The following is a 64,503-nucleotide window of genomic DNA, read 5'->3' as shown; positions in this document are numbered from 1 at the left end:
AGTTTTAGATTTGAAAGTTCTTTAGAACTACAAAGTTATTAATGTGCTAATACAAAATTTCACAGTTTTTTAGATTTGAAAGTCTTTTAGAACTACAAAGTTATTAATGTGCTAGTGCAAAGTCATGTAGAAATATTCTCACCCTGAAAGTTTTGGATATAAAATATTTCAAATACAATTAAAAAATTTCAATATAACAGTAGTAATAAGGTTTTGACCTACAACCCAAAGTTTTCCGTGTATATATGAGAAGTTTCCATATTCATAATGCAAATTTTCGAATTATGTTGTTTGCAAATTAAGAGTAAAATATTTAAAATATGCATGTAGTAAGTTCCAAATTTGTAGTGCCAAATTTGAAATATGCTAGCAAAAAGATTATGAATATGTGATCATAAAGTTTTTGAATTCTAGCTACAAAGGTTTTAGATTTGTGGTTCAAAGTTTGAGAACAGTTAAAAGTGGGGATATGCAAAGTTAATTATATTTTATTTTTTTATGCCTGGTGAGAAGTTGCATGTATAAAGTTCTATATATTTTAACAGAAAAGTTTTTAACATAGTGGTATAAATTTTGAAAACATTCAGTTGAAAATACGATGCACAAAGTATTTCATATATGAATTTGCTGTTTTCAAATTGTGGCGTATAAAATTTTGACTATGTTATTTAAAGGTTAGTGACATAGAGGTATAGACTTACATGTGGATGCTTTTAATTTTTTGTATCTATTTGCAATTAGATTGCAATGTTTTATTTTCTGTGATCTTTTTTATATAAAGTTTTGACTATATTATTTAAAGGCTAGTTGATCGATAGGCTCTTGGAGATGCTCTCACATCTCCGACTTCTCCTGCTTTTGTTGAACCTTTTTTCTTCTTTTTTATATTACTAGACAATTATGTTCGTGCGTTGCTACGGACAAATTTGGTATACGTACTGGATAAGTATTGGTACCCATGTATTAATTTATAGAGATCTACGTGATCGTAAACAGAGAGGGTTGGTACGACTCGCATAGGGACAGACTAAGACCCACCTGTCAATAATACAGGCGGACCAAACCAACGTACCAAACCAAAAATTTGGTTGAAAACCTTACTCGCTTTAGTAATAGGTATAGATTGCACCATTATATACCATTTTCTGGAGATTTTTTCACGTGATGCAGTAAAAAAATAACACATGTTTTTCCAGCATGCTTGATGTTTTTATTCGTCGAAATCCTAAACTTCATACCATGCACGTCTTTTTTTTCTTGTATTTTTGCTTTATTTCGATATTTTTTTCAACATATAAACTTTTGGTAGGATAAAACAACGTTCATCTTCTGCTTCCATATGTATGTGAAAGCAACAGTCCCGCCCGTATATGTGGCAGTATCGCCCGAATTAATCCGGCTCAAGTGCGCTAACCATCACCATAAAAGTAATCCCGGCTAACACACACTTCAAACGGAGTAATCCGACAGTCCAGTCGGGTAAAGTCCCGATAAAACCACCTGAGCTGCATTCGAAACCCAAAGCTTACATGCAACTCACACGAAGGTGAGTCCAGAGAGTACAACATTTCACAAATACATTACATTACAGAGTCTTAACTATTACAAACTGAGTTTGAAATCTTAAAAAGGTACTTGAAATTCAAAATGAAAGTAGTTCAGAGTTCAACTGCAGCGAAAATAAAGCGAATTCTAAACGACGATACAAGATGTCATGATGAAGCCCATACATGACATCACTCGGCATTGTCATCGTCGGCCGGAGTCGAATCCCATTCCATCGACCAACCAGGGGGTACAGTACACGACCAAGTCAAGCTAGATATCTGATCTTCAAACATATCACCTGAAATCAAAGTTGAGCCACAAGCAAGGCTGAGTATACTAATACTCAGCAAGGCTTACCCGACTAAGGGTATACTTAGCCCACTACCTAGACATGCAAGGATTTTGGCTGGAGGGATTTGTTTTGCCGAAAGCAACTAAGAGTAAATCCTTAGTTTCAAATTTTAGCTTAAAAAATTCTAGTTCCATTGACCATTCTAAGTGAGCATCTATCCAATAGCATACATGGTGGGAAGTAATTATCTTTCATCATCCAAACAACCATATTCATCATCAACATCTTTCACTTCTTACTCTATGTGGCAAAAGGGTTAAGCAGTCCCAAACCGTGAGAAGCGGACGATTCAAATCGAATTTGTTAACCTGACCAGGCAGACCTAAACACACGCATGGGAACAGAGTCACCCACGCAACAGTTCCCTTCAATTCCCGATTCACGGAACAGGCCCACCGCCCTCAAGTACAGCAGTACGACGACTCCGTACTCGCCATTAGCTAGATGTGAACGAGTTCAAGACGGTGGGGAGTATGTTCCGGCCTCGGTTCAATCCAGTACTTAAGCTTACCGATTACTATATTCTCGGCATGTGGTTAGTACGTTCAAAAGCTTAACCACCACTACCACACACTGCGGCCTTATCCATTTTTACTAAACAGACGGGGTATCACAAGTACCACAACCCCGCCCGTGAACCTTATAGTTGCAATTTGTAGTGGACATTCAATTCCCATAATTCTCGCGAGTGACAGGAAATCACTCGACTTCTACCGAACCATTAGCCTAGCCAACTAGCGACCTAAACCCACTAGTGTTCAAGCATAGGTACCTAGGATCATGCAACTAAGGTTTCAATCAACTCCTGTAAACGTAAATGCACAAGTATATAGAAATATAAGCAGTTGCATAAATCTACAATAGATGGGACATGCTCCGGGGCTTGCCTTGCTAAGCAAAGTTAGCCTTGGGCTCTTCCGAACTTTGGTTCGGGTCTTCGGCGGCTTCAGTTAGATTAGCTTGGGCTTCACGCTGCTCACTCTCGGACTCCGGCACCAGCTCGTACGTACCGTTGGCGAGAGTAGGCGTATCTATATGAAATGCACATGCATGAGTTGTGCGACCGTAACAATTTATTAATTACTTCACTATAAAGCTATAAAATATTTCACTTACACTTACTTGGGCAATCGTTTATAGAGCAGTAATTAACTTGGCTTAAACTTATAGAGCAAGTTGGATTTCTTATTTTTGTCTTTTTGTCATTTTTCACATAGAAACTTAGTTTATTTACTATCATTACTAGGAAGAGTTTATAGTGTTGAAATTTTTATGCAGAGAACAAAACTAAATAAAAAGCTTACTATAAAAGTTTCAGACATTTTCATTAATCATATTTAACATGAAAATTAAAATACACAGGTTCTTCTATAAACAAGATTCATTTCTACAAGACAGAATATGACAGTAATGGTGCTCATGATTTTACAGAGTATTCCAGATATGCTAAGAATCCTACTGTAAAAGTTTCAACAAATTTTAGTTAGCAAATTAATCGTGAAAAACAAAACAAATAGACACTACTAGAAACAAAACCTATTTATACATAACAAGATATACAAGTTCTGGTGTTAAAACTTTTTCTGAATATTTCTAATATGGTGTAAAGTATGCTGTGAATTTTTCCTATTTTTCTAGTTACCATAACTATTTATCATGAAATAGCACAATTAAACATGGATTAAATCACACATATAGCTAGACCGATCAAAAATTAACCAAACTTGGACATGGGTGTTTAACTAGCATTACGAAAACATGGAAAAAGTTTCATGCACATATATGTAGTATAATATCCAGAAATAAATAGCAAGTTGTTAAGCTAGATCTAGCAAAGACTAGGATTTCATCTAGTTAGGGGTGTCAATTGGTACTCAGATTTTTACACAGGTCTACACATCTAACATGTAACCCACTGACCAAAAATGGCTAACAGATCATGCTTATAACTTGAGATCTAATAAAACCTACACTTTCTTTGTATTTTAAATATATCAAAAACTATTGAGCAAAAGAAAAAGTGAACGTAACAAAAGTCATAGATCTAGTCACAAGGAACTCAGAACAATTGAGTTTGTATTTTTTCGATTTTTCTACGAATTTACATCAATTTTACAAGTTCACTGGAAAAACTAGAAAACATAAACACAGATTTGCAAAGGGGCCCCTGGAACTTTCACAAAACCCCCTGGAAATCTAAAACTAATTACGCAGGGGTCCCTAGCCGGAGTTGGGGACAGAGGAGGCGGCGGCGGACCGGTTCCCGGCGAGTCCGGCGGCCGGCGGCGAGGGAGGAGAGGGGAACAGCACGAGGCCACACTCTACCTCTAGGTGGGCTCCATTGGGGCTGGGGACGGCCGGAAGGGGCTCGCCGGCTTGGAGCAGGACCGGCGGACGGCGGCGGCGCCGCTCCGGCGGTCCGGGGCGGAGGTGAGCTGGTCTGGAAGCTCCGGGGCGGCGAGAGGAAGCTCGTGGGCGGGTCTATTGGGGCGAGGATGGGTGGATGATGGCGTTCACCGGGGAGGCATGGGGCGGCGACGGGGCGGGCTTGCTCCGGCGAGCTTCGGTGGCCGGAGCGGACAGGGGAGGGGGCCGGTGAGCACCAATGGGAGGTGGGGATCCCGTTCCCGGGCTCCGTTGGGGCGGAGGGAGGCCGGAGATGGGGGCTCCCCTGCGAGGTCGGGCACGGCGGCGACAATGGCGTGAGCGGCGGCGTTCCAGGGCACGGGGAGCGGAGTGGGGGCTTGGTTTGGGGTGGAACGGAGAGGGAAGGAGCGGGAACACGGGGTGGCGAAGCAAAATGGGGAGGAGAGGGCTGCAGAGGGGAGCTCGGCGGTGGAGCTCAGGCGGCGGCCATGGCGGGCGGCTGTGGCGAGCTCTGGCGCGCGAGAGTGGAGAGGGGGCGGGGCGAGGTGCTGGTCCGCGATGCAAATGAGAGAGGGCAGAGCTTCGCAGCGCGGCCAGGCGAAGTAAAGGACGCGGCGCTGGGATCGGCATTGATGGCCAGCGGCGTCGCCACGGTGTTGTCGCCGAGCTCTCGTCGCTTGGTGGCGTGCTCGACGGAGTAGAGGGTCAGTAGCAGGGCAGGCTCGACGGGACGGGAAGGAAGGTCAGCGGGATTGCACTCATGGCCGGGCAGCAAGCGCGGCATGCAGCGGCGCTGTGAGCTCGCGCTCGAGTGTCCTGCCGCGAGCACAGAGAGGAGGAAAGGGGAGAGAGAAAGAGAGAAGAGAGAGAGAGAAAAGAAAGGTCAACGATTTGACTCGTTTCAAACTCAAAAATTTCAATGGAAACTCGAAAAAATTTGAACACGAAAGTTGTTCAAAATTCAAATTCCTACAACTTTCCTTTCAGGCAAAACTTCATTTGAGCAACGATTTGAAAGTTTAAAATTTGAATGCAAGTTTAATGAACCCACTGTTTTTCGGGGTTATCTCCAAATTTCATGTTATAACTTGAAAAACTTTGAATACGAAAGTTGTTTATCTTGTCAAACTCTACAACTTTCGTTTTGTGCAAAAGTTTAGTTGAGCTATGGTTTGAAAATTATTTTTAAAGCATGTTGGTAAATATTTGAATTATTTCATCATTTCATGTGACCACTTTAAAATTTGAATTTGATTATTCTTGCGAAAATTTTAAACATCACCTAGGGTGTATATCATTGCATTTGTAAACATACAAGAAATGTATTATTTAATTTAATCTTGATGATTATGCATGATGCTATGTTTAATATTTTATGTTTAGTGTTTTAAACACCCGGGGTGTTACAGTATACTTCCCTCAGCCCGAAAGAAAAGTATGAAAAAATTTAATGCTAGAGCCAGAGCAGGATAGTACTAGCTGATTTCGTGTCCGCTAGGAACGCTCGCGCGCCGCTAGCGTCAGTACCGATTGCGCGCCGTTTGCATGTAGCAGCGAACGCTCGTCTAATATGAGCCCCCCAGAGCTTCACCTAGATTCATGAAACACGCATACTTCTATCTCTCGGAACCCTAGGTCCCACTGAAGTCTGCCAGAGGTAAGACCATCTTCAGCAAATTCCCTAATAAACATCTTCCAACAACTTATTATTAGAATATTCCAATCACTACTAGAAAACACATGTTCCCCTACGGTTCTAAACCCTAGGGAAAGGAGGAATAACCATAGGGAAATATTTTTCCCTAGTAGTTTTGGTAGGGAAAGCTTCCCAGGGACTATTTCGACGGGGAAGACAATGTGCCCTACAGTTTTGTGATGAAACCGTAGGGAAAAGAAGATTTCCCTAGAACTTTTGAGTTGTAGGGAACATGTTCACGTGACAAGACTTGTCTTACGTGGAAAGTTTATTTCCCTACAAAACTGTAAGCCTAGGGAACACTTTGTCATAATCCTTTTCTTATTATTTCTTGAATTGAGATTTATTGTTTTATATATGTTTATTTTATACATTTTGTCGCCATTGCAGTTTATATGAAAGAAACTAACAAGTAACAATGAAAAAAATGATTTTATTCAACTGAAATTATACATCAAGAATTCAAGATCCATTTGTTACATGTGCTAGCTTCTTCCATGTCGCCACCTAGAAAACACACACAACTCTATACAATGCATCATCGACTAAGACCACGACAAAAGCAAATTATCGCCATGGTTGTTTGCAAGCTTCCATCAGTATAGGAGTCACCGGTGCACCTTTACGCAATAGAAGTGGCAAAACTATCCTGCAGCCAGATTAACAAATGAAGTTAAATTAGATTAGTGCGGGCCAAAAGGTACATGTCAAGAAAATTCAACAAGCACAGGAAAAATATAACCAACAAATTAAATCTGTTTGTCATCTCACAGTCATCTGAGTGCTAGTTCCTGTCAGCAGGGGAAATCAAATAAGGGCACACCACAAAAATGAAAGATAAGCACCAATAATTTTTGCAATCAGTAACTAATTTGACGAGAGCCTGGGGTTCTGGAGGGGGACGGATGGAAGCGAACGTATTTGGGGGAAGTCATCACGGGAAAAGTACCTGTCGCATGAGAATCAGCCTGGACCTCGATCTCGGGAGTTCCTGTCCTTGTTGCCGCCGCTGATGAAGCAGAGGGCGTGTGTCGTGGACTTTTGGGGTACCCACAGTCGGGTGGCGGAACACACCCGTCTAATTCCCGAGGGGAAGTACACGGGGAAGTGCAAAGCGATCAGGACGATCTAGCTTGGAGGCATGAACGCAAGAACACACGGATTTAGAGTGGTTCGGGCCGCCGGAGCGTAATACCCTACATCCACTGTGTGATGTATTGCTCTTAGTATAAATGAGTCTATCCTCTGCCCAGCCGGGCTCTCCTATGGTCCTGACCCTTCTCTAACGGGCGTCTCCCTTTTATAGAGCAAGGAGGACGCGTACACAGGCGTCGGACCCCGACAGACAGTAGTGGTGCTACAGTGATGGAGAACCTCTTGCCGGAAACACTTCATCGTCCTGTAGACTCTCTGACCGAGGGGGGTCTTCTCCCGTCTCATCGGCGAGGCGCCCGTTGAGGCAGTGTAGGTTGCGGCGTAGACTGTTGGGTCTACCGTGTAGGCGTTATGATACTCCGCCGCCGAGTTGTCGTGTCTAACTGGTGTAGCAGACTGACGTGCGTGGCGTGAATGGTGCCAGCGGCTGTACAGTGTACCTTGGTAACGCGCGGTCAACAGTACAGCCTGGCGAAAATCTCCTCGGGCTCTGCTGTGGCAGAGCGCACTTAACGCCACCCGCATTGAATGCGGTAGTTGGTCAAGTCTTCCTGAGGAAGCTTGGCAGTCGCGCGTGTATCTGGGTCTGCGGACACGCGGCGGCTCCGGACCCCCCAGCGGCTCCGGACCCCCTAGTCGGGGTGTCTGTTCCCTCCCTGCCGAGGGGTCCGGATAGTATATGGGGGTCCGGGACCCTGTGGGAGGTCCGGGGCCCCCGGCTGTTTTGTCTGAGTGCTCCCTTCTCCGGGACACGTGGTGACACCGGACCCGACCCCGAGCGGAATGCGGGTCCGAGACCGTTGGTCCGGTGAGATGGAGTCTGACCCCAGGGGTCCGGTTGCTCAGCTCCTTTGGGCGTAATTACGGATAACTACGAGTCTTGACACAGCAAGAGGGAGTACCCTAGTCCAGAGGTACCGACACCGTGGATCTTGTGCACCCCGGTAGACTTGGTGAAGTTGTGCGCTCGAGGGTGGCGTCGATGCGGACGAGCGCGACGGTGGGTGTGTCTCCTTGACGAGATTCATGCCGGCGACCGTGACCACGATGTCGCCGCCGAGAACGCCGGGGATGACTCTGGTGGCGCCGCCGCCGACTCGCCCAACCCTGCGAGTGGCTCCGTGTGACCTTGACCAGCTCCTTCCCGTCGAAGCAGCAATTTTTTGGGAAGATTGATTTGGAGGAGGCGAGGGAGACGCGGATTTGGGAAAAGGAAGGAGGCACCGCTCTTTTACAGGCACGCGCGCGTGAGATCCAAAATTTGGTGTAGCGAAATTTTTGCGTTAACCTGTTTCCCTACGGTTCGGTATAAATTCGTAGGGATACCTGCCATCACGGTGCCAACATGGCAGACTTTTTCCTCGTTTTCCCTAGAAATGCATCAGATTCCTAGGGATTGGGTAGATTCCCTACGGTTCTAAAATTTCATTGTAGGGAAATAAACGTTCCCTAGGACACACTACAATTTTATAGGGAAAGATAAAAGCTCTAGGGAAACTTTTATGAGTTATTGGAGAAGATATTTTTTACAATTCCACAATAATCTTATCCCAATCGACTGACATATTCAGAAAGCCAAAATTCTCTCTTTATTTGAGGGGAATTAGAATGAAATATTGGGATAACCTGTAATTATTGAGAAAGAAAGGGATATCAGAAACTGCTAGAACATATCTTTATCTAATATTGATAGATGAGAGATAGCTAAAGATACTCAAGTGGGAGATATAGGAAGTAAAAAAAAGGTCAGATGTGAGGAAGATGTAAAATATCTAAACATGGTATAAGATTTTTCTACTAAAAGTATGCTGCATGTTACTATGTTATCCTTCTCAAGTCAATTCATCTTCACGGTAATATGCGTGCGTTGTTACAGATAATATAATAGATCTACATAGAGCCCGTTTAGTTAAAAAAAATTTCACCCAAATTTTTTTGCCTCCCCATTTGGATACATGCATGGAGCACTAAATATAGTTAAATACAAAACTAATTGCACAGTTTAGATATACATAACGAGACGAATCTTTTGAGCCTAATAAGTGCATGATTAGCCATAAGTGCTGCGGTAACTCACATGTGCTATAATGATGCGGTCAAAAGCCTCAAAAGGTTCGTCTCGCGGTTTCCAGATGAGTTCTGAAATTTGTTTTTTAATTAGTGTCTGAAAATCTCCCCGATATCTGGTCAAACATTCGATGTGACACCCAAATTTTTTTATTTCACCAATAAAACATACCCATAATAGTAACAACACTTTATGTTCATTCCCTCCATGTACACATCGTGTCGTGATCATGATTGTCCGGGATCCGATTTGGATTTCGATTGATTTTTCCAGCTTCCAATTATGATTTCCGGGTTTCAATTAGGATTTCGATTGACGAAAAACTAGTCAGACTCGTATACGGGGTGAACCAAGGTCCACCTGTTAATGATACAAGACGGACCAAACCAAAATTTGAGACGAAAACCTTACTCGCTTTAGAAATAGATACAAATAGATATAAATGTAGATAGATATAGATATATAGATATGTCGGGTTGAGGTCCTACCGATCATTTAAAAACACAAAACATTACAACAGAAAACCAATTACGAAAATTACAACAGAAAACCAATTACGAAAATGTAATGGAGTATCCAAACATAGATTTATTTATTATTAGTACACTGCAGTGCAAAAGGCACACAAAAAATTTTAATTTTCGTTATTAAAGGAGTATATATTATTTTCCCGAGAAATTTGCAAAAATGGGACCGCAAACATTAGCCTTTACAGTTTTGTCATTGGCCCTACATTTCATAGGCACAGATGGTCCCACCGTGTCATTCACTGAGAGTGGCAAATTTACGAGTGGTCAGTGTTTGTAGTCATAATATTGCAATTTTTTCTATTTTCCCATGTCAAAAATATTTGTTGGGAAATTGCCAATAGCAAGAATGTTGGGGGAAAATAATGCACGCGCCCACACAGAGGTACGGCGACCCGTTTCCTTTCTGTTTTGGAGTCCACGACTGAAATCTGAGCGAAAATTGGCTAGTGGACACTCTTCAATGGACTTTTGCTCTGGGACACTAAAAAATTTAGTTTTTGCTATAGCACATTCAAATTTTGTGTTTCTTTGCCATAGCACACTATGGATGGATAGATCAGAACAGTGTTAGCTACAGTAAATAAAGGCCCACATGTCATTGTCTTGAACGTTACCTTCTTCAATGGTGACTGCCGCGCCGAGCTCACCGCCCCGCCGCCCAACTTCGCCCCCAGCTCGCCGACGGCGTTCCGCGCCCAAGCTCGCCGACGGGAGCGCGCCGCCGACCCGTCGCGCGCCGAGCTCGCTGAGCCACTGCGGTCGGGCCTCCGCCGCGCAGCTCCGCGCCGAGCTCACCGCCCCGCCGCCCAACTCCGCCCCCGAGCTCGCCGACGGCGTTCCGCGCCCAAGCTCGCCGACGGGAGCGCGCCGCCGACCTGTCGCGCCCGAGCTCGCTGAGCCACTGCGGTCGGGCCTCCGCTGCGCAGCTCCGCGCCGAGCTCACCGCCCCGCCGCCCAACTCCGCCCCCGAGCTCGCCGACGGGTTCTGCGCCCAAGCTCGCCGACGAGCGAGCGCGCCGCCGACCCGTCGCGCACGAGCTCGCTGAGCCGCTGCCGCCGGGCCTCCACCGTGCAGCTCCGCGCCGAGCTCACCGCCCCGCCGCCCAACTCCGCCCTGGCACCGAGCTCGCCGACAGGTTCCGCGCCCAAGCTCGCCGACGAGCGAGCGCGCCGTCGACCCATCGCGCCCGAGCTCGCTGAGCCGCTGCCGCCGGGCCTCCGCCGCGTGATGATGCCCAAGCAGGCGTACGCCGCCATCGACCTCCCGATCCTGGGCCTGCTCTTCGGCACCATGATGGTCAGCATCTTTCTGGAGCTCGCCGACATGTTCGGCTACCTGGGCAAGGCGCTGGCGTGGCGCAGCCGCGGGAGCAAGGACCTGCTGTTTCGCGTCTGCCTCGTGTCCGCGGTGGCCAGCGCGCTCTTCATCGAGGACACCTACTGGGTCGTGCTCTTCATCGAGGACACCTACTGCGACGGCGCAGGAAGATCACCAGGACCACCAGCCACCAGCGCAGCATCATCATCGAGGACGCGCCAGACGACGGCGAGAAGGGCAAGGACGGGGGCGCAGCGAGGATGAGGCCGGCGACGGTGTCTGTAAGGTGGGAGCAGACGGAGGGAACGGTTGGCAAACGGCGATGTGCTATGGCAAACACAAAATTTGAGTGTGCTATAGCAAAGACTAAATTTTTTAGTGTCCTAGAGCAAAAATCACCATTGAAGAGTGTCCTCTGGCCAATTTTCCCGAAATCTGATGAGGTGATTGAGGTGGTTGAGGAGCACAAGGGAACGACGGCTCCCCCCGTTCCGTTCCGTTCCGTTCCGTTCCCGACGACTCCTGTGAGAGGCGTGGGCGAAGCCATGGCCTCCGCCACCGGCTCCGGCTCCGGCCAGCAGCAATTCCCTAGCACAGGTACCCGCCTCTCTCCAATACGATCATCTTCCCTCCTCTTACTGTTCGATTCGACTCGATTCCCAACTCTACAGGGGTTTGGGATCCTGATTGATGCCTGATTGGATGGGATCCTTGCCCTAGCAGCAGCAGCAGATGCTGACCCGGGAGCTGGGGCCGACAAGCTCGTGTTCGAGGCGGCGTCGCAGCCCATGAGGGAGGACTACGTCGAGAACGCCGTCAAGTTCCTCTCCCACCCCAAGGTCAGGGGCTCCCCCGTCGTCTACAGGCGGTCCTTCCTCGAGAAGAAGGGCCTCACCACCCAGGAGATCGACGAGGCCTTCCGAAGAGTCCCTGTAAGACACCACGCACCGCCTCCTTGGATCCACTCCGATAAAGACCGCCAGCAGATTTACTCATGCCCTCTCGCCTGCTTCCGATTCTGCTGCAGGATCCGCAACCAAGTGCCACTACTGCTACAGCTTCACAACCACAGCAGCAGGGTAAGTAAAACTACTTGCTAAATTGGTCGGTGCCTCATGCTTGTCTCATACTCTGATCTCATCAGGTTGATTTCAGCCACTAACGAGCTTGCCTTGTGTCGCTTTGTCTGCTTTTCAGCAAACATCCAGAATCAATCCACCGGAGTCCAAACTTACACACCACTGCAGTCTCTGCAGCCAGGAACTGCTGGCCCTGTAGTCCTTCGTACGCAGCCCAGGTTCAGCTGGTACCGAGCATTCCTTGCTGCAGGGCTGTTGCTTGGTTTTGGTGCCAGTGCTGCTGTCTTTATCAAGGTATTTCTCATTGCTGCCCAGACCACCCTACAGGGTTCCAACTTTCTGGCTGACTAATCGAGGCATGTTTGCTTGTAGAAACTGTTCCTTCCCAGGCTCAAGTCTTGGATACGCAAAGTTGTAGCAGAAGGCGATGAAACTCAAGGCAACCAACTTAAGGCCAAGATTGATGAGGAAACGGCAGAGGCTGTAAAGGCTTCTGCGTCTGCTGTTTCTGCTATTGCTAAAACGAACCAACAACTGCTTGCTTCAAAGGATGAAGGTTTCACTCCACTTGTTCATGTTTTGCTTCTTCTTTGTTGCCAGTAATGTTTATTGTATTCTTGTTGGCAGAAAAGAAGATACTTGTGACATTAACACAAGCTCTAGATTCCCAAGCCAAGGAGTTGAAATCTTTGAGTGAGTCGCTCAATCATAGCAGGGAGTCGATAAACATTACCAGGGAGGATAGATTTTCTCAGTACCGTCCACTTGAAGAGCATGCCCCTTCTGTTATAAGGAATGGTCAGCGTCGACAGTTGATGTTGCCTTTCATGCTTCAGTGGCTGGCTCTGTTATCAGAACAATACCTTGTGCTGTGTAAAATTATCTGCATGCAGGCCATAAATTAGAAAATTTTGCTTTCTTGTTCCAATATAATTGTTGGCCCTGATATCTATGAGAATCTCACGGCACTTCTGTTTGTTTGATTGCAATTCCAGGACCTGTTAACAGTTCATGGAGAGCTTCTCAGGTGTGCATTTATAATGTCCATTCCATATTCCTGTTCCACAAGCATGCTCATGCTTTGAATCAGTGTCCTATTTCTAACTTTCCCTTTTTGTAGCAAACTAACATGTACGGTGCATCAAATGGCGATTTTGGCTCCGGTTGGTCTCTTTTCTGATATCCTTTCTTTCTTTGCCTTCTTTGTGTGGTGTTTCCTTGTTTCTTTACCTACTGTTGGGTATCTTCAGCAGGGAGGTCTTCGTTTGCGCCAGCACCTATCGAACCTACGTCCGGGCCATTTTCAAGATCATATGCGGAGGTAAGGAGCTCACCAGTTTATAGTTGACATACTCTGCAACCATAGATAAACTCAGCTGGTTAGCCCAAAGGTGCGCGGACTCATGAGTCATGAGACCTGAGGTTGATCCCCAGTAGCACACGCCAGGTGGAGAAACAACCCAGTCAAAAGAAGCAAAACTGATTGGCATCTATATAACATCTGTAAAATTATTGGATTGTCTTGCACATAGCATGAGGTGAGGTGGCACATCCAGTCTAATAAACTATCTGGGACATCTAGTATTTGCTGGCCACCGGCCTTCTTTCAAGTTTCTGAATAGTTCAGATCTTAGTTTGTCAGCTCATTTTGCTAATCAGCTCGATAGGATTGTGTACTAAAGAGTTATCTGCAAATCCACCATACACAAATGCTTGCTTCTGTATTTTTCTTAGACATTATCTGGTCAGATCTAAAATAGTTTATTGAATGGCTGAAATTTAAAAGATATGTCATTCCTTTCTAACTAGGCATATAGAGGTTCCTGTTCTTGACAAAGCTAGTCCTTTTAAAATATATTGGCTATTACATCTTCTCAATATACATGTTGCTTGATCTCCCAAATACATTTATTTGTGAAATGTGCATATGGTTGGCATATTTGCTTCTATGATTTCTTTATTGATCTGTTGAAAGCTATTCAGCTCTGTCACGCTGTCACTTGTTTCTATATTTTTGTGGAACTCTTAGCTAAATATATGCACCTGCATAATTGATAAATACCTCACATTTTTGTATTCTTGACCAAATCACATCTATAACTGTAATGCATAACCACACGTATTTTATCTTCGTCCATTTAACTTATCAGTTGTCACTGAAAGCATGTGCCCTACTATGACTTAACTACTACCCTGATTGTATCTGTGTGTTTTGAGCAGACAATGTCCACTGCGCAACGAGGGGATAGGTCTTCTGGCAGTAAGGTGAGGAGATGTCCCCTGTCTGTTGCATTTACTGACAGAATGATCTCTTCGATTTGAGCTGACTTCCACATCATTTGTGTTTTTCCCTGAAAAAAAAATTACAGCCATGGGAGATGCAGCAGTATTCACAGCAGAGGCCTGGTTATGGATCCAACTCCCAGTTGAGTGATGATGGATCATACACTGATGCCCAGGACAGCTATCCTCCTTCCTATCACCAGAATGGAAAGGCCCCTGATTTTCAAGCAGATGATCCTAGGCCTTTGACCTACAACACTGGGGTTCAGGAAAGGCCGCCGCCTCAGCACCGCTGGGTGCCCCCTCAGCCTCCAGGCGTTGTCATGCCAGAAGCAGCGGCTGCCATACGTCAACCAAAGACCCTTCCTAAGCAGCCATCGAGCAATGTCTCTGAGACAGCTAGTGAGATGCAGGTGAATGGTGCTTCAAGTGCATCGGCTGTTGTCACCGAGGTGCCTGTTAATGGAGCTCCTGCAAGTGATGCTGGGCGTAGCGAAATCGAAGAACAATCAGAGGTCATCTAAGTAGAAGTGAGGTCCACCAAGAACCCAGAAGCAATCTAAAGCTAGATCCAGGTACATCTGGGAGTTTGACATACATTTCTGAATAATATCTGTTTCAGAACAACAGCTCAGCAGTGGAAGATGGATACCCATAAGAGCTTGCAAATAGTTTCTATATTTAGGTCAATGCTACTTTGTACACAGAAAAACGTATCAATAAGATTTTATGGCTGTGCATCTGGGAGTTCTTACAAAATGTGCTTGTGAATTGTTGTCTTCAGATCGTGGAATCTCTTATTAGCACCATAATGAATAAAATGGAGATGCTTGTTTGTTTGTTTGTTGTTTTCCATTCAGGTGAGCTGTTGCCTTTCTTGGGTCTTCCAAGGATGAGAACGCTGACGTGCAGATGGATTGTCATCGTCGGGTGAATGTTTTCCGGCGGTGCCGCCCGGGCAGGTACCTTTCCTGCCGTTAGATGTTTTCTTGATATCTGCGTTTTTCTGCCAGGCGCGGTGGCTCCATGTCCATTTTATGCCTCGCGTGTGTGAGGCACAAATTCCCCTACCTGCCCGGGCCCAACTGTGAGGTCTTTCCCCTTCCTCGATTCGCCCCGCCTGGCTCTCGGCTTCGTCGATCCCCTTTGTTTGCTGCCCCGAGCGCTGCCTCCTCACAGCCGGGTCAGCGCGTCGCCGGCCTGCAGACGCGCCTGCGCCTGCGCAAGGATGCCGCCGCCGAGAGGTCAGGTCCCCACATCGGCGCCTTCCCCGTGCAGCAGCGTCGCCGGCGTAGCAGCGAGCTCGTAGTGGCAGGACGCGGCGGGCTGGCCGAGGAGGCCACGCTGCCGCCGGCGAGCTGCGACGAGAGCTGGAGGCAACGCTGGAAGTGGGGGTGGGAGCTGGAGCTGCCATTGCAGCGCAAGGCTATCATCGGGTTGGAGGGCAGAGGGACAAGGTTGGAGCGGGAGCGGAGCGGGGTCTCGAACAGCTGCCCATAAGCTGAGAACCAAAATGTAGTAACAATACAATCATTAAAGCACATTAGATATTGGATTGGGAGTTGGTACGCTCAACATGACAGAGCTAGAGCATGGAAACCATAAATCACCACTAGTACATGGAACAAAATTGTCGAGATGCTCTTAGGTTCGGTAACCAAATCATTTAACCAAGCTGGTCTGAAACAGCTAGGAACAATACAATGGTTCAAGCACAGTTGGTGACACTTAGACAGTGTTCAATATAACAGACCAATTGTAACCTAACTTGAATGGTGAACAAAAGAACAGACGTAAACAATGTCACTTGCTTCCCACCAAAAACAAAGCAAAACAAATAGACACTGTGAATGGTCTGCTGTGACATCATCTCAAATGTCCAGGATGTCAATCAGCAAGTCTGGTACAGTAGCTCTGCATGATTTTCTCCATTTCAGCCTGTGTAAGCAAGATTAAATGGTGAGAATACATCCGAATCTGAAAGGAATGCAACAATGATTGTTGTTTAATTTAATGGTTACCATCTTAAATTGCCATAGAAGTTGGTTGCCATCAAATGCACGAGCATAGTGTGTGGCGAATAAACTTGAGTTGTTCCTGAATTAAGTTTCACAAGGTAATAGGATTCAGTGGGTTAATAATTAACTAGAAAAAGCTCCATGTTGTTACGGACCACTTTAACAGAAAAAGCTCCATGTTGTTATGGACCACTTTAACAGAACAAGCTCCTTGTTCTTATGGACCACTTTAACAGTAGAGTTAATGGTAGAAACCTAAATCATCTGGATGTAGATTGAAATTGGAGTGGCTATGGACCACTTTAACAGAGGATTCTTCAAATGTTTCGAGATCAGGCTCCATGTTGTTATGACTTAAATCACTATCATTGTGTTGTTCATGATTGTTGAGTGAACTACAGTAGATTAGTCGCATTCACCTGGCATTCAGGCTCCATGTTGTTATGACTTAAATCACTATCATTCTGGAGATAAAGCTTACATGTAGAGATGTATTTTCTGAGGTCAAGCTATCACATTTCTCCTGAAGTTGCTTCAATTCTTCTTTGAGTGAACTGTTTTCCTGCTTTAGTAAATCTGCACGGTTGGCTACTTCCTCCCATTCAGCCTGTAGTAAGCCATCCAAATATATAATACATCAAAGGGAAAACAACTAAAAGTTATACTAAGCTAATGCCATAGTTCCAATTTGATTTTTTTATTGCACGTCCATCCCTGGCATAACTAAGTATAACCCCAGCAGTTTCACATATTCATAGTAGTAACAGAGATGCAGTTGGCATTGGGTATACTACATTTAAATCAGACTACCCTCAATAGCAAATAAAAACACTTAAAATACTATAAATCCTGAATTACCATTAGAACCAAAGAACACGACTTTATATGAATTGACCATGAAGGTGGCAACATCTACCCTTTCTATGCATTACAGCTAGAAATAACCAAACAAATATGTTGCTCGTGCTATCAGTTATGTGCATGAGCTCAGAAACAAATATGCAGCCGTTGACAATGTGCCTCCAGAAAATTTTCTTTGGCCTTATAAAAAAAATAGATGAAAAATTACAATCTATTATTCCTAGGATGCTATCTGCATCCTAAGATCCTGGTTCAACAACCATCATCTTCTGAGCATAAATATATTGTTCTCATACTTATTCAGTTAAAATGTTGGTTGTCGTCTGTGAAAGACACCATCACTATTCTTGATTCCTAGAAAATTGCGCAGGAACATATTCATGCTCATGGTCATGCATATTTACATATTTGGCCATTATTCTCATCATCTACTGAAATTAGGTTTAACCATATCCTAATTTACAGTGGCTTAGGTTAGATATAGGTAGAGTTCATATTGTCCATAATTCTACAGCAACTGCACACATAATGTCATGATCCAATATATTTCACGGCCTTATACAGGAGAATAGGTAAAAATCTTATATGTACAACCAATTGTGTTTTATGGTGGCGAAAAATCCTGAGGTACCTTCCCCTTAACTTAGATCTATCACTAACAAGCTGATTGCTCTTGCTCCAAGATAAGCAGTTGGCAGAAATGCAAACCATCTACAAGATATTCTAAGCAATAATATCCACGGAGTCAAGTGAAATGCTGCAGACATTACAGACCTGTTTGCGCAATCTTGAGCGGCGAGCTGATTCCCTATTTGATTGCTTCCACTTTATTTTGTTTCTTCAATTCTCGCTCATCCTATGTTAATAAAAAAAAGGAAAAGGAAAAAAACTAAGAAGTAAGAAAAAATGCAAGGTAGGGTACCATAATAAAAGAAAGACAAGAAGAACAAAACCTTCACTGTGACAGACCTGTATATATACTATATAGCTGGATCACTGAGAACAATATCACGCGAATTTGATGAAGGAGCTGATGCTGGCGCTGCAATAACTTTACCATGCACAGGTACAGATGCAGGAGCACCCCAGTAATCCACTCCCATATTCAGAGTAGTTGCTGGACCACCCATCGGAGGGGGGACAGGCCAAAATGGCACCATGGGGTTAAGCACAACTGGACCAGAAGATGGTTGTGTGGGTTCAACTGCAGAGCTTTTGAGTACCTTTACTCCTAGAATCTGGAAAGAAAGAAGTACTTAGAGTTTTAGACTAGTCATTTCCTGACAGAAGAAGTAACCTAACTAATGTATTTTTTGCGCTAATAAAAACACAAAGTTTGCTTCTCAGTACATATTCCCCCAATGGGGATAAAAAGTAGTTGGTTACAAATTATATAAAGCTTCAAGTCTTACCATTACCCTGCCCGCGCTCAGAACTATCCTTACTACCATTAATAGCATGAGAATGGTCATATCGAGCATATAAATCAAGAAAAATTGAGAGGGAGAGGGTAGCGAGCATCCTTCTAGTTTGTCAATGGGATAGCAGGCTAACCATGTGTTTTGAAAGTGTGGCAAACATATATACAGCTAAACATACAAGTCAGTACAGCAATCAACGAGAAGATAGATTAAACAGAAAACTAGGTTTGCAAATATTTTTAGTATCTCATGAAAGCTATGAATTGTAAAAGAATGGGTCCATGCTTAACATTATTTGAGATGAAATGCGACTTAAGGATGGTCAGTAAATTTGTTAAGCACTGGGCAATAAAGAAACTTTACCTGAAAATGATTATCTTTTCATTCAGGAGGTGCTTACCAAAATGAGGAAGAAGCAGCTTCCACAAGTGAGTTATGCTCCACAGGGCAACTTGCTACATCCAGATGAACTCCTGAATCATTGGAGCTCTGATCTTGTCCAACACGGCTAGTAACATTTTTTTCCTTTCAAGTCATCACCCGCATAGTGCAGCACCCCCTTTGCTGGATGTCATTACCATATCCTGGAATGTCACTGCGGCACCTAACATCCAAAATGCATACATGAAAACACTGCTCAGAACAGCACAGTGGGGAAACTGAGTTGCTAAAAAAGGAGTTCAAGAAATCAACTTGGAATAGAGCACATACCATTTTTATTTTCCATCTGGAGGTTGAAGTGTGATTGGAGCATGAATGAGAAGCAGTTAAGAACGGCCGCCTGTTCAATCGAAAGTAATCCCATTGCTGTTTCTGGAAGTTCAAGCAAAGATTGAGTTTGGGTCACCGGGAAGACAACCAAAACAAAACTGAATGGCGGACTAGAAAACCAGATCGAGGCTACTACCTGTACCGTCGACTGAAATTGGATCATCGGGGGGCTCTACCCCATTGCTCTCCTCCTCTCTTGAAGCTTACCGCTCCTCTCTAGCAGACATAGGTGTTGGTCAAAAACCGGATCTAGGAAGAGGAAGCCGACTCCATGGTTGAGCTCGTGAGGAAGAAAGCGCTCTAGCCCAACAGATGCGGTACTACCTCGAAGGAGAACCCAGACACAGAAATGGATCCCACCAACTTTGCCTCGCTCCGTGCCTGGCGTCTCTCTCCTCCACATTTTGCATGCCGAGGCATTGCGAGGCGGGAACAGGTTGGAAGCCTGGTGCTGGTGGGACCAGCTTCGATCGAAGAATCAAGGCGCACCAATTTTGAAGCAGGATCAACGGTGGAGAGCTTGCCTGCCCGGGCCGGCACGGCTGGGAAAACCACACTCGTCATTGTCTGTTCATGCTATCCTCAGACCCCTGTCCTGCACGCATCATCTAGATTCAGTTGGGCATTTCTGTTGTGCATGCATCATCTTATAGGCTTTTTCAAAGAAAAAAAAGGCATACCCATCCCATTTCAGTGGGAATTTGCACGGAAGGATCCAATTGCTTGATAATTACCGTCAGCCTGCTAAAAGGTTCCCAAATGCATGCTTATTCTTTTCTTTAAACGAAAAAACACGTGCTTATTCGATTCTTTTCTTCAATTTTGGACTAGATGGGAACTAGGATTGCAGCTGCAGGCTAATGAACTGCACCAGTACAATATTTTAAAAACAAAGGGATTAGGGATATTACCCTGAAAATGGATGATAAAAATATATATTATATAGCAGAGTCTAGTACAAATTACCACTAAATGGAGCAGCGATGCATGCAGCAGGTCTACCATTTACACGACAAAATGAGATGACAACTAGGATTACCGCTGCTGAAATGGATCTCAGGATCTACGCTACAACTACAGAAGACTGGAATCTGATGATCAGCTGCTAGAAAGAACAGGGGTCAGTCCCAGAACCGAGCACGGTAACCGTACATGCTGCTGGAGCTGGAGTGCCGGGTGCTGACTTGCCGAGCTGAGCCTAATGGTGAAGAGCGGTAGCAGAACTACCCCTACCCTGCAGCATCTTGTCAACCTTGGCCAGAAGACCTTGCATTTCTCCCACAAGGTTGCCCGTGGCCTTGAACGGCGAGGACCGGCGGTTCAAGGACGCGATCATCCTCTCAAGGTTGCTCCTGATGTCCGTGAGCGGGAGCTTCGGGACGGGCGGCGGCGCGCCGCGGATGGTGGGAGGGAGATCCTGGAGGCTTGGCACCGCACATGGAGGCACGAGCGCGCCGAGAGCTCCTGCGAATGCGCAGCTCAAGGCGGCCTCCGCCTCAGCCCTGGTGGCGAACGCCACGCGCGCGCTGTGCTTGTCTTGGGCAACGGCGGTCTCGGAGTCGATCACGGAGCCGAACCTGCGGAACGTGGAGACGAGGTCCTCCTTGGAGGGCAGAGGAGCCCCCGCTGCGAAGTCGAGGACGAGTGCCACGGGGTTCCCCAAGTGCTGCTGCTCGTGCCCGGCGCTCCTCATCCGTTTCTTGTACTTCTTCTTCTTCGCTGGGGGAGCAGGATTAGCGAGACCATTTGCTGCATTGGCTGCGAAACCGGCCGATTTGTGTGCCCAAATGTGTCCATCAGCAGGAGGAGCTTGGAGATTCTTCTTCGTCTTGGCTGGGGCTGGGGCTGGGGCTGGGGATCCATCACCAGGCCTAATGGCAGGGCCTGCACTGAGGTTGACCATCGTGTGGCCGCCATCAGCAGCAGCAGGTGATGGGGGCTTGGTGCTACCACCGCCGGGGGCGGCGGCACGGCAACCGGGGTGAGTGTCGAAGGTCCCGGTGGTGGCCCAGCTGTTCCTGTTTCTCCTGTACAGGGCCAGGAAGCGGAGGGCCGCCGGATCCACCCCCTGCCCGTGCCGAGGCGCGGCGGCTAGGACAGCGGACAGCGCCTCCGCGGCGGGGACATTTGGCGGCGGCTCCTCCCCGGCGACCTCCTCCTCCTGGACATCTCTGTCGGTGTAGGGAGGGGAGAGGTACCTGCTCCTCTTGCGCGCGCGCTTGGTGAGCGCCAGTGCCGCCTCGTCGACGTCCTTGGCGGGAGGTGGTTGGGCCAGCGGGCTGCCTCCAGTGCCACCCCCCTCCATGGAAACGGGCGGCAGCCGGGGCCCGGGGCGGCGGCGGTGAGGGAGAAGAAGCTCTAGCTCAACGGCGGCGAGGCAGGGTGGAGCGGACTACTGGACTGTGGACTTGGGAAGTGGAGGGTGGGGCCCGCCACTCCTGGGAACAGTTTAATGAAGCGCTCTCCCTCCCTTTCACGTGCACGAGCGCCCGATGACGCGTGTCGCTAGGGCTGCACCTCGGGCGCAGTTTGCAGGTCGGCTGCACAGAATTTTTTTCTCCATGCTCCTCGTCACTCCACTGATCACGATTATTTTCAGAGAGGCCCAAAAAAAGCTCCTTTTTCCCACGTGAAATGAAATGAAATGAAATGTGGAGTCGTCGAATATGAAAATTGGTCGGGACTAGCTCAGCCCAGCTCTGGGAGTCTGGGTGCCCTACTGTCGTCCTGGCAGTGCTGAAGATTGCAAGAAGAGTTTCAGAAATCCGAATGCATCTTTATTCCAAATCTTTGACGATTTTTGTTTCATAATGGATCTTTATTCCACATCTTTCTGTCAGTTCCAAAACGCACAGGAACCTGACATGCTTTGGGTAAAATAGCATCCGCATTGTGCATAAAGGGTATCGACATTTCAAATGTCAAGTCAATCGATGCTTGTCAATCGATGCTTGTGTTTAGTTCCTCTTCAAAATTTTTTAAAGAGATTCTTGTTATTTAGAGTATTAAATAAAATTTGTTTTTAAAATTTTTTGTAAGGATGGATTGTAACCGCGAGATGAATCTAATAAGTCTAATTAATTTATAATTAGCAGATGGTTAAAGTACCATCAATGTTGAAATCATGGATTAAGTAAGCTCATTGATTCATCTCGCGACAATTTATCTGTATAAAAAATTTTGTAAACACATTTTATTTAATATTTCTAAATAATAAGATTTTTTTTATATGACGAGGCATAAATTTTTAATTTTTTGAAGAGGAAACTCCTAACTCGGGCTCCACCTAACATATCTGACATGGTCTTGAAGCGTCTATTTACTTTTCCTATCCCTTCCTCTCACAGTCGGAGAAGCTAGAGGTGCCATGAAGGGCGTGTTTGGGAGGGTTTCAAAAGCAGTTCCAGCTCCGGCTGCCCTCTCAAACAGGTTGTTTTGGACCAGCTTCGCTGGTGAAACTGGCTATGAAGCCATTTTCGGCTTCCACTGGCATGGTGAAGCCTCAAAATCGTGGCTTCACCAGCTTCATGGACGGCTTCTACCTCGGTGGAAGCAAAGTTGGAACAGAGAAGCTGTTTTACCAAATGTTTTTCAAAACGGCTCCAACTCCATCCGAGAAGCTGCTCCACCAGAGGAGCCAGAGCCGGAGCTGTGTTTGGAGGAGTCGAACCCTTGTCAAAGAGGCCCAAATTGTGGCTCCTCCGGCTCTAGCTCCTTTGACACCACCGAGGGAGAAGCTCGAGCCGATGATGAAACCCGGCCAAAAACCGGCTACAACCAGCCAGTAATGTTTTTTTTACACTAAATCAGCACCGCACCAGCCACCAGTCAGACAACAGTACTTTTTTCTTATAATAAATCAACACCAGCCACAGCCAGACGAACAGAGCGATTGCAATGTGCAAGCTTGGATGGTGGGGCCCACTACAACAAAAACGACTCTCCTTTCCCGTCAGGCCAACAGCACAGACATTCGATCCCCTTCGTGCTCCTCCTCCTCCGTCCATCCGCCTTCAAATTCCTCCCAAATAAGCACAAACTAATGAACTATCCAATGCAGTTCCAAATTAGATGTTGACATCAGGAACTAAAGTCTGCTCACCATGCAAATGCAGTTTAGTGAAACATATATGCAAACGGAATTAATGATGGCCAAAATCTTAATCAACTTCAAGACTAGGTTGAAACAAAGAAATTCCTTGTATTATTGAATGGGAGCATTTAGGAGTATGAAACATGAGCATGCCATTCTTTCCCATACAGAGTTAGTGTGCTTGGCTTTCTTCATTGATCCCAGGAGCGCGACTCTAACACAGTCTGATGAGTGATGCTGATCCACTAGCTAGGCCATATATGAGAAATAAATTAATAAAACCTTACAGGAGATTCATTCCTACCCCCAAGTTATTGTCCGATCCGATCTGATCCATGGTTCATCATATATTCATATGGGGGTGAGGTGAATGGGGCATCCGTTCTTGAGCCTAGGAAACATTGCCCACTTCTCAAGGCTTGTGTCCTCGTCTGCTATCTCCCATCTGCAACAGTACCCATATCGGTTAGCCTTCCTGAATTCAGTTCCCCTCGAGGATCGGTTAAAACAGATTTCAATTCATTCGCCATCATCAGTAAGTACTGCTACATGGTCTGAACCTGAAGGTCGTAACAAGCCGGTGCAGAAAGATGAGCATCATGATCTTGGCGAGGTTCATCCCCAAGCAGGTTCTCCCGCCTGCTCCGAACACCAGGAAGCTGTACGGCGGCTTCTTGTCCTCCCCCTGTTCAATCCAATGCATACATGTGTATTAATCTGTCAAAGTCAAAACCAAACTGGTTCTAGCTGCCTTCTTCCTAGGCTTACGTACGTTGAACCTCCAAGGATCAAACATGGTGGGGTTTTCGTAAATCGTCGGATCATAGTGCAGGGACCTCGCATCGACGTTCCCAATCCAGCCCTTGTTGATCTGAAACCCTGTTGCGATACGTTCAGTATTTTGGGTTCTTCATCAGCACACTTTCGGATCATAGTGCGGATCTCTCGTCCGTGAGGAGCGCCTCGTCGTCGTTGTCCGGTTGTTGCTGCTGCTGGGTCCGGAGGAGAAGGCTCTGCAGGAAGTCCATGTCGCCGCCGCCGTGATCACCGCGCTGCCGCAGGCAGCCGTCCCGCCGTCTGGAGGCGATCTCTCGCCTGAGCAGCTCCATGATCCGCTTCCGCGCACGGAGGCCCGCGTGGAACCTCGTGCCCGGCAGCCTGAGCGGGAACGCCAGCATGGCCCGCGTCACGGCCAGCACGTCGCCCTGGAGCTGCCTCTTGGCGTCGCGCGGCAGCGTGGCCACGAGCATGTCGCGGATCGCCTCGAAGGTTACGCCGAGCGCGGCGTCGAGCACCACGACGGCGGCGGCGGCGCGGCCGCCCGAGGAGGAGGAGGCCCAGCCCCGCATGAGCCGGAGCGTGAGGGCGTCGAAGGCGGCGGCGAAGGACGCGGTGGCACGGGCGCTGAAGAGGGGCGCGACGGCGCGGCGCAGGGAGCGGTGCGCGGCGTGGGAGGCGCAGAGGAGGCTGTGCTCGCCGAGGAGGTCCGCGACGGTGCGCACGTAGCGCTTGGAGAAGCCGGCGGGCTCGGCGGCGAGGAGCGACCTGGCGGCGTCGCGCGAGGAGACGAAGACGTGGGTGGCGCCGAAGAGCGCGGTGCGGAAGCAGGGGGGCCCGTGCCGGCGGTGGCGCGCGTGCACGAAGCTGTAGAAGCCCCTGCCGCTGCCGTTGGCGGCCACGAAGGCCAGCGTCTCCACGACGGACCACCACCACCCGCTCCCCCTTCCCGGCGGCTCTGGCCGTCGTGCATTATCGTCCTGATGCCGCCGGCTCTTCTTCTCCTTGGAAATCCTGCCTTTGAGCTTGAGGAGGAGGCTTTCCTTATTAGAGGAGTTGCTCACGACGCAGAAGCAGTAGATCGCCGACGAAGCGGCCAAGAGAAAGAGGCAGACGGCGACGGCGGCGACCAAGGAGACGCCGCAGGGACTACTGGCGCCGGTAGGGGGAGGACGAAGACTCTGGCTTTGGCATGCTGCGGCTTCGAGCTGGTGGTGGCGCATGCCGCCGTCCATGGATACGATGGAGAAGAGCTTTGGCTTCCCCATTGCTCGTCGGAAACAGCTCAAGTTAAAGCCTGCCTAGACCCTCGTCGAGTCTGTTTAAGTGGCGGCACAGTGGTGTGACTTGTCAGGTCAGAAGATAGATGCTCCTTGTTTCTTCGCTCGGTAGCCAGGCTTTGTTTAGTTTCCAAAAAAAATTCTATAGTACCCAAATCTTCGGACATGTATAAAACATTAAATACAGTTGAAAAAATAATTAATTACATAGTCTAACTGATTATCACGAGATGAATCTATTAAACATAATTAGTCTATAATTAGACATTATTTATCAAATTACAACAAAATATGCTACAGTACCAAAACTCAAACTTTTTCACCGGGCACGACAGGCCAGCCAGCCAGCCGCCAAAGTTGCGGCGCGCGTGCTGTAGTTGAGCCGCGCAGTCCCCGGCCCGATGATGGCAGCGATAAATCGCCGCCGCACACCGCACCTTCAGGGAGCGACCAGCTGAGCAGTGATCAAGCACTAGCAACCGGGGCAACTAAACCCTGCCGTGGATTCGTGCGTGATCCACCATCCATCCATCGGTGACGTCAAGCAGCAGGATCATCAGGGCCGGCCGAGAGTGGTGGTGCTCCACTGCTATTCGTCTCGCCATGGCACCATCATTCATTCCCTCTTCCTGCTAAGCTAGCTCCATGATTGAGATCAAGTGCGGCATGATTAAGATTTTGTTTAGATGGTATAAAGTGTCACATTGGATATTTCAACAGACATTTAGAGTATTAAATGTGAACTAATTACAAAATAAATTATATAATCTGTCTGTAAACTAAGCCCTTGCTTAGATGTTTAAAATTTTGGCTATAAAACACTGTAGCACTTCGTTTGTATTTGATAATTATTTTCCCGCCATGAATTAATTAGGCTCAAAAGATTCGTCTCGCAAATTATAGACAAAATATGTAATTAGTTATTTTATTTAGCTACATTTAATACTCCATGCATGCGTTCAAAGATTCGATGTGATGAAAAATCTTGTAAAGTTTTGGAATTTTGAAGGCATCTAAACAGAGGGTAAGAAATAAATTTATTAAGCCTAATTAATCTGTCATCAGAGTATGTGTTATTGTAGTTTAGTGTCTAATCACGACCTAATTGTGTTTATTAGATTCGTCTCGTAATTTATAAGTAAACTATGTAATTAGTTTTTTTATTTTATCTATATTTAATTCTTGTGCCGCAATATTTAATGTGACACTTTTAGAAGTTTGAATTTTGAATCTAAACAAGCAACTTTTTTATGCCGATTGTGATCACAACACGTCAGCTCCTCGATCGATGGATGGATATGATGTGATGTAGCAAGCATCGTCATCTCTTACGCGACAAATGTTCTCAGTGCGGGCGTCTTTCCGATCATCATGCATTTCCGATCGAGATGGGGGAAAACTTGCTTGGTTGCTTATTGCTGCACCTGGAGGGTGGAAGCCACCTTGCCAAGCCTTTCGATCCTCACCATACAGGAGTCCAGCTAGTCCGCACAAGATCATCATGTTGACCGCCACATGGGAGTAGCAAGTCCGCACGATTAATGCCAAACAGCACTACTAGCAGTAGCTGGTGCCTAAAATGCACTACTAGCAGCAACCCCACACGGAAAGTCAGTCAACGACACAACAGGACCATACATCACCAGACAGATTCCCACTATTTTGTCAACGACACAACAGAGTTAAGCTACGCAGATCATAACTACAACAGGACCATCATTGCCACCACCAACAGCCAATTAAGTACAAGGCTAATCATTCGAAAATGACGGGCAGCCTATGGGTTTCTTGCATGTTTCTGCGCCGACTACAACAGGGGGTTCTTCTGTTTCTGCAGAATCTGCACAACTACAACAGGAGAGGGGGTTCTATTTGTTCGATGGGCCGCAACCCAAGCGTGTTTAATTACCATTCCTGGGCAGAGAAACGGAAGCAGGAGCAGGGCACAGAATAGCCACACCCTACCGCCTCAGCACTGGCTTGTAAAGAACAACTGTCACAAACTTCGCCCTGAACCGGTGTGTGATCCCCAGAGCAACCACGGATCTTGTGTTCTCTTTCTCGATGTAAAGGTGGTTGAGCACCACGGTCTGGGGTTGAGGTAGGGGGCTCGATTCATCTTGGCTTGGCGGGAAGCTCAATAGCGTATGCTGGAGATGAGGAGGGACCAATGGGGGCTCCCGACCTTCATCTTCATTTCCAGGAATAGGGTTGTTGTAGCTAGCATCCGGTGAAGGCGGGACTTCAAATCCAACAACATGGACCCCTTCCTGCATCATGGTTAGTCATCGTAAACGAGGAAGTAACTGGGGACCTATGCAAGGTTATATTCTGATAGTTCTTACATGGTCATCCCTGCCATGTTGGTCCATATTCCAACAGCTTGTTGCCTACACTGGTGAAATAATAGAATGTGTTCATGTTAGTAAAGAATTTAAAGAATTAATATGCACAGGGACATTAGAAAATACAATTCAAATGGCGTGATCATACTAACTACAAGATTCCAAGTAACAATATGGATCCCAATGCTATTCCCAGAGCTCAATATTAGCCTAAAGTACTTGGGAAAAGATCATTGTCATATCATATACTAGTTAAATATTACAAGGTACTACAACCCTGTAAACGGTGCTCTATCTCTCACTTGATCTTGTAGTGAGCACATGAATCATCCTTGTTAATTGTACTGATTTTTCTATTTGACATTGGATTTATGTCTATACTTATAGAATCAAAAATATGTAATGTATCACTCTTGATGATAGAAACTTAGGAATTGTCAACAATGGCATCTAAGATAAACGGCGCAGTCATAACTCATCGCAGGTACTTAAGCACTCCTGGATCATGCAACCAAGCCGTAGTAGCCTGTCAAATATCCTTCAAACTTAAAGTAACCAGGAACCGTGAAAATGACCCCTTTTGGCTAGTAGTCAGTTATTAGAACATTGATTTCAAGTAAACACATGAACCAATTGGTAATTGGTATTATCCTTGGCCAAATTTGTTTTGGAACTATGGCAACAGGAATAGGCAATAACCAACGAGTTAAATTATTTAAATTGAACACATTAAGTCAAATTGGGTCATTCCACCTGCAACCGATAGAAGGTAGCAAAATAACTGTCTGTGGTTGCCAGAAATTAGGTGAATCAATATCTCAATGCACAATGGAAAGCGAAAACAAGACAAATTGAAGGAAACTTCATTGGTGTAGTAGGAAATAACTTTACTAGAATCCAAGAAACCTCTCAGCCTAAAAAAGTAGGAAAAAGGCGGATGAGGTAAACTATTACATGGAAACTACATCAACACCCAGAAGTTGGAAGAACCATCAAAGTATTTAGAGTTTAGAGGTTTGTAGTATTCAAATGATAACCAAACTCAAAACCTAACGGATTCACAGAAAATATTATTACTAATGCAACAAAATAAGCCAAAGTTACATTCTGCACCTATATCTTACAGGGTATGCTAGTACAACCAACAAAAAGTACCAAAGTACTCAGATTCAGCACCATCATTCATTAACTTAGGCGGTCTACTAGTTTAGAAGCTACAGATTTTATGGAAGATAATTTTTGTAGCTATTTTTTGTTGTGGGGCAACAGGATGGCAGTTATTTGTAGCTTATAAACTAATAGAACTAAGTTAATTTTTGTAATTTTACCTGCAAAACAATTGGTTCAGTCGGATTGAATTTTAGGGTGGACCTCAAGGGACGGTGGCCGAATCATCTCTCCAATAGCATAGAGAATTTGGTGAAATAACACTGACTGCTTCAAAAATTCTTCTAAAATTAAGATATATCAACCTAAACCTACAATTGTGGACAGCCACTTGCAGCCACATGGGAACCTGTTCCTCAATTGAGCTGTTAATTATGCCTGTAAGCAAGCGGTTTTTGTACTAAGCAATGTCCACAAGTGGAAAAGGGGGCTCTCCTCACGAGAAGTTGTTCTACACAGTGCCTATTATCATCGAGGAAAATGAACATAAGGTTTGGATCCTAATTTTGTCTCTTTCAGCTAAGGGACCGTAGGTGACAGGTGGTCTGCGGCACAAAATGCGTCTATGCACATTGTAGCAACACCTCTAGCAGCCTGACCAATAATTTTGCACCACTTGACAGCCAAATCATCCATCTAAACATTTTAACCAATGACAAATTGCAATTAGAAATTGACATATACAAATCAAAATCACATATGAAAGGGCAAAAAGCCTCAGAACTCACCCATGTTGTGTATTTAGCATAAAGTTCAGTTAAGATTGGAAATAATTCAGATAAGCTTAAGAGTTATAGCCAGGATTTGAGAATTCCCTCGTATGAGAAAAAAAAGGCATCATGACAATACACTTTGCCAGGGGCGGAGCCTAGTGGAGGCCAAACTGGGCTCCCCCCCCCCCCCCCCCCCCCCTTGCTTGGTGAAATTTTGCATGTCTGTCTCCTCCTAAACTCTTGCTGCACATATGCATGACCCCATGCAGCATAGCAACAGCTGCACGCCACTCCTGATTAAATTGATTCTCTCTGGCTGGATGCTAGTTGCACTTGTTTATACTGTCAAAAAATTTCTACATGAACTTTTGTATAGGTGTCTGTGTTGGCGCTATGAATTGGCCCCCCCTAGTTTTTCTTCACGCTCCGCCACTGCACTTTGCAGTTTCTTTTTTGCGACAAACTCATGCAACTAAGTACTACTGACGAGCTAATAAATAACCAAACCAATAATGCTATACAAAACTAACTTTATACTCATAACAACTGGTATGTTCGAGTGCTCAAACTGGAGCGTGCAGCGAGCGTCTGGTATATGAGGAATCGAGCAGGGCATACCTTGCTGCTCCGGAGGGGATTGCGAGGCCTCCTTGCTGGCGGTACAGCGGATCTGCAGCAAGAGGAGGAAAAGGTCAGGATGGGCAGGATCTGGGGCGGCCGGCGGAGGGCCAACCCTAGTCTCCATGCGCCATGGGCCAGTACACACCAGAAGCGGACCCAGCATAGGACATGGGTGTACACATGCACACCGATAATTTTTGCAAACGAAATCGAAGTTAGTATGTAATAAATTGTAAGCGGATCAGATCCGAATACAAATAGTTTTGTTAGGGTTTGGGGTGCTCCGCCTCGCACAGCAGGAGGAAAGAGAAGGGGCAGGCATACCTGGTGGAAGCTCTTCGCCGGCAAAGGGCTGGGCGAAGGCGTGACGGATGGCGCCGCCGCTCGCCCAGTCGTCGCCGCCAGGGAAGGAAGACCAAGGGAGGAGAGAGTCAGAGAGAAGGGAAAGGGGAAGAAACAGAGATGAACCTGAAGCCCTGAGCCCTGAGGGGGAGGGCTGTCGACGAGCCGAGCTCAAGCGAGCCTGCCACCTCAAGCTGGATGGTCGAGTTCGTTCGATAGCATACCGGAGCCGAGGTCGATCTGAAGCGTGCAGACAAGCTCGAACTCGGTTCGCGATAGGCTCGCCAAGTCCCGAGCTCGACTTGAATAGGCTCGTCTACTGTAGATATTCCTAATTATAATTGGATGTGAGGATGATGACACATGAATACTCCTCTCCATTCCAAATTGTACATCTTTTTAGTTTTCTAGATTCATAGTATGCATCTAGATATAACATATACATAGTAAAAATTATAAATCTAAAAAAATCAAAACAATTTACATTTTAAAACGGACAGAGTATATAAGAAATGGCCGAATTTGTTACTCTATGAGTTACGATGCAAAACGTGCAGTTCAAAGATCATCCAAATAGGATCATCTCGAGATGGACGACCTCAGGCCCTTACACAACTAGGTCAGCATACAAAGCACATTCAATGAACATTTTGCTGTTTTGTTACCAACTCAATGTGGCAAGCACGTGCTGAAGGGAAATATAAGTTTTTTTTTGTCATATGGTTACTACTTCCTCCGTTCCAAATTGTAATAGTTTCTACTATGCATCTAGATATACGCTATGTCTAAATACATAGCAAAAGTAATATATCTAGATTTATCAGATGATTTACAATTTGAAACGGAGAAAGTAGTAAAAATTGGTCCTAAACTTTAATTCAGTCTATTTGACATAGCTCTTAAATCTCCCCTTAATTTTTGAAGTTCCGGGCGGCAGAAATTTAAAAATTAAAGCGAATTTAACATTTTACACGGTGCAAGACAACTTTCGTAAACCACACCCCTCTTTAGGCGTAATACCATATCGAGACGTATATAGAACCAGCCCGCCTGGTTAAGTCGTGAGAAGATCTAAACCGCCTAATTGGATCCGATCGACGTCCATGCAATACTAGTCATGGTAATCAAAATCGTAGATAGTATGGTTGAAACTTTAGGCATTTCCTCTTATCTTCTTCACATACATCATGGCGATGGTGATGAACGATGAGCACAATCCTAGCGGAGAGTTGCATAAAATTTTCCGCGAGCCCACTCATGTAGAACACATGCGGGGAAAAAGATCATGGATAATAATATCAAATATGTGGGCATGGAATTCAATAATAATGTAAGTTGCAAAATCTCAATAGGAAGCTTTTTTTTAGGGAACGACAAGAGATTTACCATAATTATTTTAGAAGAAGAATGTTAAAGAAAAACAAACAACTTCAAACCCCAACACAACTGAATTAAGCTTTTCCAAGCTTATAAAACGACTACGAGAGGCAAACAACTCGATCCAAACCCTAAACACATGCTGAGAAAGAACATTAAGAAAAAAATAGAAGTGGACCACGAATGGAGAATACACTGCCTCCGCGTATCAGGCTCGATTCCTCAGTAGCATTAAAACGAGACTCAAGCCGTTTGGAAGCAGTGGACATCTCAGAAATGCAATTTTTTTGCCTGGCTGGTTACGAAGAACGGAGTAGGCTCAAGCCGTTAATTTGGAAGGCGTGGGCACCTCAGAAATGCAAGTTCTTTGCCTGGCTGATTACGAAGAACAGAGTATGGACATCGGAGCGTCTTGTAACTAGAGGGTGGCCAAGAAACGATGTGTGCCCACTTTGCAGGCGAGAGTACGAGACCACACGTCATCTACTTGCAGCCTGCAGATACACGAAGCGCGTCTGGTCCCTCATTGCTACTTGGATCGCCTGGCCACAATTGAATCCGAACTGCTGGCAAACGACATCCTCGGCCGGTGACCGGGGGCGCATGATTCTATATTTAGGTTAATGCTACTTTGTACACAGAAAAAAACGTATCAATAATATTCTATGGCTGTGCATCTGGGAGTTCTTACAAAATTTGCTTGTGAATTGTTGTCTTCAGATCGTGGAATCTCTTATTAGCAGCATAATGAATAAAATGGAGATGCTTGTTTGTTTGTTTGTTTGCTGTTTTCTATTCAGGTGAGCTGTTGCCTTTCTTGGGTCTTCCACGGATGAGAACGAGTGACGTGCAGATGGATTGTCACCGTCTGTTCATGCTATCCTCAGACCCCTGTCCTGCACGCATCATCTAGATTCAGTTGGGCATTTCTGTTGTGCATGCATCATCTTATAGCCTTTTTCAAAGAAAAAAGGCATACCCATCCCATTTCAGTGGGAATTTGCACGGAAGGATCCAATTGCTTGATAATTACCGTCAGCCTGCTAAAAGGTTCCCAAATGCATGCTTATTTTTTTGCCTGGCTGGCTACGAAGAACGGAGTAAGCTCAAGCCGTTAATTTGGAAGGCGTGGGCACCTCAAAAATGCAAGTTCTTTGCCTGGCTGATTACGAAGAACAGAGTATGGACATCGGAGCGTCTTGTAACTAGAGGGTGGCCAAGAAACAATGTGAGCCCACTTTGCAGGCGAGAGTACATGACCACACGTCATCTACTTGCAGCCTGCAGATACACGAAGCGCGTCTGGTCCCTCATTGCTACTTGGATCGCCTGGCCACAATTGAATCCGAACTACTGGCAAATGACATTCTCGGCCGGTGACCGGGGGCGCATGATGGCCACAACGGCTGGGGTCTTACAAAGGCGCTGTGATATGTACTTCTATTGGTTATTTGAGAAATCTAGAAGGAACACAATGCAAGAACGTTCACGAGAAAAAGAGCTATCAGTGAAAAGTTTGTTCCTTAGGCTATCTCCAACCATTCCCCCTCTCCAACTCCCACCAAACATATTATTTACTATATTTTACTACCTCCTTCCAAAAGATTCCTCCTCCTATAACTCCTTCTCTCCAACCATTCCTCCCATATCTATTCCATCTATATACTATCACTCATTAACTAACTATTTATTTATTATTTTTGAATTAAAAATCATACAGTATTTGTACTGTCGTAATACGTATTATCATCATGTTACGGGGCTCAAACGGAATTAATATCGTAAATAAACGGTGTGATTAGAATATAGGGGGAGCTGAAACTCACTCAATATATAAGGGGAGTTTCAAATTTTGTGCAAATAATTTTGTAAAATCAGGAAGAATATCAAATTTTTCTTGCACCTAGGTCCACCCTTCTGACAATCCAAAAATCAACAGAACAAACAATAAATCCTAGATAATTTGGTGTATTCATTTAAATGCAACTGATCAAACACGTGTGAACGCATGTACACTTTATTGCTATTATATATAATGTTTCAAATTTTAATTTGACGCCACACATCACGAATTTTGAAAAATAAAAAGGGAAGGGGTACGTAGTTGTGGAGCATCCGCCGTGGCGCTTCCAATTAATCCAACCAGATCCTTTCAAAAAAAAATCCAACCAGAGAGAGATCCTCCGCTGTCCGATCCCACCGCCGGGCCCGGACATCGCTCGGCTTGTTCGGTCAGACATGGATTCATTTCGGATCGAGAATGATAGAAATAATAAAAGATATAATAAGAGATCGGTTTCGGGTCAAAAACTAATTATAACAAAATAAGTTTATGATACTCACATTAAAAGACATGAAATCAATCCATGAGTCTAGAAGTGTGGAATTAATCCCGACCTCTTGATGTATCTATTATGAGTCTATTTTGTTACAAATAATTTTTGACCCGAAATGAATCCCGGTGTCTTGTTATATCTCTTACTGTTTCTATCGTTTCCGGGCCAGAATGAATACATGTCTAACCGAACAAGGCTAGCCTGGCGAGGCAGCAGCCCCGGAACGGAGCCCACTCCCGAACGCTGAACTCAAACCTCCGGAGCCCGAATTGTAGATGACGGCGGGGAGGAAGAAAACAGTGGGTGGGAGGAGAGCGGATAATATATAAGGAATATATCAAGTGCAAACTAACTTCTCCGTGCAAATTGTGCAAACTCCAATCTGGAACATCGGATCAACATCCAAGGGGCATGGGGAAATTGAGTAATTTTACAATTAACCGCTCGCCTTTGAATTGAGTAATCAGACTTGCAAAGAGATATTGGTTTGCACGTGATATACGTGACAATAGGCTCTGGTATCCGATCCGCACCGCACGCATGGGCGGGCTATAGTATCAGTGTGGGTCCCCGAAGGGGGAGCCAGCCTAGCCTAGTAGCAGCGTTGTTTCTTCTCCAGGACGAGGAAGACGTTGGTGATGTCATCCTTGTTCCTGGTGGCCTTGCTGCGGTAGTACGCCTCAAGCAGGAGGCGGTACCTGCAGAAGAGCCCGTCCATGGCGGCCCAGCCGAAGTGGGTCCGCAGCATAGGCTCTACGACCGCCTTGATGGTGGCCGCCGTCTCCGCGGCCAGCCACCGCGGCAGCTCGTCGTCGCCGTCGTGTTTATTACTACTAGTCGGGTGGCGGGAGGCGGGGCCGCCGCCGAGCAGCAGGTGGCGGCGCGTGGTGTCGAAGAGCTGCAGGGTCCTGAGGGCGAAGGAGCCCTCCTCCGCGATGACCCTAGCGAGGTCGTCGGGGCAGGGCGCGTAGTAGGGCGCGTTGAAGGAGTGCACCCGCTCCTCGTCGACGAGCCCGGCGGCGGCCATGTCCATGAGAGCGTCGGCGAGGAGGTCCCATAGGTAGCAGTCGTGCGCGGTGGGGCGCGCGGCCCTCCTGCCGACGAAGGTGAGGAGGAGGAGGCCCCGGGCCCGCGTCTCGGCGGCGCGGCAGCTGAGCAAGGCGAGGAAGTCGGCGTGGAACTGCGCCCGGTACGCGTCCAGCACCGCCCGGGCCGGACTCCGACACGTGCACGCGCCCCCGGTTCAGAAGCTCCGTCGACGTCGCCATCGACGGCGCCTGCACGCACATTTTGCACGTATGCATTATGGTATACAATGCAAGACGATGCTTGCTGTGTGCTGGCGGCTGGCATGGCAATATAGTAATATACTAGCAACCTTTGAGAGGAAGTGGAGGCTGGAGGAGGAGACGACGTAGTCGAGGCTGGCCTCCGGGAACACGCGGCGGTAGAAGGAGCCCGGCCAGGCGGACACGAGGCAGCCGGTGCCGGCGAGCGGCGACGACGGCAGGAGGCGGAAGACGGCGTTGAAGTCGTTGGCGGGGAGGTCGTTGAGGAAGACGCGCAGCTGCAGGGGCGCCTCTTCCTCGATCTCCGCCAGCACGGCGTCGACGGCGTCGGACACCATGAGGAGCGCGTTGGGCCCCGTGCCGCAGCCCAGGTCGGCGATGGCCAGGGAGGCCGGGCGGCCCAGGGCGCGGTACAGCGCGGCGGCCATGTCCCGCCGGGCCTTCCTGGTGACGGAGGCGATGAACCGCTGGAAGTTGGAGTTGTTGGCGTAGCTCGTATCGCCCTCGCCGCTGCCGTTCATGCTCACGACCGCCGACGACGAGCTGGCCAGAAGCACGTCCTCCATTGTTAGTAGCTAGCTATATTGATCGAGATATCGTTAATTAGTGGATTCCCGACTTGTCAGACGACGAGGATGAGCTGGTCATGAATGGCTTAATCGCGAGTATTTATTGACGAGCTGCTCAGGAGCCGAGCGCTGCAGCTTCCTCCTAAACGCGAGAGCCGAGGTTCTTGGCAGACTGAAAGGATAGTGGCCCAAGAAGGGGTTGAATTGAGACTTTTTCGAAATTCTAACTAGTCCTTAACTTAAACTAGTATTGCCCAATCTATAAATTCGAAACTTAGTTACTAGAGCATGCTAGCAAAGGATCCTTAGGTCGGTAAACACACTATCATGATCATATTGCCTAGATGGATGCACACTAGCAAGATCAAATCCTAAGAAAGAGCTCATGCTACCAAGCAAGTTGTCCTAGTCAAATTTCAAGCAAGAAAAGCAACAAAAGGAATTAAATGCTTGAAGTAAAAGTAAAAGACACGAGACAACAGGATTTTTTCCCGTGGTATCGAGGAGTTGACGCTCCCCCCTAATCCACGTTGGAGCACCCACACAAGGGTATTGCTCCCTTGCTCTACCAAGAAGCAAGTGATCACTAAGAATGCTCTTTCTCCATCTCCGGAACGGCGAGCTTCACACCGTGCACAAACTTCTTGTCTTGGGGCTCCCACAAACTCCAAGAGCTCACCAAGAACCTTCCGATCACCAAGACCGGCTAGGTGCCGTCAAACACCAAGAGTAACAAGCTCCTAAGCCTTCACTTGACCTACACTCAGTTGGCCCTAACTCAAGCACACTTGCTACACTTGGAAGGGATGGATTCTTCAAGGTTGAAGCACAAACTAAAAGCTAGATCTTCTCTTGTTTGCTCTAAGCACTTTCTCTTCTTCTCAAGGGTGGCCTCAGGTATTCAGGGTGTCAAAAGGCAACTGAAATGGGCCATGGGGTGCCCTTATATAGAGTGGAAGGAGTTACATAGTCGTTGGAAGTCCACTGCAGAAAAATCGTGAGCACCGGAAGAACCGATGGGTGTCTGTTTTAAGGCGTCAGTTCAACCGGTCTCTCTGTGTCTCAATTGTAGCCGTTGGAGTTCTGACACAGTGTCCAGGCTTGCTTCAATACACCGGTGCATGCTCCGTAGAAGCATCGGTTCAACCGGTGCTGAAGAGGTTTACTGATTAATTCAAACAAGCTCTCTGGAACATATGACGCTCAATGCACCGGTGCTTTGATTCCGAAGCGTCGGTTCCACTGGTGCTGAAGAGAAGTTGAAGTCCACCAAAACATGCTCTCTGGAACAAAGAACTTTCATTGCACTGGTGCTTACTTTTCTGACCATCGGTTCAACCGGTGCTATACTTGATTTCAGCCTTCATCCAGAGAAGATAGACCGACAGGGCATCGGTCCTTCCGGCAAGCATAGGATGCTCCGACGCTAGGGCACCGGTTCAACCGGTGCTGCTGTTTTTCCTGGTTTTCAGCTGAATTGACTTGGATTTCAATGTTACTTCGATTGTTTCTTCTTCCAAGTGTTGTGTTAACTTCTATTGACTATCTTGAGCTGTTTTTGAGCGAGTGTGCAAGATTTCTAAGGCCAACTCAAGTTTGTTCAAGCTACTAACTCATGAATCCCTCTTAATAGTACGGTCAAGAACTAGACACTATAAACCATATCTAAATCAAGTGTCCTTCATCTCCTTGTGACACTTGAGACTAGAAATGTCCTTAATATTTGAAATTGAGTCCTTGACACGCGTGATTGTAACGAATTGAGGGGTCTCTTTTCACATTTCATATGGGACTAAATCAATCATTAATTTTTCCTTCAAAACACACGTTAGTCGCATACGGTTGTCATTAATCACCGAAACTTACCATTAACATCTATGGGCCCAGATGCACTTCACAGACGTCGGATGTCGTCCACGCGTAGTTCATCGAGGGACGACGGTAAGCACAGCGAACGCTCGTCTCCACCGGATTTTTCCCCCGTCCGTGTGGTAGACAATAGATAGTACTCGTGCACTGTTAGTTCCATGGGTGGGTGTCTCGCCGCCGTACGTCCCCGTCACGCAGCACTACTACTGATGAACAGCACAGACAGAGGGTGACTGGGTGAGTGCACGCGTTAGGGCCATGAGGAACCCGTGCCATGAATTACTAGCTAGCTACATCTCGCGGGTACAAGTGATGGATGATGTGTGGACTCATCCAACGCCATAGGTATTCTGGTATTGTACTGCAATTTTTTATTTGATGCATGCAGCCGCGCACGTACAGCCAGAGCCCAGAGTCGTTTTCGGCCGAGATAGATGGTTCCACGTGCGTACACCACCAGAAGCACGTGACTTCAATTTTTGTGGAAGGAGCGAGTACGATGCTGATGCATCAGCAAGAATCGTTTTAGTTAGAATTTTTTTTTATTTTTAACCTATTTTTCAATTTTATTTTAAAAATAATCTACCCGGACAAAAATTTGCAGATCTAACCATTTTGTCCGCGCCGGTCAGTGTGGCGCAACAAAAACACGTTGTCGCGCCATATGTATTGGCGTGACAAGGTGTGCCACGTTGGCACGCTTTGGAGTGTTCGGAAGGGGTCTGCCAGTGCATATTCCATGTGTCAAGCTTGTCATGCCACTCTCACCGGCGTGACAGTACAGCCTTGCCACGCCACCCCGCTGGCGCGACAAGGTTTGTCCTTAGAAAAATTATATCTTTTTCATACAAACTCGGATGGAGATGATTTTTATATGAAAATTATAGCTCTCAATGAGATCTACAACTTTCTTGTTTTGAGTTTTTTCATTTGAATCTATGAAGATGCTTAAATAATTAATTTAAACTTTTGACAGCATATTAAGCACTTGTATATTTATCAGATCGTCTCCTTTTTATCATGGGTACAAATTAAGTTCTATATAGTGGTTGACATATGAAATAATATGAACTAAATAGTTCGATAAGAAATAAAATGAGAAATCAAACTATATGGTATAATCAAGTATTTTTTTGAAAGATTAAAACATTAAAATATGATAACAGTTCGAAAAAGATACATGTTTTTTATACTAGTACTTCAGTGGTTTAGATAAAATGAGTACTTTCAGTTGTTTTCCTTCCTATAACCTCCTTTTCATCGTATCTCCTTTGATTAGCGTGACACTCATCGATTGCACCGCTTGCTCGGCCTAGCCAAGACCATTGCTCGAGGTGCCTCCCATAGATCCCACCACTCTAGATACCTATTATATTAATAAGAAAGCGTTGTTATAAAAAAACGAGAGTCATCACGTTCATCGAGAGGGTTTAGAAATTTCAACATTAATCTAAAAAAAAGGATTTATACTGTTGGATTTTACGAACATCTATCGGTCTAAACTGACTCAAGAGTCCATATAAAAAACGATTGAAAAATATCTAATTTTAGAATTAAAGAAATAAGAAAAATTAGAATGTAATCAAAGAGTCCGTGCCGAATACAAAAATTAGTCAGACTTGCCCATCCAACCAAGACCACGCAGGAGGGCACAGCTAATGGGGATCAAAACAGGTTAATGTAATAGATGGAAGTAAAATGATGGCTCAAAGCAAGAAAATAGCATAAAGTTCTTTGACCTACCAACCAATTCATGATCGTGCCCCCACCAATTCAACTAGACCAACTCGCAAGTTAAAGCGATAACTAATAATATCTAGAGTGTTACATTATATTCCGTACTCAATGATGATATAGTTTGATTTCTCATTGTATTTCTTATCGAACTATTTAGTCCATATTATTTCATAGATCAACCATTATAAAGAACTTAATTTGTGCCCATGATAAACATGAGACGATCCGATAGATGTACAAGTGCTTAATATACTGTCAAAAATTTAAATTAATTATTTAAGAATCTTCATGGTTTCAAATAAAAAAACTCAAAACTAGAAAGTTGTAGATCTCATTGAGAGCTATAATTTTCGTATAAAAATCATCTCCATCCGAGTTCGTATGAAAAAGATATGATTTTTCTAAGGTCAAACCTTGTCGCGCCAGCGGGGGTGGCGTGACAAGGCTGTACTGTCACACCGGTGGGAGTGGCGTGACAAGTTTGACACGTGGAATATGCGCTGGCAGACCCTTTCTGAGCGCTCCGAAGCGTGCCAACGTGGCACACCTTATCACGCTGACCGGCGCGACCAAAATGGTTAGGTCTGCAAATTTTTGTTCGGGTGGATTATTTTTAAAATAAAATTGAAAAATAGTGTATAGTCACCGCTATTCACCAGGCCGGCCGGTTGAGTACACTAGCTAGAGACAAAGCTAGCAGAGGATCGGACCGCGTCAAGCAGTATATATATATATGTATGTATATATATATGTATGTATATATATATGTATGTATATATATGTATATATATAGATGTATATATATATATGTATATATATATATATATGTATATATATATGTATATATATATGTATATATATAGACCCTGTTTGTTTCCGTTTTTTTGGACATCGCTTCTCTGAGAATTAGATTTCCGGGATAAACTAGCTGTCTAGAGAATCGGATGTCTGAATAAGGCCCTGTTTGGGACTGCATGGGCGATAAGCGCGAGGTGAATAAGCGATAAGCGGCCGTGAGCTCGCTTCTGCGATTTTTGGCCGCCCAGTTCAAATCCTGCGTTTTGCCTTCACACGCGGCCAGCGGACGCGCGTCTGTCGCGAGGCGTTCGGCGGGCTTTTTTCGCTTTTCTTGCTCATTCGCGACGCCATCGCGGTCCCAAACAGGGCCTAAGTTGGGTATTTGACAATCCAGATTATTTTGAGTCGATTCTCTGAATTGAGTGGTAAAATGTCTGAAATATCCCTAAGGCTGATGATATCTCATTTTTAACTGAATACCAATACAAGTCAATAATTCTTATATTTAGTCAATTCTGGACATGGTATTAGTTCCTTTTTTTTCCCGGGCCTAAACGCAAGAGCTTGGCCATGGCTGTCGGCGGCGGCTGGCCGGCCGGCCAGCCGCCCGGCGTTCCAGGGCGTGGGAGACCGTGACTGTGGGGGAAAGAGAGAGGGAGCGGGAGGGACTCATTCGAGGTCTCCCCGGCAGCGGAGGACGACAAGGTCGGCCGGAATCAGAGCCGGCGGTGGCGGCTCTGGCTTCCTCCGGTGGCTCGGCTCCACGCGCAGGAGGCGGAGCGCCTCCCCTAGGGCGGCGGCGCTGTACAGGTTTGGCGGTGGCGGCGCTAGGAGGGGGCGGCGGCGGTACAGGAGAACGGCGAGATTCGAGGGTCTCGGGCGGCGCCTGCGTATTGTGGGGGCCGGGGTGGGGGGGAGACGGGGGCAGGAAGGATATCGGGGGAGAAAATCCGCTCGATTCTTGCCTGCGCGAGTTCGGAGATGCGGTGGAAAGAAGTAGCATTCATGTTGTACCGCCGATTCCTGAGAAAGCCGCGGCCCCTACAATCCAAAAATAAGCGAGCCGTTTGTATGGGCTTCTCGCTTATTTTGGCCGAGAATCCACTTATAATCGAAAACAAACAGGGCCATAGCTAGCTAGGCCAGGCGTTCAAGACAAGACAATTAATCTCTGATAGAATGAGGTTTGGTATATACCAGCACTGGTCATGAGCATCCCAACAACGTGGCCGCAATATCCCGACAGACCTACATGTAGACTCTACTCTTTCACTTTCACGCACATATGAGTGTTTTCATGAACTCACAACATTAATTACCTTATGAAATTAAACCAATTAAAAATTAGACGAGCCTAGGAGGAATATGAACTATATATGTGGCTTTATATATGCTGAGAAGATATACATGTACATATATCCAAATTCGAGCTTATCACCCACACCTCCTAGCTACCAACTAAAGCACAACTATATTCGTATTTCAGTTTGGCCATCATAATCAAGATATGGCCATTAATTATTAGCTCTTTAGCAATACAATATCTGGACGACATGGAGTAAGCTCGATCGTATATGGTCCTCCAACGTGGCCAAATCGTGGCACGCAATAAGATTTTTCCTCTCTCTTTTTTTGCACCACGTACAGTATTGGCACGCAATAAGATTTTTCCTCTCTCTTTTGCACCATGTACAGTATTGAACACTTGCAAATTAATAAAAGGGCATGTAGAAGCGAATATTTATAATTTTTAACGGTGTTGTGTTTTCATTGGTAGACAACGCTCCCATCAACAATCTTGTGTCGCATAAAAAATAGGGAATGATATTTAGTCGTATCCATTCATTGCTTTGGTCCATGGTCCACTAATTGCTCTTTGAGCCTTCTATCTCCCCATCTTCTTTTCCTTTAGTTTTATTCTGCTTGTTCAGATGGCTGGAGCTTATTACTATAGTAGCTGAATTAATAGTGTTTTGTGAGAGAATGTGGTACTTTAGTGGCTCATATTGGCTGGTTATTGTAGCGGCTGACTCAAGTACCTATAATTCGCCAATACGTATAGGTACTATAGCTAGAGGTACTGTAGCTATAGTACCATAAGCAGTAGCCGCGCGATGTGATGGGGCGAGTTTAACAGGCACAATTTTCATTCATCACAACTGTTAGCACCACACAGCTACAGTTATGAATAATTGTTGTCTTGAGAAAAATGAATCTCCGCTCACAAAAGGCACTTTCGAAGCCAAAGCTTATCTCAATTATTTAAGGAAGAAAGCGACACTAAAATGGAATTAATGTGCAAGCATTACTTACTCAAGTTTCAGTAATATAATGGACCCACCTTTTCTTAAAATAGGACTGTTGGTAATGGTATTTCTTTTATTTGCTAGGAGTATATATAATGGCATCTCTTTACCCTGGAATATCACGACAGAAGGTGTGAATACTGTGTATGGGCAGTCATCTATTGATAAAATTTACTAATGTTCGGCTTATCTGCTTCTTAATCCATCTTATTCTCTCTCACGGAGCACTATTGAATCAGCTAAAATGAGACGGCTTTTTACAATTATGATGATAAACCTCAAAATGGGTCGACGCTCCAAAGGCAAATATAACCCGTGAGGCTGCTTGAAGGATAATTTAGTTGTAAGAGCCAAGCTAGCCTTCTCTTGCGACTCAAGGGCGATTGGAGAGTTTGAGACACATGATACCTAAAAAATGAAAAACATGAAATTTGCAGATTTTGTACCGTAAGGAAGTAATAAGGTCAATTGATTTTTTACTCTAAGTCCCTACTTTAAAAGTAGGGGCTCAAGTTAGGTCTCTGCAGGAGTTGCTCTAATAACATATATAGTAGAGGCTTATTATTAATACATCACTCCAGCAATGCCCCTACTTGGATCCCTAGAGTAGGGAGGCATTCAAATTTCTCTTCACAGCCCATCTCCCACGGGTCCCTAGGGAGGCCCCTACTTGGCTTATGTGCTATGTGCGCCGCCGCCGCCGCCACTTCTCCTGTGCGCCGCCGCCGCAGGCTGGGCCACCAGCACCATCCTAGCTCCGCACCGCCGCCGTTGACCAGGCTCGCAGCGCTGTTCCCGCTCCTCCACACCGCTGCCGCAGGCCAGGCTCGAGGTGCCGCTCCTGGTCCTTGTGCCATGGTGGGGAGCTCGGGCCTGAACGAGGGCGGATCTGGCGAGGAGCTCCGCGGAGACGAGGACCGTGCAGAGGAAGACGACGAGGACCCGCAGCGCCACCCCTGCTCCTCCGCATGTCTGCTGAGGGCCGGGTTGGCAGACGACGAGGACCTGCAGAGCCACCCCTGCTCCTCCGCATGTCTGCTGAGGGCCGGGTTGGCAGTACTACCGCCGTATCTGCGCGTCTGCCATGTAGGGATGAAAATGGTCGGAAAACCTCCTAACTGTTACTGTTTCTGTTTTGCCAGGAACGGAAATTACGGACGGGAAAACAAATTCGATATTATGGGATATCGGGAACGGTCGAAAAATATAAATTACGATCAGAAACACGACACATGTAACCACTTCATACAGTTGGCTCGACGTAATAGTTACAACTATGAATGCATCACACAAAATCAATCACACATAATCAAGGTAACAGAGAGGCAGTTCAGGCGGTGCTTTGAGGCCGAAGAAGCATATGCAGATCTGCAGTGGCCATAGCGCGCCTCGAAGCACGACAGCAGCAGCGTGCCGTCGCTCGGCCCGCCCGCCCGAGGGCGCCGTCGAATGGCCGCGCCGAGAACTAGCCACCGCTGTCGTCGCCGAGGACGGCCAGATTGTGCCCGTGCCGCCAGTCGCCGCCGAGTCGGTCCCCCTCCGCGCACCTCGGCCGGCCGCACGCGGTCGTCTCACTGGGCCGCGCGTGGCCATCTTCCCGCCAGGCCGCAAGCACGGTGCCCGCCTGGTGGTGGTGGGGTGGCGCGCTGGCGGCGGAGGGGCCTTGGCGACTGGGCGCGGTCGCGCAGGGACCGCCGGCCTAGGGAGTTGCCGAGTGGGGATGGCCAGACGGCGAGATGGATGGGGCAAGTGCGGCGGCCGGCGTCGGGAGGAGAGGGACAGAGGGTTGCGGCAGCCGGCGGCGAGAAGACCGGAAGAGAGGGGTGCGGCGGCCGCTAGGGTTGGGTGAGAGTGAGTGGGCGGGGAGGCGCTGGCGCTGGCGCACGGCTGCCGGGCAGCGCGGCCTGCGCGGCTGTGCCTGCCTGGGCGGCGGGCGGTGGCTGGGTGGTCGGGTGGGACTGGGATGGGAGGGGCCAGTGAGAGCTAGGGTTTAGTGAGTGGCAGCAGTTTTATTGGAGTCGGATGGGCCAGGCCGCTGGGGAGAAGTCTGGGCCTCTAAGAGGACTCTGGACTGGGCCTAAAAACGGGAAGATCCTGACGGGAATTCCTGTATGAAATCCGGTTACCGTGAAAACGGTCAGGAAAAAACTTCTCCTGTTCTTGTCGGTTTTTTCATGTTTTATTTCATGTTCCTGTTTTTTTTGCCAAAACGGTATACGCTCGATTTTTACGGGATACGATGCCGGTCGGGACGGGATTTTCCCGTCCTGTTTTCATCCCAACTGCCATGGCGCGGGCGTGGTGCGGGAGCTCCGCGCCATCGCCTGTGACACCTCTGGTGTTTGTACTAAAAGCCAGTTCATTTAACTCAAATAAATTATGGAAGGGGTTTCGAAAATTTAAATTCACAAAGAAAAAGTCAAATAAAATTCTAACTACACATTTGAAGCATGGAATGTGAAATTAAAAATGTTAAAAACATACTCAAATCCTATTTAAAAATATGCACAAAAAGAAGTTTGGGTTGTTGTAGGTACCTTAAATGACATGTGCTGAATTCAACTTTCAGCCAAATCCCATCAAAAATCAAATAAAAATAAAAGCCCTTTAATGCAAGTTTGGAATTTAAAATAGTTCAAAATATGGACTTCAAATGAAAATTTGCCTAAAACAAAAGTTGTAGATTTTGAAAAGTTACACAAGTTTGGTATTCAACACCTTTTCATTTGAGTCCAGAAAGTTAGAGAAAATTTTAGTTTACCGAGAGGTCCCTGAGATTTCAGAAATTATAGATAGGTCCCTACCATCATCTCCCCTCCCTGTCCTCTGCCCGCGGTGCAGCCGCCCGCCGCCGGCGTACGGTGGACGTCGTCCACGTCCATCTGGACCCCCAGGTGCCCCCAAACTTGCCGCTTGGCACCCTAGCTGGCCGTTGCCCCGCTCGCCATGCGTCCCAGGCCTCCTGGCAAGGCGACACGCCGCCCGCCATGCGCAGTGCCGCCACCTCGCCGCCAGGCGCCTCCGGCCCGGTCCGACCTTCCCCAGGCCCCATTTTGCTTCGCATCTAAGCCCTCCAGTCTATAAATAGGGGCAGAACCCCCACCGTCGCGCGACCCCCTCGATTTCCCCTCCCTCCGCCGTCCGCCATCGCCGGCGAGCTCGAGCTCGCGCGGACAGGCCACCCCCGACCCACATTTCCCCATCCGACCTCACCAGCAACCTCACCTAGCTCCAATGAAGCTCACGCATGCCCAGAACCACACCGGAAGCCAACCAATCGCCGCCACCCAATCGCGCCGCCGCCGGTGAGCTCAAGGCTCGCCATGGACCGACCGATTCCGACAGCAATCGAGCACGACAGCTAGTCCAACAGCTTCCTCACGCTCTCGCGGTGCTCGTGTGCTCGACGTTCGACTACCCTGAGCCCTCCTTCAATCACAACGCTGGCGGCCCGAACACCACTGCCGCCATCCACGCCGGCGACCTCGATTCCGACCACCCCAGCCCCGAACGCCGTCATTGGTAGGTAGCTCTCGAACTCCTCTGCCCAGCGTGCCTTCCAGGCGTAGCACCGGTAAGCCCTGCCTAGCAGAACACCACCGGCAAGGTGCGGCTGTGGAGAAGGACGGCGAAGGACCCGGTTGTAATTTTTCTTTTTTGCTTAAGGGTCTGAGTGCAAGTTTCTCTGAGTTTGGCAGTGAACTTCAAAAATACATAACAAATCACAAAAAAATTGTAAAATGCACACTCAAATGTTCTGGAACCCTTATAATGAAATCTACAAATTTTGTTACATGCAAATCTACAGAATCCATACACATTTTAATCTATGAAAAAGAATAAAATAAACACCTACTGTATGTTCTGGAAGTTTTGCTCAGTAGATGACCCTGATTTTTGGATATGTTAATCCTGGTAGAGTATTAGGCTTATGGTAAAAAGATGAGACCTGTTTGAATCTGTTAACTTGCTTAAATAACAAGGATTCTTAGATCTGCTAATGAACTTCATGATTTAATGCTGGAAAACATGGATATGATCTAGCTCTTCAATTTTTCTTGGATGCATATGTGACTGAAATATTGCTGATCCATAAGTTTAATAAATATTAGAGATAGTTTGCTATATATTATGTTTAATGCTTGTTTAATCAACTTAATTCACCATATATAGTTATTGTGCTCAGAAAAATCTAGATTTTTTTTGGAGCCTTGTTTTAGTTCTGGAATCATTCCTGCAAAGTTGAACTCTATTCACTGAGTATTGCTACAGTTATAAATCATGCTTAGTATATCATGGCTAGGTTTGTTATTTTTGTTCTGGGTAAAATAGATCATATACGATCATGATTTTTGGACATGTTCTTAGTAAGAGTAGATTCTTCCTGTGATAAAAATTTCACATGCATTACTGGTCATCTTAGATCTCAAATTAATATGCAAGCTCGTTTAAAGTTAAATGCATAAGTAATTAATCTGGTAGAAATAATGCTTGATAATTTTTCTGGAATATGTATAGAACATATATAGGTTCTGGTAAAATTTTGTGATCCATAATCCTTTCATAACTCTCTGTGGAATTTATCTTTTTTGATAGCTTGATGGTTTTGTTAATTTTATAACTCCTGATACATAAGTATATAAAATCTGGAAAATTTACAGTACTGAGTAGATGATATCTAGATGCTCCTATAAATTTTGTAGCACTAGAAACCATGACTATCATTCTGTGCAAATTTGTGAAGTCTTTATAGTGATCTTTTTGCATGATTTTTCATAATTAAATGCTTTATGGTTAGATGCTGAAATTTATACAGTAGGTGATGGATTGTCTGAGCTATTCTACATTAATTTTTCATCACCAGTTCATGAGTAGGTTTTTCTGTTATGAATTTGTGAACACATGCTATGTTTTAATCCTAGAAATGGAAACCACCCCACACACTCATTCATGAAGATACTTAGTTGTAATTACTACTCCATAAATGACTGCCCAGTAAATGAACTCACAAAAATTATGATTAAGTTAACTTTTTGTTGGACTACAACTTTATCGTGAAGGAAAGAAATCATTTATCCTATTGTAATCATGAAAATCTTGCATTGCATATAGACTCGGTTAATCTCACCGACGGTGATTACGAACTGATTCCAGCGGATTCTCTTGCTGTGTCGGAGGTTAATCTTAACTGTGCTAACGTGAACCAAGACCTGGGCCAAGCCCCAGAGGACTCTCAGTTTGACAGTGCCCAAGAAGGCAAGCCCCGGTGCATAATCCCATTATTTTATGCATTATATTCATCTAACTATTTGTATATGTTGTAATAATTTTATTGCGTATTTACGTTTTCTAGGCGTTGATCGAAAACTTTAGATGCATGATCCCTAGGTACCTATGTTTGATATCCGGATCTTTTTATCGACTAGTTGCCCCGCTAATTAGGAACGATAGAAGTCAAGTGGTTTCCTGCCTCTCGCGAGCATATAGGAGTTGACTGACTTTAAATTCCTGTTGAAATATAAGGACAACGGGCGGGGTTGTGTAGTTGTGATACCCCGTTGGTGTAATAAAAAATGGTTAAGGTCGCGGTGTGTGGCTCATTTCGTTAAGCCTTTGAAAGTACTAGCCACATGCCGAGAAATATAGTAATCGTAAGTTTAAGTACCTGACCGGACCAGCACGTGGAATGTTGGTAAACCCTCTTGGTAGAAGTAGGTTTTATTTTTGTCCGGACATACGGGTGCAGAGTGGTCGGACTCTGTAGTCGAGGAGGGTACCCCATGTCCATGGACTGGAGAAGAAAGGGGAAAAGTAGCGTGGGCGAAAGCGAAGTCGATTCCCATGCGTGTGTGTTAGATTCCCCTGGCCAGGTTGAAATTCGATTCGGAATCGTCCGCCTCTCACGGCATGAGATTGCTTAATGTTTTCAGTCACATAGAGTAACAAGTGGAACATGCTGATGCTAATCATGCTGTTTGATTAAATAGTTGCTCTACCATGATTGTGTAGAGTTAGATGCAAACTTAGAACGGTTAATCCAACTAGAATATGGCAAAGTTAAAATCTAAAAATAAGGATCAACTCTTAGTGGTGTTTTTGGCAAAATAAACCCCACAAACCAAGAAGCCTTGCATGTCTAGTTATCAGACTATGGTATATCCGGTGACGGATAAGTCTTGCTGAGTATTAGTATACTCAGCCTTGCTTGTGGCACTGTTTTCAGGTACTAACTTTGAAGATATGATTGCGAGTCTGACTTGGCCATGTACTCTGCCTTCGGGCTGGTCTATTAAGTGGGATGGCCCTTCAGCTGGTGCTGACCACCCTCCCGCTGAGTGACGCTTTCGTACGGGCTTTATCGATGCGTCACACCTTTCGCTAGTCGTCGTTTACTTCTTTCACTGCAATAATGAGACATGAATAATTTGTGTAGTTCGAACTTTTGTAGTACTTTGCCACTCTGAACATGGTTTGTAATAAATTTACTTTCCGCTGCAAAACTCTGATGATGTAAGAAATGTTATGTGTTGTAATCTCTGGGCTCACCTTCGTGTGAGTGTTGTCTATGCTATCCTGGAAGAGCGTGGCTTTAATCGAGGCTTCACTCAAGGAACTACCGGTGCGTGCCGAATTGGGTCAGAGTTGTCTAGCAACAAAGATTAGTGCACCCGGACCTAGTCTTTTGGGTGGTTCCGCCACACCGCCGCACCGTCGCGGCTCCTCTGCCCCAGCCCTTCGAGCTCCTCTGCCGCCCCGGTGTCCATGCCGCGGCCCTACCAGGCCACGCGGCCGGCCACACACACCACCTCCTCGGCTCCTCCGCACCGCCAGTCACATGCCCCTGCCAGGATCTCCATGCGCACCGCCAAAGGTTGGGCTCCTGTGCAGCCCGGGGCTTGAGGTCCGCCGCCGTCCACGACCTCGAGCTCCACCTCGAGCTTCGCCGCCGCCCATGACATCAAACTCCCCCACTGCCTCTTCACATCGAGGGTGCCCACCGCCCATGCTCATGATGCCGATGCCCCCTCCCCTCCTCCAAATCGACGGCCCGAATCCTCTCGTCATCGATTCGTGCCCCTTCCTCACCGGCCGGCCAAGGTCAGCGACGTTTGCCGCCCGCTATTGTGGAATGAGGCGGAGGGGAAAAGGGCAGAGCTTTGGCTCCGAGGACTGGTGAGGCCGCGGCGCTGCCTTCATGCAAGGGAAGGAGCGGCGACCAAGAGCTGGATAGGGACGACGAGGGAGCGGCGCCGTCGAGCTCTTGACCGGGTGGCGAGAGGTAGAAGGCGGCGGCCGATGTAGAGGAGGGGGAGAGAGAGGCGTGGAGGGGAAAAAAGTCTGCCCACTGACAATCAGGTCCCATATGTCATAGTTGAAGTAGGGGCTGAAATATGGGGGTATTGCTGGAGTTGGATGCAACAAATAGAGTCCCGAAAAGTAAGAAAAGCCGCTACTCAAAAAGTAGGGACCCTGGAATAGGGGTTGTTGCTGGAGTTGCTTTTATAGCTTGCATGTGGGGATTATCTAGGTACCGTAAGAGCAAAATTAATAATTTAGCCAACTGCTGGCTGTAAGGATTCTTATAGCCTACTTCTCAGTCTACTCATATAATGAGTTAGTCCTTCATCATTAATACGTGGCTCACATGTCTCTCTCATAAGATTTCTTAGTTATTGTGTCGAAGCCGGCTGCCCACTTACCTTCTCTCCTCTCCTCTATCCTCCACCTCATTATTCAGCCGGCTTTTGCTCTAAGGAGTACCTAAATACGTATCCCATCCCCTTGCAGAGCTACTTTCATTCTCTTTATTAATTAAGGCCGGAAGCAAAGAAGCCTTGCTTGGTCAAATTCTCACAAGTTTAATTAGCGGATCGGAATCAACCACGGCGGAATCTACTAGCAACGGCGGGCAGGTTGCGTGGGTAGAACGGCGACCCATGCACTCACGGAAGCAAAAACTCCTTTCTTCCCTCTCCTAATAAACTTTGCTTGCTTTGCTTCAATTCCCTTCCCTTCATTCCCATGGCGGAGGAGAAGAGAATATTTCTGCCCTCCCCGGGCTGACTTATCCCCTGCATGCATCGACCTGAATTAAAATCGCGTGGATCTCCGGGCCTGCCGTTTGTAGGAGCATCTCGCCCGGCAGTTCCCTAATAAATATATCTTAGAAAATAATAATGAAATATTTTAATATCACTTTATAGATTATTGAAAGAGATGTTTTTACAATTCTCCAATAACCTTATTATCCCAACTCAACCAGTGGCGGATCTAAAATTTGAATTTAGAGGGGCTTATTTTTCCTCTCTTCTTCCTTTCCCCTCTCTTTTTCTTCTTCTTCCTTTTTTTCCTCTTTCTACTCTTGATTCATGGTTAAAAATTGTAGGAGGGCTCCATAGGCTGCATGGAGGTAGGTAGGGGGAACTGGAGCCCCCAGCACCTCCCCTAGCTCCGCCCCTGAATACAACTAACATATTGAGAGAACTAAAATTCTTCATTTATTTGAGAGAAGTTGTGGGGTAAAATATTTTCTTTTCAATATTATCAGTTTATTAGGGAAATCAGAGGGCTCATGATTCATGAAGATGCTCGCCTTGCTTATGCATGCAACATGCAAGCAAAATTAAATGCAACAAATCGATGGATGATGGTCTATAATATGCATATCGATGGATGATGGTCTATAATATGCATATGGACATTGTTCCGGCCGTGCCGTGTCGGAATATAATTATATATAATTATATATGCATGTCCTATTTTTCCCAAGCGCATGGTAAATGGAATAAGGAATCTTCTTTTTTTTCAGGTTTCTATTTGAAGAAAGATTTTTATAGCATGTTAATACTAGTAGGAGAAAGATCCAATCGGGTATCCTTAGAAAAAGATCGCATTGTTAGGAGTTGTTGATTTTCTTGGTCTAGAAATCGTTGGAACAGCCTCTATGACTTGGTTATGACTTGGTTAGCCGGTGCTAGTAGTACTCCTCGGATCTTGAGTTTAATTTCCGATGGGAGCGAATTTCAGGTTGAGCTTTGAAAAAAAAACTTTCTCACTTGTCCTATATATGTCCAAAATATAATTGGGGTCTGGTCCTTCTCACAGGTAATGGACCATGTATGGGTGGGGTAGCGGCAGTTTTTTTTTTTCTTCTAGAAATCGTCAGCGAAGCATGATGCTCCGATCCGATCCGATGCATCCGCTAGGTCTACTACTCTACTAGCTATGAGACGAAACGCCGCCGTGGACTGCAGGCTTGCCGGCGATCTAGGGCATGCAGCCGCAGGTTGCCTCGCTCCATGGGTTAAGGCGTTAAGCTTTTGTGTTTGTTTGGGCCTTGCTTGCACGCACTGTTAGCTGTCGGAGCATTGCAGTGGGAAGACTCCGCCGCCGATCGAAACTGGCAACAGACGCAAGCAAGGAAAGCACACGAAATGAATGAGGCAATGCGTGCGAGGCCGCCGCCAGAGAAACAAGCTAGAAGAGCACAACTTGAGCTGCAAGCGAGCCAAGGCGGGCAGTAACCCCCCTCCACTGCTAACCTTCACCACCGACGCATGCAAATATTCGCATCCCATCCCCTCTCCTATCGTTGGCTTTGATGCATGATATATATCTGTATATGCGACGGTACGACGAAAGAACACGGAGATCAACCGATAACCCATCATTTCCCATCCAGAAAAATAGCAGCTAGAGATCGGACGGGGACAAGCAACCAGCAGATCGTGCGTCGCAGACTAGACCAGCTTCTTCTTCCTTCATTCCTAGCTAGACGACGACGTTTGTTGGATCCGATCGATCCATGAACGGTAGCGGTAACAGGAGGATGAGCGAGATCGTCTTCTTCGACGTTGAGACGACGGCGCCATCGCCGGCGGGCCGGTGGTGGCTGCTCGAGTTCGGCGCCATCCTCGTGTGCCCCAGGAAGCTCGTCGAGGTGGCCAGCTACGAGACGCTCATCCGCCCGGGGGACCTCTCGGCCGTCTCCAGGCGCTTCACGGACGTCGAGGCCATTGCCTCCGCGCCCACCTTCCGGGAGGTGGCCGACAAGATATTCGACATCCTCGACGGTACATACGCCTCCTTTCTTCTTCCTCCTCCTTCCATTGATACGTCGACACATGAGCTTCGCCTATTAGCTAGCTTTCCTCTGACGCACGAAACATGCTGCCGGACACATACAGGCCGCGTGTGGGCCGGCCACAACATCCAGCGCTTCGACTGCCCGCGCCTCCGGGAGGCGTTCGCCGACATCGGCCGCCCGGCCCCGGAGCCCGCCGGCGTGATCGACTCCCTCAACGTGCTGGCCGCCGAGTTCGGCCGCCGCGCCGGCGACCTCAAGATGGCCACCCTGGCGACCTACTTCGGCATCGGCACGCAGAAGCACCGCAGCCTGGACGACGCGCGCATGAACCTCGAGGTGCTCAAGCACTGCGCCACCGTCCTGCTGCTCGAGTCCAGCCTGCCGCAGGCGATGCAGCTGGCCGGCCGCGACGGCGCCGTCACCAGGAGGAGCTCCACCGCCTCCGCTCATCACCGGCCCGCCGCCATGTCGCAGACCAAGCTACCCTTCGCCCCTGCTGTGAAGGCCGTGCCGGCGCCGGCGGCTGGCACTGCTCAGAAGAGCGGCGGCAAGCGGGATAGCCTGGGCAAGCCAGTGGGGAGGGCCAACGCCACCAGCAATAAGCCAGCGCCAGAAGCTGCTGCTCCAGCAGCATTGAGCGCTCGGCCACCCAGGCGCCCAACGGCGGCGACGCCCTTCCACATGATCCTCAGGCACTCCAGGGCCATCCTCAGATGATGCTCTACTGCATGATGCTTGCAAGCGTGCTGTGTGCTTGCATTGGAGAAAACATGGAGCTGACAGATTTGAGCTCGGTCCATCTTTTCCCCAGCTCGCAGTCGCAGCATACTAAATCGAAGATCGATTATCGACTAATTGGATTCATTTGTACAGATCATTGATTCGTTTCATCTAAGCACCTGATTCAGTTACCTGTTCTGGTTCATGTGTATGTATATGCAAGCAGCAAGCTAGTTGAATGACTCAGATTTAGGTTGATGTTCTTGTGTTGATTCATTTGTAAATTGACATGGCACGCCATTCTTTATTCCATTTGTAAATCTCTTCCCATGTCCAGCACCATTGGCTGGTGTAAATTATGTACAACTATATTGTTGCCAATGCTCTCTGCTTACATCCTAAGAATTTCAGGAAACGGACCATACCTGCTGATGACACCAAGAGACAAGGGTTAACAGTCGTAGCTTCTTGTCTTCCCTGCGCCCGAACATTGCTTTCACTCGGAATTCTTTCACATGACCGATAGGGACAAAAAGCTAGCTCTGTACGGGGCAGGGCAGGACGGGTGGGCCGGCAGAGATTCTTCTTTACTTCCGGGACGTTTTCAAAAGGGAAAACTTTTTGCATTTGCACAAAAATCATACCATACACAGATACAGTACTGTTTTAATAAGGTACATTCCAACTTGCATGATATAACATGTATGTAGCTGCGAAGCCCAAACTAGCAAAACACCAGGAACAAACATTTTGTATTTTGCCAATCCCAGACTAGGAAAACGAACGCACATCTGGCATCTCTTAACCCACGCCCTAAAGGCATTTGGCTCACACACTTCAGAGCCACATAAAACAGACATTCAGAATTTCAGATGTAGCCACATTGACTCCATATTTTCCTCTTCAGGTACTACTATTGTCTCTTTCGAAAAGAAGAGGTACTACTATTGTTGCAGCAGCATCACGATGCTCATGATTCATAACCAACGAACAGCACGCCAGAATAAGATAGATATCATATTTCAACTTAAATCCAAATGTACCACGGTATTTACAGACACCGACACATGGACCCAACCTTACTGCATCTACTAGACACATACAACATCTACTGGGTACAACGAACAACTCATATGTACATTCGAAACCTCTGCTCCCTGCGATTGTGCAGTTTCAAAAGCCACAACCGCAAGGGCATCAGGCACTGGACTCAAGACTCTGACTCAGCTCTTGAATGAGCAGCTAGCAGCTTATAGAAAGAAACTAGTTATATCCTCAGGCGGGCCGGACAATGTACAGGTTGTGAGGGTGCAAAATAGCGTTAGGGTCAAATGGGATATCAAATGCTCAGGCAAATGTAACTGCACAGTTGGTGGGGTCTTTGTTCCCGCAAGCAAAACCTTCGATTCTTACTTTTGGGCTGCTCGCCCCACAAGATGGAGAACCTACTTCGACTCTTCCAGCTCCCATTTTGCCGAAAGAGCTCCCTAGAGGAGAAAAGGATGGTGTTTTCTTACCAAACAGTGGGTCATGGATAACAGGGTTGTTAGTGCGCACAGGAGGGGAGCCACAGAAAAAGCCCGCCTGGCTGCTTGAATCAGTATCCACATCAGGGTCATTCTGAAACAGGGGAGAACCAGTTGTCCATCACTCTAGAATCTAGATATCCAGAAGAATATGATATGCCATCTCTAAACTTTAAATACCAAGAAAACCACTTATACCTTGTTAAGGATGAGGTCAAGGATATCACAAGCGGAGTCCGCTCTATACACTGGGAGTGCCCTGCCATCACAGAACACACACTGTCAGCAAAAAGGCCAGTCTTTTGCTTGGCTGCTGCAACTGTCAAGCATCCAAGTTTGGCAATCCTATATTCAGCGATTTGAAACGGACTATGCAAAATACGAAATCCTATCCAGTAGTTATTACCTACTTTACCAGTATATGTAACCGCACCCAACGTTTCCAGTTTGCCTCGCTAATAAATGTGCACGATTGCAATTACAACTTTGTGACGTAAAGCAGACTATCGACAGGTATATTGAGCAGCACGTGCAACACTATATAGCGTAAATCACCTGCTTTTGTTGCTAAATAAATGCAATGCTGCTGAAGAAAGCTTGTAACGGACATGTGCGAAATCCTGCCTGAATGAGTACCCTTTGTCGCCACATGTAACCCTATCCAGACGCAGCTAATGTGAACGTAACTCACAACATTTGTCGCGTTATACTGCATCATAAATTTGAAGCAAGCTTGCATATGCATAATGATACGATATCCGCTGTCCTCGCTATCAGCATCCGCAAGTAACGCCCAACCAATTGGCGTTCCGCGTTCAAAATAAAGCAGGTACGCAAGCATGCAACCTATGCCCTAACAATTGGCACTAAAAATCATTACACAAACATGCAACCTATGGCATACCCAGCAGGTGCCACAATTTTAGATAAATCAACTAACAGTAGCCTAGAATTAAAAAAATCCGAGGTCCATGCAAGTACGTGGTGGGTAGAGGAGACAAGAAAGAACTAACCCGTTCGGCTTGGGGCTGGCTCTATTGAGCGAGTCCATGAGGAAGGGCGGGCGGGAGGCGCGGCGAGGCTGAGGGCAGATGAGGTCTATCCGAGCCCCAGGCTGCGCATCCATCTGCCAAAACCTCGACCTTCGGTCGGGGATCGGCTCTACCCTGGAGAGCTGCTGGCCGCCTCCCGCGCCGAGCCTCATCATGTAGTGCTCCATGCCCCCAGCGGACTCTTCAAGTAGAGTGGCTCCTGAAACAGAGGCGAGATGAAATCGTTCAGCGGCTGGATCGACGAGAGCACCAGGTGCGGTATCGGCCAGAGAGCAAGATCAGGGGCGGATCTTGCAGCTGGGTCAGATCCGAATAAAAACAGCATGCATTAGGGTTTGGGGAGCTCGGTTTCGGGTTGGGAGGGGGACGGAACGGAAGCGCGGGGTACCTGGTGGATACTCGTAGCCGGCGCCGGGCCCGACGAAGACCTGGCCGAGGATGGCGCCGCTCGCGCGCGCAGCCGTCGACGCAAGGAAGGGAAGGCCGGAGCCCGGAGAGATAAGAGAGGGGGAGGGTGAACGGGAGAGAGGAGAGGCCGGAGGCGAGAGAACAGCTCGGGTCGGGCGCTACGAGCACCTCAGGGGCGGTGCGGCCGTGGTGCCGTCCAGCCACGGCCGCACGATGCTGCGGCATCAACGGACCAGATCGATGCGGCGGGAGCTCTCAGGATATTTTGCATCGAGCCCCTTGCAGAAAACCCTCGGTCTCATTTTAGGACTGACGTTGGCGCATTTCCCTCGGACACCCCGTAACGGATCCCCCTTTTCCGCACCTTGGACGGTTCGCAACGTCAGCGGTCCCGGTCAGCCAACATTGCAAACCGTTCTCTTCCGGTCTTCTTCAACAAGGTGTAAATTTTTTTCCCCAACAAATAGGTACCAAAGTCACTCGGGAACTAATTAAATTGAGCTTAGAGAACGACTTTGACTGTGTCGGCATCCATATTGTTATTGGATATACATGTTAATATATACTCCCTCTGTCCCTTATTATTTGTCGTTTTGAGTATGCGTGCTACAAATTTAATTTGATTTGTAGAAAATACATGCAACATTTGTATCTCCAAATAAATTTATTTAAAAACTAGATTAAAAAATCTATCTAATAGTATTAATTATGTATCATAAATATTAATAATTTTTTATACAAATTTAATTAAAATTATTTTTCGGAAAGCGATAACGACAGTTATTTAGGGACGGAGGGAGTACACTGATAGTATTTTACAAGGTATTGCAGTATGCTATTTTATTGGGGCACGCATACATGCCAACATTGCACCAACTCAAACATCCCTCCACATTATATATGCGTTTGTGTCAGAAAAAATAGTGTAGAATAACATATTTCACGAAATTTAGCGACACTAATGTAACGTAATGTAATGATTTGTCCAAAATTTAGAGTAAAATGCATCCTGGTACCTAAACTATAAACTATTATGTGGGTATCAGATAGGTACTTCAACTCGAAAACGTAATAGACATGTACTCAAACTATTCTATGGGTACTAGATAGGTACTCTAACTCAGAAACGTAACAGTCAGGTACTTAAACTATTTTGTGGGTACCAGATAAGTACTCCAACTCAGAAACGTAACAATCAAGTACTCAGTTTATTTATGTTGATCACCCGTCAGCTAGCATGCTGCTGCATGATGTCCGTTTAATGTCGAGCGCAAAAGAAATGAAATCATGCATGCGGCAGTAGCAAACGGTGGTGGCATTTAATTCCTCATCGATAAATAATAATGGTAATAACAAAGCAATTCCTCATCCTGAGATTATTGTGCAAGGGCTTGTCTAGAATTATTTATGGACGAATTTATAATATTGATAATAAAGATTTCCTCATCTAGAATCAGGTGGAGTTAGTAATTGTTTTTAATCTCATATAGGGTTTGTTTTTCATTCGTGTGCTTCACCAGATTAATAGTTTAGAAAAAAAACTGCACAATTTACTTGCCTAAATATTCTTGCATCACGGCTGAATATTATGAATTTATAATAACAGCCTGACATGGTTCCTGCAATGCTGTTGTAAAAAGCGCCAGTGCCTTTTATTATTTTCGACCAGCATGCATGAATCAATAGGAATTAGATAACACTACCGTTTACTATTGCCGCATGCATGATTTCATTTCGTATGCGCTCGACATTAAACGCACTCGCTCGGACGTCACACAGCAGCATGCTAGCTGACTAAACAGATTGAGTACTTAACTGTAATGTTTTTGGGTTGGAGCACCTATCTGGTACCTACAAAATAGTTTGAGTACCTATCTGTTATGTTTATGAGTTGGAGTACCTATCTGATACCCACGTAATAGTTTAGGTACCCAAAGTGTATTTTACTCCAAAATTTATGATAGTGGTTGAGGTTTGTCCAAAATTTAGCAACACCAATGTAATGTAATGTGAAATTATCTGGGTGTGGATGAAAAATCTGCCTGTAATTTAATATATTACATCAAATAAATTGTTTTAGAAGTTTTCTATCTATAGAAAATTCATTAATTTTCCCTGCCATGCCATAGGAGATAATAGCACTAAATTTTGCCCTTCTAATTTTTGATGCAGCGCACACATTTAAGACAGCGAATATGAAAAGTCTCATCTCATGGTACGGTGTTTCTTTTCTTTTCTTTTTCTTTTTCTTTTTTCCTTGGTTAATGTCTCTGTTGGTTGGGTAGGGAATCCTTGGGGGGCAACATCATATCTTTTTTTTCTTTTCTTTTTCCATTTCTTTAGGCATGAAAAGAAAGCACGGAAGAAATTCGCTAGTTTATGCATGTATGCTTTTCGATTGTATGCTATCTACTACAAATAGCAGTAATCAAATGGCTGGTTCTATACGGAGACGAGTGATTTTGTCTTTTGAAAGGCCTATTGATACAACAAATTTGATGGAGAGAGATGGAATCTCTCCAACACAAAAGTTGGAGGAGAATGGATAAGAGGAATATGTTCAAATGCATAAAAGGAGGACTTATTCTGCCAAGATAGTACACGGATAAATGCCTCTGTGGTTGCTATCATCACTTCAGCATAAGGAAAGAAAAATTTGGCAATGCCATTGACCACTGCTGCTCTGTTTAGGGCCTGATTAGATTCCAAAATACAAAATGCAAAATTTTTGTAAATCGCTTTCATGGTGTACTAAATGTAGTCGAAAAATAAATCGCATTACACAAATGGATTGTAAATCGCGAGACGAATCTAATGAGCCTAATTAGGACGTGATTAGACACTAAATTGTTACAGTAAATATGCTCTAATGATAGATTAATTAGACTCATTAGATTCGTCTCGTAGTTGACAGACGAGATAAGTAATTAGTTTTGTAATTAATCTATATTTAATACTTTAAATATTAAAATTTTCTTCTAAAAATATAAAAAATACAAAATACAAAATGAACTAAACAAAGCCTTACCTAGCGAATGGCAAACACATTTGCAATTGCAACTGCTCTGTTTGGGCGCTTGGGGTTGTCAATCAAGAGAGAGCCAGCGACATTTGTTAAAAAAAACAACTACAGCGAGGACACTGTCGGCTGTCGTCATGTCATTTCGAAGCCTGGCACTGCCTGCGCTGTCTCCACTGTTTCCAATTGACTCTTGGATGATAAGTGTCAAGTTGAAAAGCTTTTTAAAGAGAACAAAAGAATTCACCTTTTATATTGAAATTATAAATTTATTCATTTCATTAGGATAAGTCTGAAAATAACTTCTTGACATTCTCCTCTCTCAATGTTTCCAAATCCTACTGCAACGCGAACTCCAGCTAAGCAGGAGCTGAAAGAAAGGTTCCAACTGCTCCGTTTTTTTTTTGAGAGGAAGAGTACTCTATTACTCTTCTGTCACAGCTGAATCGCTGGACGCCACACCCTCAATCGATTGAGGTACAGAGTCCCAGGTGGCGGAAGTACCACCGGGTAGCTTACAACCCATAGCAGCAAGTTCGTGCGCTAGCTTATTACATATACGGGGACAGTACAAAAATTCACAGGACACAAACTCCAGAGCCTTTAGGATTTTTATCTCTGTGATTATACCACCCATAGATGAAAGTCTGTAGTCTTCTCCTTCAATTGCAGCCTTTACCATTGTTGCATCCGTCTCCAGACTCACCCTGGGCATCCCCAAATTGGCTGCGATCCTGAGCCCCTCTCTGCAGGCGATCAGCTCTGCGTGGAAAGCACTTTGTAGAGCTTCTTCACTGCCAACACCTGCAGCTCGAACCACCCCATATTCATCTCTAATGACAAAACCCCAGCCACTTGTACCGATTTCCTGTGAAAAAGCACCATCGACATTAATTTTCAGTGTTCCTTCAGTCGGCTTGATCCATTTTTTCACATGACTAACAGCCGCCCCATGGCTTAGTTCTGCAGACTTCTTCAAACTGTCAGCACGCGCAGCTACTGCATATGCTAAGATCCGGCCTGATCTCCTTTGTTTCTCTTCTCTCCATCTGTTCCGTTCATTCCACAAGAGCCACAGGAGTGTAACCACAGTGATTTGTTTTTCTACTGGTAGATCTATAATCTTTGTCATCATTTGTATAGGTGAGCATTCTTTTATCAATTCAAGCCGAATGCCCTCCAGATGAAGCTCGCGCCATAGTTCTTTTACCTCCTTACATTTCAACATCAAATGTGCACCGTCCTCCTCCTGCCTCCCACACATGCAGCAACGTGAATCTATTTTCATTCCCCTTCGTTTCAGTACAGCCCTCACCGCCAATGTATTATGACACATCCTCCATAGAAAATGTTTGATCTTTGGATAACAGTCAATCTTCCATAGCTTTCTCCAAAAAGGATCATCACCTCGGCTTGTACTTGCTCCACCTGGTTTGCTTCCTGCTTGTGCCGCAGAATTGCATCTCTATGAACCCTGTATGCCGATTTAACTGAAAACCTCCCCTTCTTGTCAAAATGCCAAGCAATCATATCTCCCATCTCTACATGGATTGGTATAGACTTGATAATTTTAACATCCTCTCCCCAAAAAGTCTGATTCAGCCCAACTGCTCCGTTTGAGTTAGAGCCTCTTTGATATGGTTCTGTTTGGGGGAAGCGCCAGCTTCATGTTACGGTAAATGTCACGATGCCGTTACTGTTCCGCAATGTTCTACACTGTAGCAAAGAAATAGAACGTAAATTGAGGTCTACAATGAACTTGGAAAGAGATAAAAGCTATTGGAGCCACCTTTTCTGGCTCCTGGTTCCGTTGACTCCACCTCTGCCTCGCTACAGTACTGCTATAAAATGTGGATCTTAGTGAAAAGAGAAGGAAAAGAGAGAAAAACGAATTCAACGAACATTGTAATGAACAATGCCACTATAGTGATGCACAATGAACAGGGCCGTCGATAGGGGTGTGCGACATGAGCGACGGAACAGGGCCCCCAATTCGGATGGGCCCCACCTAATGACGTACTACTCAACTTGTCTTGTGCTGCCGTGCTGGGCTGCTGGCTGAGAGGAGCCCCGCATGTCTTGTGCTCACACGGAAGCCATCAGCCCATCACACGTGAGGGAAACAAACTGGCACCTGCGCCGTGACGCACAACATTATTGCAGCATCACGCGACGGCGTGAGAATAATCAGCTAGGGCGACGCGAGTCACGCGCCGCCGCCGACGGATCGGCGGGCCATTGCCAGTTTGCCATCGACTGCGATTCGACGAGGCGACGAGCCCAGAGTGATGCTTTTCAGTAGAACTTGAGGTCAGTGATATACTTTTCCTATTTTAGAGTTTATGTTTGACATATTTCTATATATTGTATGAAACAAGACATATTCACGTTATATATTTCGATATATTGATGAGTGAAAAAAATATATATCAATTTTATTGGCAATTCAATTTTTCCCCATTTATGTTTTGAACATGGGCCTCAAATTTATGGAGACCGCCCTGACAATGAAACACGAGAGGGAGCTGGAGCCGCCGACACTTCTTACCTCACAACAACTTGCTATGGTAGCCGGTCGTCTAACCGTGTGTTTGGTTGCGGGATCAATGTGTTGGGTTGGATATAACCCGGATTTTGGGGACGGAGCCGACACATCCATTGTTTGGTTGTACTTCTGATTTTGGGGACGGAGTGAACCCATTTCATGTTTGGTTGGAAGAATTGGGAATACGGGTTGGATGTCATGATAACACCGTTAATGAGGGTCCCACTTGCCACCAATGGACCCCACCTGTCAACCTCTCACTTATCTTCTTCCTCAGCCCGTGCGCCCGACCCCCCCGCCTTGCCCTGCGGCGCTCGCCGGCCCCGGCCTCCTCTGCCCGCCATGGCGTCCGCCCGCCTCGGCCTCCTCCGTCCGCTGTTGCCGCGGCCTGCCCCACCTCCTCCTCCTCCCGCCGCCCTGGCCGGCCCGGCCTCCCGCCCGCCGCTGCCCCACGAGCTGCCCTGCTCGGGCCACTGTGGGCCGCCGCCGCCGCCCCGCGAGCTGCCCGTGGGTGCGCGACGGGGAGGACGGGCGGAGCGGCCAGATCCGGTGGCCCTGCTCCTCCCCTTCTCCCTCCCCTCCCTGGCCGGGCGCGAGCTGCCACGGGCCGCTGCTCCGCCGCGGGCGCGAGACGCCGCGGGCCGCCTCCTGGCCGGCGCCGCCCCCACCCCCCTCCGCCTCGTCCAGCCGCCGAATCCACGCGCGGCGCAGCCTCAGGTCCTCGCCGGGGCGCCGCGTTGGGGGCCGAGCTCGGCCGCTCCTTGCTGAGCTCGGCGAGCGGCGCGACTGGAGGTGGCGGGCGGCGCGGCAGGAGGCGGCGGGTGCTGACGGAACGGACGGAAGAGGCACGGACGGGAGCGGGTTGGCTCCGTCCGCCAGTTTTCGGAGGACGGGGTAAACCCGCATCTAGGGGGAATATTCTCTTTTGGAGCCAACCCAACCCACTGCTCTTCTATCCAAACAACCGCGGGGACGGGTCCTCTCCGACCTTGCTGGTCCCGCTCTCCAACCAAACAGACGGTAAGTCTTGCAGGGAGTGCGGATATAGAGCATCGTATGTTAATAAGATTGAATCACCTTAGGCCTGGTTTAGTTGCCTTCAAATTTTCAAAACTTTACAAGATTCCCCATCACATCGAATCTTTGAACGCATACATGAAGTATTAAATGTAGCTAAATAAAATAACTAATTATACAGTTTGTCTATATTTTGTGAGACGAATCTTTTGAGTTTAGTTAACCCATGATCGAATAATAATTATCAAATACAAACGAAATGCTACAGTACTTTATACCTTAAAGTTTACGCAACTAAACAAGGCCTTATTAGAAGTTCTGCACGTTAGGTTAGCTTCAACGTGGTTACCAATGTGGTGTCAAGAAGAGAGAGAGAGAAATGAAGTTGATGTACCATACATTGGAGTGGGGGTGCTATACTAGCAACTCCTAGCACCGACGGTAACTTTCAGCACCCAGTGCTAGAGGAGAGATAGGGGAGGAACTAGGGAGAGGAGAGAGGAGGAAGGGGTGGAAAAGCTGCACTTGTAGGCTCAACCTCAATCCATAGCGAGGTCTTTTTTTTTGAAATAAAGGCAGGAGCACTGCCACATCATTTAAGAAGAAGAAGCATTCGTACATAACGTGCCGAAGCGAATACCACCGCCACACAAACAACGCACGCAAACAAACACACCCAACAAAATACTACACCACCACAAACTGGGAGAGGAAGCGAAAAAAGTCGCCGCGAACTGCGCCGTCGCCGCCAACGTTGTGCCACGCCAAAAGCCGCGGCCCGCTGCAAGCCAGAGCGGCAACTCAAACTCCTCCACCAAGGGACTATCACCCTCAAGCTGCACACACACGACCGTCGATCCCCCTGTTCCAGTGGTGCTTTAGCAGGACACTCCCGTCGCAGCGCCGATGAAAACACTGATCCTGGCCACTCTGCGTGGGGGCCTCGCCTCTCCCACCGCCTCACACTCTTCTACCAATTACTCAGATAACTGAAACAGCTCTGAAAGCATCAACATCGGCCCAGTCGTCACCGGGATCACCAC

At 46.6% G+C, this 64,503-nt stretch overlaps 7 protein-coding genes, 1 long non-coding RNA gene and 1 pseudogene across 19 annotated transcripts; 3 read left to right on the top strand and 6 right to left on the bottom strand.

Annotated features, from left to right (window-relative positions):
• Window positions 1-6,376: 6,376 nt before the first annotated feature.
• Window positions 6,377-6,999, bottom strand: LOC120664380. The gene is made up of 2 exons (XR_005670855.1): window positions 6,913-6,999; window positions 6,377-6,612 (listed from the first exon to the last, which is right to left on the bottom strand). It is a non-coding gene; the product is annotated as an uncharacterized LOC120664380 (long non-coding RNA).
• Window positions 7,000-10,338: 3,339 nt separating this feature from the next.
• LOC120667561 (translation initiation factor IF-2-like) lies at window positions 10,339-11,298 on the top strand. Its single transcript, XM_039947613.1, has one exon. The coding sequence runs from the start codon at window positions 10,339-10,341 to the stop codon at window positions 11,296-11,298; it is 960 nt and encodes a 319-aa protein (XP_039803547.1).
• Window positions 11,299-11,461: 163 nt separating this feature from the next.
• Window positions 11,462-20,173, top strand: LOC120664375 (peroxisomal membrane protein PEX14-like). Of its 8 annotated transcripts, none has more exons than XR_005670854.1 (13): window positions 11,468-11,631; window positions 11,755-11,966; window positions 12,062-12,113; window positions 12,232-12,407; window positions 12,486-12,669; window positions 12,741-12,911; window positions 13,109-13,140; window positions 13,234-13,276; window positions 13,367-13,434; window positions 14,334-14,378; window positions 14,483-14,971; window positions 15,257-15,358; window positions 19,086-20,173. XR_005670854.1 is itself a non-coding variant. In XM_039943567.1 (11 exons), exons 1-11 carry the CDS (start codon window positions 11,580-11,582, stop codon window positions 14,918-14,920), a joined length of 1,368 nt encoding a protein of 455 aa, XP_039799501.1. In that variant the 5' UTR covers window positions 11,462-11,579; the 3' UTR covers window positions 14,921-15,240. The 8 variants fall into 8 exon arrangements, 6 of the variants coding, with proteins under 6 accessions (XP_039799501.1, XP_039799498.1, XP_039799502.1 ...); XR_005670853.1 differs by having other exon boundaries at window positions 13,364-13,434; window positions 19,086-19,404; XM_039943567.1 differs by lacking the exons at window positions 15,257-15,358; window positions 19,086-20,173 and having other exon boundaries at window positions 11,462-11,631; window positions 11,758-11,966; window positions 12,741-12,806; window positions 13,364-13,434; window positions 14,483-15,240.
• Window positions 16,013-21,947, bottom strand: LOC120664377. Of its 3 annotated transcripts, XM_039943571.1 has the most exons (8): window positions 19,604-21,947; window positions 19,408-19,509; window positions 19,097-19,300; window positions 18,245-18,513; window positions 18,050-18,131; window positions 16,896-17,021; window positions 16,418-16,493; window positions 16,013-16,334 (listed from the first exon to the last, which is right to left on the bottom strand). In XM_039943571.1, the coding sequence occupies exon 1, from the start codon at window positions 21,770-21,772 to the stop codon at window positions 20,666-20,668; it is 1,107 nt and encodes a 368-aa protein (XP_039799505.1). In that variant the 5' UTR covers window positions 21,773-21,947; the 3' UTR covers window positions 16,013-16,334; window positions 16,418-16,493; window positions 16,896-17,021; window positions 18,050-18,131; window positions 18,245-18,513; window positions 19,097-19,300; window positions 19,408-19,509; window positions 19,604-20,665. The 3 variants fall into 3 exon arrangements, with proteins under 3 accessions (XP_039799505.1, XP_039799504.1, XP_039799503.1); XM_039943570.1 differs by having other exon boundaries at window positions 16,013-17,021; XM_039943569.1 differs by having other exon boundaries at window positions 16,046-18,131.
• A 1,347-nt stretch (window positions 21,948-23,294) lies between these two features.
• Window positions 23,295-25,678, bottom strand: LOC120664379 (abscisic acid 8'-hydroxylase 2-like). Its single transcript, XM_039943574.1, is given in 4 exon segments — window positions 23,295-24,005; window positions 24,121-24,245; window positions 24,333-24,478; window positions 24,480-25,678. Coding segments are annotated over 4 exon segments (1,491 nt in total). The 5' UTR covers window positions 25,606-25,678; the 3' UTR covers window positions 23,295-23,911.
• A 1,559-nt stretch (window positions 25,679-27,237) lies between these two features.
• On the bottom strand, window positions 27,238-31,033 carry LOC120664378 (SNF1-related protein kinase regulatory subunit beta-3). Of its 2 annotated transcripts, none has more exons than XM_039943572.1 (4): window positions 30,788-31,033; window positions 30,461-30,512; window positions 27,963-28,012; window positions 27,238-27,887 (listed from the first exon to the last, which is right to left on the bottom strand). In XM_039943572.1, exons 3-4 carry the CDS (start codon window positions 27,987-27,989, stop codon window positions 27,579-27,581), a joined length of 336 nt encoding a protein of 111 aa, XP_039799506.1. In that variant the 5' UTR covers window positions 27,990-28,012; window positions 30,461-30,512; window positions 30,788-31,033; the 3' UTR covers window positions 27,238-27,578. The 2 variants fall into 2 exon arrangements, with proteins under 2 accessions (XP_039799506.1, XP_039799507.1); XM_039943573.1 differs by having other exon boundaries at window positions 27,963-28,007.
• A 3,154-nt stretch (window positions 31,034-34,187) lies between these two features.
• Window positions 34,188-36,975, bottom strand: LOC120664372 (annotated as a pseudogene).
• A 15,527-nt stretch (window positions 36,976-52,502) lies between these two features.
• LOC120664370 (protein NEN4-like) lies at window positions 52,503-54,287 on the top strand. Its single transcript, XM_039943558.1, has 2 exons — window positions 52,503-53,159; window positions 53,274-54,287. Exons 1-2 carry the CDS (start codon window positions 52,892-52,894, stop codon window positions 53,888-53,890), a joined length of 885 nt encoding a protein of 294 aa, XP_039799492.1. The 5' UTR covers window positions 52,503-52,891; the 3' UTR covers window positions 53,891-54,287.
• Window positions 54,288-54,888: 601 nt separating this feature from the next.
• Window positions 54,889-57,022, bottom strand: LOC120664371. 2 transcript variants are annotated; one of them, XM_039943559.1, is made up of 4 exons: window positions 56,860-57,022; window positions 56,433-56,670; window positions 55,618-55,678; window positions 54,889-55,513 (listed from the first exon to the last, which is right to left on the bottom strand). In XM_039943559.1, exons 2-4 carry the CDS (start codon window positions 56,636-56,638, stop codon window positions 55,241-55,243), a joined length of 540 nt encoding a protein of 179 aa, XP_039799493.1. In that variant the 5' UTR covers window positions 56,639-56,670; window positions 56,860-57,022; the 3' UTR covers window positions 54,889-55,240. The 2 variants fall into 2 exon arrangements, with proteins under 2 accessions (XP_039799493.1, XP_039799494.1); XM_039943560.1 differs by having other exon boundaries at window positions 56,433-56,768; window positions 56,860-57,019.
• Window positions 57,023-64,503: the final 7,481 nt, after the last annotated feature.

Source organism: Panicum virgatum, chromosome 3N (assembly GCF_016808335.1).
Source record: "Panicum virgatum strain AP13 chromosome 3N, P.virgatum_v5, whole genome shotgun sequence".
In the NCBI taxonomy this organism is placed as follows: domain Eukaryota; kingdom Viridiplantae; phylum Streptophyta; class Magnoliopsida; order Poales; family Poaceae; genus Panicum; species Panicum virgatum.
Note: the sequence above shows the minus strand (reverse complement) of the source record. Positions and strands in the feature narration are given on the sequence as shown.

What these genes read in the sequence shown, in the direction of transcription:
- LOC120664370 (XM_039943558.1), top strand. Translation starts at nt 52,892, where the DNA reads ATGAACGGTAGCGGTAACAGGAGGATGAGCGAGATCGTCTTCTTCGAC. An exon ending in GATATTCGACATCCTCGACG is followed by an intron (nt 53,160 to 53,273) that starts GTACATACGCCT and finishes GGACACATACAG; the next exon opens with GCCGCGTGTGGGCCGGCCAC.
- LOC120667561 (XM_039947613.1), top strand. Translation starts at nt 10,339, where the DNA reads ATGGTGACTGCCGCGCCGAGCTCACCGCCCCGCCGCCCAACTTCGCCC.
- LOC120664375 (XM_039943563.1), top strand. Translation starts at nt 11,580, where the DNA reads ATGGCCTCCGCCACCGGCTCCGGCTCCGGCCAGCAGCAATTCCCTAGC. An exon ending in GTGCTGCTGTCTTTATCAAG is followed by an intron (nt 12,408 to 12,485) that starts GTATTTCTCATT and finishes GTTTGCTTGTAG; the next exon opens with AAACTGTTCCTTCCCAGGCT. An exon ending in GCTTGCTTCAAAGGATGAAG is followed by an intron (nt 12,670 to 12,740) that starts GTTTCACTCCAC and finishes TCTTGTTGGCAG; the next exon opens with AAAAGAAGATACTTGTGACA.
- LOC120664377 (XM_039943570.1), bottom strand. Translation starts at nt 21,772, where the DNA reads ATGGAGGGGGGTGGCACTGGAGGCAGCCCGCTGGCCCAACCACCTCCC.
- LOC120664378 (XM_039943572.1), bottom strand. Translation starts at nt 27,989, where the DNA reads ATGGACCAACATGGCAGGGATGACCAT. An exon ending in AACATGGCAGGGATGACCAT is followed by an intron (nt 27,888 to 27,962) that starts GTAAGAACTATC and finishes ACCATGATGCAG; the next exon opens with GAAGGGGTCCATGTTGTTGG.
- LOC120664371 (XM_039943559.1), bottom strand. Translation starts at nt 56,638, where the DNA reads ATGGAGCACTACATGATGAGGCTCGGCGCGGGAGGCGGCCAGCAGCTC. An exon ending in GCCAGCCCCAAGCCGAACGG is followed by an intron (nt 55,679 to 56,432) that starts GTTAGTTCTTTC and finishes CTGTGATGGCAG; the next exon opens with GGCACTCCCAGTGTATAGAG. An exon ending in TTGACCTCATCCTTAACAAG is followed by an intron (nt 55,514 to 55,617) that starts GTATAAGTGGTT and finishes CCCCTGTTTCAG; the next exon opens with AATGACCCTGATGTGGATAC.